Source organism: Spermophilus citellus (assembly GCF_964194105.1).
Source record: "Spermophilus citellus genome assembly, chromosome: 4".
In the NCBI taxonomy this organism is placed as follows: domain Eukaryota; kingdom Metazoa; phylum Chordata; class Mammalia; order Rodentia; family Sciuridae; genus Spermophilus; species Spermophilus citellus.
Genome location: NC_138185.1, coordinates 127,163,437 through 127,235,525, shown reverse-complemented (window position 1 = coordinate 127,235,525; position 72,089 = coordinate 127,163,437). Strand labels below are relative to the sequence as shown.

Below are 72,089 nucleotides of genomic sequence, written 5' to 3'. Positions count from 1 at the left end.
AGGCTAGAGCAGGAGAATCTTGAGTTCAAAGCCAGCCTCAGCAATTTAACAAGGCCCAAAGCAACTCAGTGAGACCATGTCCTAAATAAAATATAAAAAGGGGCTGGAGGTGTGGCTTGGTTATTAAGTACCCCTGGGTTCAATCCCCGGTATCAAAAAGAAAAAAATAAAAATAAAAAAGTTCTAAATCAGGTGTGCGGGTGGTGCATGCCAGTAATCCCAGCGACTTGGGAGGCTGAGATGGGAAAATCACAAATTCAAGGTCAGCCTCAGCAATTTAATGAGACCCTATGCAACTGAGTGAGACCCTGTCTCAAAATGAAAAATAAAAAGGGATGAGGATGTGGCTTAGTGGTAAACTGCCCCTTATTTCAATCCTCAATACAAAAAATTGTATGCAGATCTATTTCCATTCAACTCCCTCATTTTTTATTGTCTCTTCGTACTGAGGATTGTACCTGGGATGCTTAAGCACTGAGCCACATCCTAATCCTTCTTATTTTTTGAGATGGGGTCTTGCTAAGTTGCTTACAGCCTTGCTAAATTGCTGAGGCTAGCTTTGAACTTGTGATCCTCCTGCCTCAGCCTCCGAAGCTGAGGATTAGAGACATGTGTCACCATGTTCTGCTCAACTTTTATTTTCTTTATATGTTTCATATTTTATATTCTTTATCCAACAATTCTGATATTTAAAGTTTCAGGGGAGTCCTGTCATTTTGATAATGCTCACTCATGGTGATCTTTCCCCTAATTAATCTTTGGTTATGAATGTATACAGTAGCCACCCCACCTCCATTTTCACTTTCCATGGTTTCATTTACCTGGGGTCAACTGTGGTCTGAAAATATTAATGAAAAATTCCAGAAATAAATAATTCCTCAGTTTTTATATTGGGCACCATTCTGAGTAGCCTGGAAGAATCTCCATCCCACTTTAGACATAAATCTTCCTTTGTCCTGTGTATCAACACTGTATTTGGTACCTGTCCTTTGTCACTTACTAGTTACCCATTGTCATTTGGTTATCATATTAATCGGTTATGGTGTCACAGTGATTACCTTCAAGTAACCCTTATTTTACTTAATAATGACCCCAAAGTGCAAGAGTAGTGATGTTGGCAATTGGATATGCCAAAGAGAAGTTATAAGTATTTCCTTTAAGTGAAAAGTTAGAGGACTCAGTGCCATCTATAGTTAGGAGGCATCCACTAGGGGTCTTGGAATATATTCCCCAAGGAGAAGGAGAGACTAATCTATCTGATTTTAATCTGTAGGAACCCTCAGGACCTAAACTAACTAATTAACTAACTAGCTAATTCACTTCTTTCAGAAGAAATTCTCATTTGTGTCTGCACACAGGCTACACTCCCTACTTGACATTATTTGGCTCATTCCCAGGTCCTTGGCTTAAGCTGAAGTCTCAGCATCTTCACTTTATTGCTGGCCAAGTTTTAGGCTCTGTTGTGGAATAAATTGTGTCCTCCCCCATATTCATATGTTGCATTCCCAACCTACATTACCTCAGAATGTAACATATTAGAAGATAAGGACTTTAAAGAAATAATTAACTTAAAATGAAGCCCTTGGCCTGGGTTTGCGGCTCAGCGGTAGAGCACTTGCTTAGCATGTGTGAGATACTGGGTTTGATCCCTAGCACCACATAAAAAAAAAAAAAAAAACAAAAAAAAAACTAAATAAACAAAATAATAGTATTGTGTCCATCTGTATCTAAAAATAAGAATTAAAAAATGAAGCTCTTTAGGTGAGACCCTAGTGTCTTTCTTTCTTTCCTCCTTCCTTCCTTCCTTTCCTCTCTTTCTTTTTTTCTTCCCTGGATACTGGGGATTGAACCTAGGCACTCTCCACCACTGAGTTATATCACCAGCTGTTTTTATTTTTTGAGACGGGGTCTCACTAAATTGCCAAAGCAGATCTTGACTGGTGATCCTCCTGCTTCATCCTCCTGAGTCGCTGGAATTACCAGCCTGCACCACACGCCTGGCTGACCCTAATGTCTTAAAGAAGATGAGGCACTAGGGAGGTGTGTGCACACACTGATCATTGGAGAGATAGCTAGAGGGCAATCTTCAGGCTGAGGAGAGAGGCCTCCAAAGAACCTAACCTCCTCAAGACCTTGATCTTGGACTTCCAGCTTCCAGAACCCTGAGAAAGTAAATTCCTTTTGTTTCAGTCACCCAGTTGTGGTATTTTGTGATGGCAGCCCTAACAGTCTAATATGGGCTCTCTAGGACAGTTTGTTGGGATTCTCCCTCAGAATAATTACAGCTTTCCCATGCACCTTTTGTTCACTATTTGGATTCAGTTCACATTTTTATCTTGGAGCCTGGGAAAATTCTCTTAATTCCTACAAGCTCACTGATGCAAAGAAAACTATGTTTCATTGCAGGTCTGGTTGTTCCACTGGGGTATCTATTCAGAGCCTCTAATATGCCATATTGCCAGAGGTACCCTCACACTCTATTGCTTTCTGAAGGAGCAATTTTTTTTAAAAATTTATCTTTTAGTTTGTTCTTTTTATATATACATTATAATAGAGTGTATTTTGACATAATAGACATACATGGAATATAACTTATTTTAATTAGAATCCCATTCTTGTGGTTGTACATGATGTAGAGTTACACTGGTCATGTATTCACATATGAACACAGGAAAATTATGTCCGATTCATTCTACTGTCTTTCCTATTCCCATCCTCTCCCTTCCCTTCATTCTCCTTTCTCTAATCCAGTGAACTTCTCTTCTTCCCCCGGTTCCCTTATTGTGGGTTAGCATTCATATATCAGAGAGAACATTTAGCCTTTGTTTTTTTGGGATTGGCTTATTTCACTTGGCATGATAGTCTGCAGTTTCATCCATTCAAAAGCAAATGCCATAATTTCATTTTTCTTTGTGGCACACAATGGAATATTACTCAGCCATAAAGGAACAATTTCAATCTTCATTCTTCTATGATATCTTCCCAAGTAATCTTCTTCCACAGGAATCCTTCCCTTCTTAAACTCTTAGCTGTATCTTCTAAAAAAAGGTCAGGTCTTAGACCTAGTTCTCTTAGGCAGCTCATAAGGCAATCCTAGCCACAGTATGCATTGATTTCTTCAATTATCAGAAATCTGTTAGCAGTCAATATTATATTAAACAGACTGCATGAACCATAAGACTGATTAGGTTATCAAATGGTCTGAAAATGTTTTAACAATTAAATGATCACCTCTATGGCCTGATTCACAGAAAAAAATCTTTGGTTTATTGGTCAGAAAAAAACCCTGAAGGAAATGGAAATTGAAGTAAATCAGATGGGTAATCCTAATTTATTTAACAAATTCTGATCTTTCTGAAAAACAACCCAAATAGTAGAAACTAAATGTATCTTGTACTGCCCCAGGTCAGAAAGGAAAACACAGTCACATGTTGTGACTCACATGTTCTATTTGGCAATGATTTCCAGATTCTTCTTCCAGTTAAGAAGCCAGGCAGAAGGACCAAGATTGTGAAGTCTGTGTGGCAATATGTATTAGACCATAGCTACATAAAGTTACTTAGAGTGTGGAGACTTGGTAAATGAATTTCAATTTTAAAAATTACTGAGATCTCAGGGTTCTGCAAGTAATTGTATCATTTCATATGGCTGAACAAAACAGAAAGGAATGAAGGGAAAGATATAGCTACTTAGTCACAACAATTTAAAATTTTATTTTTAGCTGGACGTGGTGGTATACATCTGTAATCCTAGTGGCTCGGGAGGCTGAAACAGGAGGATGCCAAGTTCAAAGCCAGCCTCAGCAACTTAAGGAGGCCCTTATCAACTTAGTGAGACCCTGTATCAAAATTAAAACAACAACAATAACCAAAACAAACAAACAAACAAACAAAAATTGAAAAAGGACTGAGGATATGACTCAGTTGTTAAGGATCCCTGGATTCAATCCCAGTTACCAAAAACAAACAAACAAACTCTAGCAGTCAGAGAAATGCAAATCAAAACCACCCTAAGATACCATCTCACTCCAGTAAGATTGGCAGCCATTATGAAGTCAAACAACAACAAATGCTGGCGAGGATGTGGGGAAAAGGGTACTCTTGTACGTTGCTGGTGGGACTGCAAATTGGTCCGGCCACTTTGGAAAGCAGTATGGAGATTCCTGGGAAAGCTGGGAATGGAACCACCATTTGACCCAGCTATTGCCCTTCTCGGACTATTCCCTGAAGACCTTAGAAGAGCGTACTACAGGGATACTGCCACATCAATGTTCATAGCAGCACAATTCATAATAGCTAGACTGTGGAAACAACCCAGATGCCCTTCAATGGATGAATGGATTAAAAAATGTGGCATGTATACACCATGGAGTATTACGCAGCACTACAAAATGACAAAATCATGGAATTCGCAGGGAAATGGATGGCACTAGAGCAGATTATGCTTAGTGAAGCTAGCCAATCCCTAAAAAACAAATACCAAATGTCTTCTTTGATATAATGAGAGCAACTAAGAATAGAGCAGGGAGGAAGAGCAGGAAGAAAAGATTAACATTAAACAGAGACATGAAGGGGGAGGGAAAGGGAGAGAAAAGGGGAATTGCATGGAAATGGAGGGAGATCCTCATTGTTATACAAAACTACATATAAGAGGCTGTGAGGGGAATGGGAAAATAAACAAGGAGAGAAATAAATTACAGTAGATGGGGTAGATAGAGAAGATGGGAGGGGAGGGGAGGGGGGATAGTATAGGATAGGAAAGGTAGCAGAATACAACAGTTACTAGTATGGCATTATGTAAAAATGTGGTTGTGTAACTGATATGATTTTGCAATCTGTGTTTGGGGTAAAAATGGGAGTTCATAACTCACTCGAAGCTTATGTATGAAATATGATATGTCAACAGCTTTGTAATGTTTTGAACAACCAATAAAAAAAACAAATAAATAAAATTTCATTAAAAAAAAAACCCAACAGATAAAACTCAATCAGGAAGAAGGATGAGTAGTTAGGAAGCTGAAGGGTGGAAAGATGGGATGGGAATGTAAAATAGATTCCACAGTTGAAAGGAGCCGGCTACCAAGTTTACCTATTCAGGCGACTCAGAAATCTAGAAGCAACCTTCTTCCTTCCAGTCTTGTGGGGCTTCCTAAAGGGGTTCCAAACATGCTTTTGGAATCTGAAACAAGGTAGGCAGCTTTAAACTACACATAATCCAGTTCTTCCCTCGCAACTGGCAAAATTCAGGATATAGTTCCTAGTTTACCCTGATCCAAGAGACTGCAAGAACTTCAAGTTTATTCTTAGGCCAGAGTGAACCCCCAAAACCTAGACTGAATTTGATTTAGACTCTTGAATGAGCTCCATTTTCCAAAAGACCATGGAATTAAAGGGTCACTTACAGCCTTGTAATCAGGACTATGGTAGTCTCTACAGATTTATCTTCCTGTTGTGCTGCTTTCTTGAAACAAACTCATTACCTGCTCAAGTTTAGCCTTTTCTCTTCAGAGAAGAGACAATTATCCCCAAATGATTACAAACTAAAGTTACTTGTAACCCCAGCATTTACTCTACTGGAGGCCTGTGAGGACACACGTTTACTTATTATTCCTCTTTCACTAAAAAAAGACCTGTAAATCCTGTTGATCACTGCGGTGCACACCTGTCGTTCCAGCTACTTGGGAGGTGGAGGTAGGATGATTTCTTGAACCCAGGAGTTTAGGGCCAGACTGGGAAACATAGCAAGACCTTGCCTCAAAAATAAAATAAAATTTCTATAAATCAGTATTCCTTCACCCTTTCTTCTGTGAGGAAAAAAATCACCCTCCCGCAATTTTCAAAGACCTTTTCTGTGCAGCACATATGTTTCAATTTCCATCCTCATCTCATGGGCAACATGATCAATTTCCTGTTGATTTTATTTCTCTCACGCACGTGCCATTAGATACTATGACTAATGCATGCCACCTTCAGAGAGGATCTAAATAACCTACCTGTAATTCTAGTTCTTTTGTAATAGACCCACATCTGGTTTCTCTTCCTGGTCTAGTTAAGGCAGGTGATGCATGGTTGATTTTTCTATCCTCTTCCCCATGGACACAAGGGTGAGGCTAGCTACCCATCTCTGCACTGCACTTCTGAGTTAGAAATAAAGGAAAGACAATTTCCAAAGGGCTTCTGGGAATCCTAATAAATAGCTTTTGTTTTTTACAGCTTTTATGGTCCAAATTCTCCGAGGTGCGTATAACCAGCACACTGAGATAGAACAAACGAGTCTGTGTCATATCTCAGCTTTCTTATCTCATAGCACACCCCAGAGAATACCTGAAACCCCCAGGTAAGTCAACACCAAGGTTAAAAATACCTCTCTTGCTGACTGGGGAAAAAACAGGACTGCACCTTGTAGAGGGATGGTAAAGGCCACAGCCACACCTGCTGGAAGCTGTTGCTGGACAGCCATCCATATACAGGTGGAGCCCACCATATACTTCCTCCAGAGCACTGTGGGGACAAACTGGGAAAGGCTTTCTTCTGAGTAAAATACTTTCCCACCCTGATAACTGGCCACCTGAATCTCTTATCACAGTTGTCTAGCTGAAGTCATGTTAAAAATGCAAATTATTCCAAGAACGGCAACATTATCTATCAATATATTTTTTAAAAACTTGAGATTATTTAAAAAGTCATAAGTGTGCTGGGTGCAGAGGTGCATACCTGTAATCCCAGCAACTCATGAGGCTGAGGCAAGAGGGTCACAAGTTCATTGCCAGCCATAGCAATTTAGTGAGGCCCCTAAGCAACTTAGTGAGACCCTGTTTCAAAATAAAAAATAAAAAGGCCTAGGGATGTGGCTCAGTGCTACAGCACCCCTGGGTTCAATCCCCAATACTATCCCTGCCCCCCACCAAAAGTCATAATCACATGTGGTTAAAAAAAATCAAATAATATAAAAGTTTATATAGTAAAATTTGTCTTCCTCACAGTTCATACCCTCAGTCCCCCAATTCCTCCCTCTCCACTGCCTACCAGAAATCATACTTAGCAGTCATTTGTAACCTCCCAGAAATGTCCTGAACATACTCAGGTATATGTATGATTTATGACCTTTTGTAGCTGCCCTCCCTTTTCCTAACCTAAGCATGACCGCACACTTGAGTTTCCTTGCTCCCTCTTCTTCCTTTCAATTACCTCCTTGTTTTTCTTTGCAGACTGACTTGCTCAAAGGGTCACTCAGTACTAGAAGACTCCGGCACTGCCTGCAGTTCCCTGATTTCCACCATAGAGGGCAAAGGTTTAAGGATGACCTTAAACCTTAAACATTTCCTCAAGAGAAGCAGCAGTCATGGTCACTTTAGGATGGCTTGTTTTCATAAGATACAAGCTCATAGAACTAATTATTTATTCCACAAAACCTGGTAAACTGTTTAAAATTGTTTTGAAATTAGAAATTCTTAGGGCTGAGTGTGTAGCATGGTGAGAGAGCTTGCCCAGCATGTGTAGGGGCCTGAGTTTGATCCCCAGGCCCACCTCAATTCAAATGCTCTTGTGAACCTGGAGAACAAGGTAGAACTTCACATTCAACCTTCATCTAGGTGAATTTGTGTTTGTTCTTGGTGTGGCACTTATGGGTTTGGGGCCAGGACAGAGACCAGGCAGAGGCAATGTAAAGTAGGAAGGGTTGGACCATGATCAGCATCAGGAGTGGGGTTGGGGCAGGGCTGTGAGTCAGAAAGTAGAATCAGACAAATCCACTTTCAAGAGAAAATAAGGGAGTTTCCTGTAGAAGAGTCAACTATTCTGATAGCGTTTGTTCAGATTTCTTCCAAGTCATATAAGACCATATGTCTATGAGTTACTACAGTCTAAAAGTAGAGTTATAAGTAGCTTCCTATCTATATAGTAAACAAGTAGTCTTTGTGTTTCATGAAATTAAGTTAAATGTGGTATAATCTGATATATGTTCAATACTTTATATAATTTGTGTATTCATCATTTATGGAATTCAGCTTTCTACGTGACGCTTTTTCCCCTTATAAAATATTCTTAGAATTCTGGCACTTTAGAAACATTTAGCTTGAATCTCAAACTTCGAAGGCTAACTTCTAGGTTATAAGAAAATCAAGGGGTAGAGAAACAAGCAAATTAGCATTGCAAAGAAGTCATTCAGTATACCCAGGAGGCCTGGCACTCCTCGGGGCAGTGGATCTCAGGTCGGCAGCAAGTCAGCAGCATGACAAAGAGGATCTGCTATGGTTTAAGGACCATAGGGACATAAAAATCAGGTGCAATGTATGTCTTGTATTGGATACTAATTCAGACAGACTGACTCTAAAGGAGATTTTGAAGGGTTAATTTGGGAAATTTTGAATATTAACTGGGAATGATATACTCTTAAGGAATATGATTATATAACTTAATTTGGTTAAATGTGAAAAGTATTATTTGACTCTAGAAAAATATTCTTATTTTTAAAAGATGTGCCCTGAAGTTTAAAAAGCAAACTTTTTTCTTCCTGGAACTTTGAGTATTTAAAACAAGGGTAACCAGATTAGGGTAAACATGGCTGTGCTATGTTTTCCTTTTTGTTTGGTTGCTTAAAAACAGGTGCCATTGACAACCTGGGGCAGGATGTGTGGGGAAGAAATTACAGCAAATCAAAATGTTTGCAGTCATACCTGGCTGCCACCCTCGAGTTGCCTCTTTATGAGTATTGAGTTCTTGTATTAAGTTTTGCACCGTCAGCAGGGCAGCCATGTGTTATATAAAGTCAGGATTCTTGCATCACAGTGTTCGAGCCCTCTTACCCACATCCTATCACATTCAGCAGTCTGTGTGGCAAGAAACTCCAAAGCAGCAAAAATGGGCTGCTCCAATCCTAGTGTGTTGAGGTTCAAAGTGAACCACTAGGACCCCTGCTTAGGAGGGAGGGCAGATGCATTTGGGGGTTTTAGTTCTCCCAAGTGCACAGACCTCAGAATCATTTCTATACCTCTACCATCTAAGTCTTGTTTAGGAATAACCAAGGAGAAGAACCACCTAATATCTGGGCTCTCTGGCTTCCTAGGCTGAACGATTTGGACTAACTTGTGAGATTCCCACAGAGACAGCAAAAAATACAGTGGTCCTAATCCCCATCTGGACCAGAGACTCAGGAACAGCTCATATTGGAATGGATTCAAAAAGCTTATCCCTGTCTGTCCTAATATCTCTCAAGCCTAGGCCCCAAGGACCCTGGGCTCTGGCTGATTTTGAGACCATGTCCTTCCACCCATCCTTCTGACCTTGCTGAGTGAGCTGGGGGAGTTGCAGAAAGCTGGGCCAAATGTAAACTGAGTGTTTCAGTGCTGCAGGGGAGCTCTCTGAGCAGGCACCACAATGCCCATCTGTCAATTAGCAGCAGGCTATGGATTAGGAGTGGTAGAAAGGTTGTCTTTAAATAGATTTCTTTGTTTGTTTGGTTTGAGGCCTAGTGATTGAGGTCACTCTGGGAGAAGCTTCAGAAGTAGCAGGAAGCTCTGGTCGGAGGCTTTGGGTTTTACATTTCACAACCATTATCCTTCCACTTGAATGGGGAGAAGACAAGGTCAGCTGGGTGGAGGACAGAAGTGAGGAACAGAAGTTCTCAATCTAGAATAAATACATTTCAGGGCTAGGGGTGTAGCTCAGTGATAGAGTACTTACCTAGTATGGGCAAGGCCCTGGGTTCATTTCCCAGCACCACAAAAAGGAAAAGAAAAAAAAATCCACATATTTCTTATGTCTTAATCATTGCTGGGAAGGTTTGGCATGGCAGGCACCACTCACTTTGATCATGAATCCTTGGTGCCCCACTGCTGGAAAACAACCCCTGTCTTTGTCCCCTTTGAGCCCATTCTTTAGGGTAAAGGACACCATCTTGGAACAAGTTTTTGCTCCATAGACAGAGAAATGGAACCGGGTGCAGTGTCACACACCTGTAATCCTGGTGCTTAGAAGGCTGAGGCAGGAGGATTGAGGGTTCAAAGCCAGCCTCAGTAACTTATCTAGGCACTGAAAAATTCAGTGAGACCCGGTCTCTAGGTAAAATATTTTAAAATGGCTGGGGATGTGACTCAGTAGGTAAATGCCCCTGGATTCAGTCCCTGGTTAAAAAAAAAAAAAAAGATAAAAGAAAGAAATGGACTCAACCAGTCTTGGCTTTAAGTCCTAACACTGGCACTTGGTAGTGTTGGTATTTTAAACAAGTCTCTTGGCCTCTGGGGTTCAGTGGCTAATAAAGAAAGCTAAGATAACTGTAATCAGGTGTGGACTTGGGCAACTTCCCATTGACAGGAGCCTGTAGGCTTATGAGGGAAGACAGAAAAGAACTGAGTGGAGCACTAGGCCACAGTTCCAAGAAAAACCACCACCACCACCCCCTGCTTCAGCCTCCCAAGTAGCTGGGATTACAAGTGTGTACCACTTTGTTATTCTTTAAACAGTGTGTCATTAAGTACCAGAGAGGTGTGATGCCTAGGACTCCTTCATGATGTTCCAGGGTAGGGGTGGGAGGTGGGTGGGGGATAGGGTGAGGGTGGATAATTTTGCTTCTAAGGCTTATATCACTGTTTACTAGTTCATTCCTGTGTGCCCCATCACTTAACTTTCCATAAAAATGGCATCTTCCTATGGTGACTGAACATCAAATAATGATATTATTCCCCTTAGTTCCTGCATTGGGACTATCTCATTGTTTTAGTGACCTTCCAATCTCCTCTCCCTTTAGTCTGGGGTTTTGTTGATGGGAAAGTGGTTAGGTGCTGCCATCTACTGGCTAAAGTGTATGTAAGGAGCTGTGGACTGGAAAACTTAAGGTCCACCTTGCTATCACAAGTTCCTGTGTTGCCACTTTTCACAGTAATTTGTTAGCAACCTGTAAGCAAAGAAAGGTCTCACAACAGTGCTTTCAGAGAAAAATTAATCTGTAAATCGTTGCATAATAAAAATTAAGGTTTTTTTTTCAATATTGAACTAATTTTAGATGTACAGAAAATTTGCACAAAATGTACAAGGAATTCCATTTACCCTCTACTCAGCTTTCTCACTAAGAGGAACACCTCACATAGTCTCAGTACAATTATGGAAAGCAGGAAAATAATATTTATACAGTACTTTTTAAATATTTTTTTTTCAGTTGTATATGGACACAATATGTTTATTTATTTATTTATTTATTTTTATGTGGTGCTGAGGATTGAACCCAGGGCCTCACATCTGAGAGGCAAGCGCTCTACCATTGAGCTACAGCCCCAGCCCCTATACAGCACTTTTAATTACCGTATGGGCATAATTTGAATTTTTCCAGGTTTCTCACTCATATTCTTTCTCTTGTTTAGGATGCAATCATAGTTCCTATATTGTATTTGGTTGTCCTATCTCCTGGGGCTCCTCTAAACTATGACAGCTCTTCAGTCTCTTCTGACCTTCACACTTTTGAAGAGTATTGGTCAGTTATTTTGTAGGATGCCCTACAGTTTGTCTGGTTTCTCATAATTAGACTGAGGTAATGCGTCTTTGGGGAAAATACTACAGTGTTCTTAGTCTCACATCAAGGGATACATAATGTTGATATCTTATCAGTCAAAAGTGATGCTAATGCCCAACTACTGGTTAACTGTCTGTCAGACTTCTCCACTGTAAAGTTCCTATTTTTCCCTTTATAATTAATAAGTCATAAAAATTTGGGGAGCTGGGCTCAGTGGCACCCACCTGTAATCCCAGCGGCTCCGGAGTTGGAGGCAGGAGGATTGCAAGTTCAAAGCCAGCTTCAGCAACTTAGCAAGGTCCTGAGCAACTTAGGAAGACCCTGTCTCAAAAATTTTTTAAAAAGTGAAAAATGAGCTGGGGATGTGGCTGAGTGTTTAAGGGCCTCTGGGTTCAGTCTCTGTGCCAAAATAAATAAATAAATAAATAAATAAATAAATAAATAAATAAACAAACAAACAAATAAATAAAATAATTTATGGGGAGATACTTCTGAGATTGTGCAAATATCCTATTGCTCATTTTACTTTTACCTGTTGATTAGCTGATTAGCATTCATGGATGTTTCTGGCTTGCAACAATTCTTATTGTGGTATTTGTCTAATGATTATTGTCTATTTCCATCTCTCCTCTTTTTAAAATTGAAATTCTACTATAAGGAAGAACTTTCTTTTCCCCCCATTTATTCATTCAATTATGTACTTATCTCATTATGGGCTGATGGATATTTATTTTATTCTGTAGGTTGTAATCCAATTCTTTCTTTCTTGAGGTGCTGGGGAATCACTATTTATTTTGTTGCTCAGATTGTCCTAGCTTAGGCTCTGGGAGTTCTTTCAAGTCAGCTCCTGTGCTTTTCAACATGCTCCATCATTTTTTTAAAAAAGAGTTTTATTGAGGTATACTTGACAAATAAAAATTGTATATTTTTGCAAAGTACAACTCAATCAAGTTTATCAACATACCCATCATTTAATAAATGTTTTTGACATATAATTCACATTCCATCAAATTTACCCTTTTCAAATGTATAATTCAGTGTTTTTGTAAGTTCACAAGATTATGCAACCATCATCATTAATTCTAGATATTTTTATACCCCTCCAAGAAAGTCTATAAGCATGATCAGGCACTTCCCATTAATCCTGTCCCTCTGGCCCTGGCAGCCACTAATCCACCTTCTGCTTCTATGGACTTGCCAGCTCGGGACATTTCACATAGATGGAATTATAGGATATGTGGCCTTTGGTGTCTGGCGTATTTCACATAGCATGATGTTTTGAGGTTCATCAATGTTTTAGCATGTATCAATACCTCATTCCTTTACATAGTTGAATTATTCAGGCGTACAATGCTTTATTTATTCATCGGTTAGTGAACATTTGTGAATTTCTTTCTCACTATTATGACTAATGCTGTTATGAACATTCGTGTACATGTTTTTGTGTGATATGTGTTTTCAATCCTTTTAGTTATATGCCTACCAGTGTAATTGTTGAAGTAGATGGATTAACTTTTTGAAAGACTGCCAAATTGTTTTCTAAAGTGGCGACACCTTTTTATATTCCTAAAAATAACATAAGAGTGTTTGAATTTCTGTATAGTTTCTCCTACCCTTGGGGTATTTTTTTGGTAACTTTTAAATTTTTTTTTGGATGGAGTTGTTTCTTTTTGAATTGTTTTTTTATTATTGCATTATAATTATACATAATATTGAGGTTCATTTTGACATAATTATACAAGCATGTAATATAATTTGCTCCAATTCAGTTCCCAGTGCTTCTCCTTTCCCTCCCTGCCTCCCTCCACCTGTTCCCCTTCCTCTACTCTACTGTCTTCCTCCTATTTATTTATAGTTTTTTCTTAAATTAGTGCTTTATAGGTAGACATAAAGATGAATTTCACTGTGGTAATGTTCATATATGCACAGAGGATAGTTGGGACAATTTCATTCCATCTTACTCCCATTTCTCATCTTCTGTCCTTCCTCCCCGATCTTTTTGTTTGTGGGTGTGTGTGTGTGTGTGTGTGTGTGTGTGTGTAGTGGATATAAAGTAATATTTCAGTCTGATTTTGATTTTCATTTCCCTAATGACTTAATGATGGCAAGCATATTTTCATGTTCTTATTGGCCATTAACATATTATTTGGAGAAGTCAATGTCTACTCCAATTCTTTACCTTTTTAAAATTCTTTCCTTTTTTTTCCCCTCTGATACTGGAGATTGAGCCCAGGGATGCTTTACCATTGAACTATATTCCTAGTCCTTTTTATTTTTTATTTTGAGACAGGTTCTTGATAAATTGCTGAGGCTGGCCTTGTTGAACTTGTGATTGTTCTACCTCAGCTTCCCAACTTTCTGGGATTTGGGTGTGCACCCCCACACCCAGCTTCTTTGCCCATTTTAAAATTAGTGTATTTGTCTTTGAATTACTGAGTTGTAAGAGTTCTTTATATATCCCATACACAAATTCCTTGTCAGATATGTGACTTGAAAATGTTTTCTCCTATTCTGTGATTTGTCTTTCTCAATGGTATCCTTTAAAGCACAAAGGTTTTTAATTTTGTTACAATTAAATTTCTTGCTTTCTACAGTTGAGTATTAAATCTTTTATTTATTTATTTATTTTGTTTGTTGGTTTGTTTCTTTTTTTAAGTTTTTTTATTTGTTTTAATTAGTTACACATGACAGTACAGTGATCTTGACATATACATTTTGTGTTTTCAGTGTCATAGCTAAGAAACCAATATCTAATTCAATGTTGTCAAGATTTACCCCTTTGTTTTCTTCTAAAGGTTTTGTAGTTTTGAGACAGGAGCAAAGGACAGATTGTCAGGGAAGGTAGTAAAAGGGGGGCTGATTATCAAAGAAAAGGAAATAGGTTGCTATCACCTCCGAGCCCACCCCCCCCACCCCTCTTTCTGGGGGAGATCTGCACTTTGCAACAGAAGCCATTACCCCTTGGGCTGCTCCCTCCTGCCCTTAGGCACCAAATGCAGGGAAGAAAGAGAAGGTGCGGAGTGAGAGGAAATCTGGGGTCTACAAAAGGGCAAGACATCCCCCCCCCCCCCCCCCCCCCCCCCCCCCCCCGTCCCCGCAGGCACCCAGCTCTGGGCCTGACTTCTTTCCAGAGAAGTCTGCCACTCTTGATCTGTCTACTTGCTGTGGCGGCGTTTAATCTTTAACATCAGGCGAATGAGGATCAGTTCCTGATTTCCAAGACTGTTATCAGTTTTAGCTATTACGTTGAGGTCAAGATCTATTTTGAGTTAACTTATGTATATAGTTTGAGGTTAGATGTACAACTTCATTTTGCTTGTGGATATTGATTTGTTTTAGCAACATTTGTTAAAAGAATACCAACTTAAGTTCAATGATTTATAAAAAAACATTGTTCCTATATCCCATGAAGGTCATTTTTTGTTGATTTGTTTGGGTACTGGGGATTGAACCCAGAGGCCACATCCCAATCCTTTTCTTTTCTTTTTTTTTTTTTTTTTTTTGTATTTTATTTAGAGAAAGGGTCTTGCTAAGTTGCTTTAGGGGCTCACTAAGTTGCTTTAGGGGCTCGATAAATTGCTGAGGCTGAATTTGAACTTGTGATATTCCTGCCTCAGCCTCCAAAACCGCTGGGATTATAGGTGTGCACCACTCCCTCTGCTGAAGGTGAGTTTTATGTGTTGATTTGGCTGCTCTTTAGACCTCCCATTGCAATTAAATACTAAGCTAGGTGTGGCTGTGTTTCATAGCTTGATTATTGTTAATCATTTGTTGACTCTGAATAAATGATATTATGCCGTATAGGTGTGCACAGCTATTCAGATTCCCACAGATAAGTCAGAACTTTCCAAGGTCCTGTATGGTTATCTCATTCCCCAGCTTTTTCTTTTGAGTTTTTTTTTTTTTTTTTTGATTAGTTTTACTATCACACTGCATTGGGAAGCTGCACTATTAAACTCTTGTCTCTGTTTTTTTGGGGGAGATTCTGGGTTTGAACTCAGGGCCACATCCCCAGCCATTTTAATATTTCATTTTGAGACAGGGTTTCACTAAGTTACTTAGGGCCTCACTAAATTGCTAAGCTGGCCTCAAACTTGTGATTGGTCCTTCTGCCTCCACCTTCTGGGTCACTTAGATTACAGGGGTGTGCCACAACACCTGTGTTTTTATTTTGTTTTTTGATATAGGCTTTTAGTATGTTGTGCAGGCTGGTTCCTCAACTCCTGGGTTGTAGGGATCAGGCACTTGGCTCTGATTCTTGTTGGCTAATGCCCTAGGGACAAAGATGCTAAAAAAGGGTGTTAAAAGATCTCAAGTTTGAGACTAGTCTGGGCATCTTAGTGAGATCCTGTCTCAAAATAAAAATTAAAACTGATTGTGGATGAAGCCTAGTGGTAGAACACCCCTGAGTTTAATCCCTGGCATCTCCAAAAAAATAAGTAAATAAAAATTGAGAAAACTGAGTCAGGTGAAAAAAATTTTTTTTTTAAGTTTATGAATGGGGGCTTCCAGGAAGCTTCCAGAGAGTCCAAATAATGACAATGATCTGAGGAGGGATCTTTGGAGAGGTCCAAACCCCTTCTATCTCCTCTAGTAGCTGCCAGATTGTTGGTTTTCTTTCTGATCCTTGAGTTGTTTGGTTTTTAAGGCTAGTGCAAAACTGGGGATGGGAAAATGGGAAAAGCTGAAGTTAAAATGTCACACAACTAGTGTATTTACTGAAATTCTGAAGAATGTTAACCATTCTTGATTGTTGCAAGCCTTTGGCTAATACCAGAGCTTGAAAAAGTTTATTTTTGATTTATTATTATTATTATTATTATTTTGCCAGTACACTTATTGCTTTTATGGAGGAGGGGCTTTGTGTAGCTCCTCTGCCATTCCTCCTGCCCTCAGGATGAAAGTACAGAGCAGAGGTCCAGGTGCCCTCTCTGTAAGGGAACCAGGGCCATGATAATGGTCTTCAGAACTTTTTAAAAAAAATTTTTTTTGGTACCAGGGACTGAAACACAACACCAGTCCTTTTTAATTTTTTAATTTTTGAGACAGGGACTCACTAAATTGCTTTAGGGACTCTGCCTCCAGAGCTGCTAGGATTATGGGTGTGGGCCACAATGTCCAGCTCAAAGATTTTTTGAAACCTTTTGTAACTTTACCATAGTTACAAAAGTCTGTTTCTGTACTGAATCTGTTTCTGCAGTAAGATGCAAAGGCCCTTGGGCTCTGATTGTGTACAAGTGACTGTCTTGTATGCAATGGGTAGTTGCACTCAGAGAAGAGAATGCCACCTGTCCTTTCTGAGTTAACAGTGAACTCATCATGGTGTCTCTGTGAGGCTCCTAAGAAAGTCCACAGACATTTCAGCTCTGAAAGTATCTTAAAATCTATTCTTTCTAGATGAGGCTTAGGTGTAAGTGTAAAATCAAAGCCAGATGGAGCATGGTGGAGATGAGGGGCAGGAGCTGTGCTGAAGAATCACAGGGAGGGGACCAACTATCTCAAGTGGTCAGACATGAGGAAAAAACATTTAAGAAGGATGAGGCATGGTGGTGAGAGCAATTTTGCAGGGTAAAGGGACAGACAACAATGCAGGCAGAAGGAATGGCCTTCAAAGGATAAGGAAGACTGAGGTGCAGAGAACAGCCTGGAGCAGAGTGGTGTGAGGTCAGAGAGGATAGTAAGGGGCCAGTGCATGCTGGGCCTATGTGACTGTGTGTCCTGGTTTACCCAGCATATCGTTTGTTTGTTTGTTTGTTTATTTGTTTATAGTACTAAGGATTGAACCCAGAGGTACTCGACCACTGAGCCACATCCTCAGTCCTAATTTTCTGAGACACTGTTTCCCAGGCTAGCCTCAAACTTTCAATCCTCCTGCCTCAGTCTTCCAGGAGCCAGGATTACAGGTATGCACCCCTGTACACGGCCAGCATATGATTTTAACAATACAGTGCCCCTGATCACAAGTCATGGTGATCATTATAATATTAAGAATTTTGGGGACTGGAAGTGTAGCTCAGTGGAGAGCCCATGCTTAGCCTGCATAAGGCCCTTGGGTTCAATCTTCATTACAGGAAAAAAAAAAAAAAAGAAAGAAAGATAAGAATTTTATCCTAGGTGCAGTGGAGAGCCATGGGTTTGGGGACAGAGAAAGACCTTCACTGGGGAAGGTGAATTAGGCCACAATGTGAGATGAGGGAAGGTTACAATCAACCGACCAGATCTCACCCAGACTGTTCCAAAGAGCTCATGGTGTTGGCCTCTTTTTTTAGATTTTGTTACATCAGAATCACTTAATGCAGATTTGTATGCCCTATTTCAGGCCTGCTTATTCAAATCTGCTAATGAATCCTGTATTACTGGGTACTCCCCAGGTGGATCCAGCATTTTGGAGTCAACTGCCAGTTGCCACCCAGGCATGTTTCTCCAGATGCCATCAACAGCAAGGAGTGAGCTGTGCTGGCATGTGCTGGCAGAGGTTTAATGTTTACTAGTCACCTGGGGATTTTGTTAAAACCCAGATTCTGATTTAGTAGGTCTGGGCTGGGGCCTGAGATTCTACATTTCTCATAACTCCCAGTGATGCTGTTGCTGGTGGCCATTGGATTTTACTTTTAGTAACAAAATAGGAAAGTTGCTCAAATGACTAAATTTGTTTTGTCACCCCCTTAGTTATGTTTTGATTAGCTTAAAAAATAATAGCTATGTGTTATATGCTTGCTCTCCATAAGGCACAACACAAATACCACATTCTTCAGTCATTTTATGAAACAAGTACAATTGTTATGTCCTTTTTATAAAGGACACGGAGCCTGAGAGACACCAAGTGATTGCCCAGAGTCACAAATCTGGTGACTGTTACCATTAGCCTGTGCTACACACCCCACTCTCTCACTTTTTTCCCCTGAGAATCTCCTGGCTCTTTTAGAAACTCTTCTCAACTAACTATGATCTCTCTTCATTCTTGCTTTCCAGCAATCCAGTATTTTGTTGCCACATGTCATTTGTCTGAAAAGAAATACCTCAGTGGGAGCGTAAGGCTTTCTGGCTGTCTTCCTCCCTCCAACAATCAAATCATCTTCATGGGACAGGAACAAACTGAAGGCACGATAAGGAAATTGAGTTGAAACATGCATGAGAATCTGTATGTCTGTTTTCTATTATTTAAAAATATGGGGGTATCTGTTTTCTGCCAACCTATTGCCAGGATGTCATTTTTTAAGCAGCTGTGTTTCTCACACTGCTGGATAACCCAAAGGGGGAAAAAAAAGTATAGATGTCATATTGTATGACTGAAATTCTTGTTGTTTTGGCGAGGTGACTTTTAAGACCTAACCCTTTCCCCGAACAGAAACCCTTAAAGATGAAGCTAAAGGCAAAAATACTCTTGCTTCGTGTTTTATAAGGAACTGACTGATCCCATAAACATGGTGTGCTCCTGACCTTGACAACTTGACTAAACTCATTCCTAGAGATGGATGTGGAGATTTCAACACCTGAGTAGAGAGCAAGGTGCCCTCCCTTTCCTCAGCCCCCTCATGCTCAGGAGCGTATCTTCAGAATGCATCCTTCGACAAGACTAGTCACAGCTGGGTGCCATGGTACTACCTGTAATCACAGTGACTTGGAAGGCTGAGGCAGGAGGATCGCAAGTTCAAGGCCAGCCCTGGCAATTTATCGAGACCCTGTCTTAGGGTAAAAAAAAATTAAAAGAACTGGGGATGTAACTTCAGTGGTAGAGCAAACCTGGGTTCACACCCCAGTACCAAAAAAAAAAAAAAAAAAAGACTGTAGTCACTAGGAGAGATGACAGAAACAGAGATAACCCTAACCAGTGGAGTAGAAATTGGAAAAACTGCTTTGAAAAGAAGAAAAATCAATTAAATGTTATTGATAGTTATTTGCTCTCTGCAGCCAGGACTATTTTCAGAGCTTTAAAGAAATAGAAGAGAAATACCACCTTGGGAAGGTTTCCATTTTTCTTCTGGCTTGTCCTTATTCCTGGGCTTAATTTAAAACATCTTCCCCAGGTACTCTTAGCCCCCTTAGGTTTTCCCTGCAGGGCTTTCCAAATCTTCCCAAATTGGTTCCACTGTGGGGACAGTGTTCAGGACACCTCCAGGAGCCTCTTCTTTCAATGTGAGGTTCAACGTCTCATCCCCCAAAAACTTCTTACGGAAAGATAATTGCTTTTTCCTTTCTGCTGTCCTAGTACTTAGACTTTTAGCTGGAGACCTCTACAAGGCCATTTGAAGGGTCCACATTCATAGGCCTCTTGATTAGTCACAACTAAATAAAAGAGGATCCTAACTTCCCAGCCTCCCCTAGCTCCTGAGACATAAAGCGCACAAGCAGGCACGCATGTGCATCCCCGTGCATGTGCATTCCCACACATGTGCATTCCCACCATGTGCATCCCCACGAATGGTGTTTTGCTGGAGAGGACTTGTAAGGGCCATCATCTCCAATAATAATTGGGTTGCTAGAAATGGCTAGCCTCTGGAAACAGTGTCTCACTTCTGTTGAAAGACACCCTTTTGCTCCAGTAGGGAACACCTTTTTTTTTCCCCTTTAATGAAACTTTCTTTGATAATGCACTGGCTTTTGTTTCCCAGGGTGCTGTCCTCTCAGCTTCACCCTTCCAAAGGAAATCCATGAACTCCTCGCTTAGGATGGCAGGTGGAATAAAAACAAAAGAAGGCAAGAATTGTCTAAATTTAAAGTGCTGGAAAATCCAACATTTTTATTTACTACATTTTGGTGACTACATAAATGCTGAAACATTTTAACACTGGAAAGCATGATGGCATCATCGCTTGCTTTTTTTTTCTTTTTTTCTTTTTTGCTTAGCAAACACAGCAGATGATATTGCACGGCATAAAGTGAGAACAGTAGCGAAGCTTTTAAAAAAATGAAAGAAACCTTAATGCAGTACAGGAGATACTAATAAACAAACCAGAATAATGCCTAATGCATTACACTTCTTGTTGCTACACACAAAAATACAGAAGCATTGGACAAAGAGTAAGAGAGAGACAAAATATTAGCAAACAACCATAACTGGGTACAATAATCATTTCATCTGAAATGTAGATGCAACGTAGAAACTACCACTGTTTTCTAATTGACAAAGAAAATGACAGCAACATTTGTCTTTTATCAAAAAATTTCTAAGCCCCTCATGGTTAGGTTTTTAATTCCTTATGTCTTTTTTTTTTGTTGTTTGTTTTCTGTTTTTTCTTGCTAAGGAAGAACTCCCTCTGCTCTTGGAAGATTTTTCTACTCTACTGATCTTTTTAAATTTTTATCTTATTATTATTATTTTTACCTGATGATTGTCTTAGGCACCCTCCTTACATAATAAACCATCAAGCTAACTTGAACAGGGAAACTGAGTCACACTCGAACAATAGCTAAGGTCAAAGATGTACCAAAAACAGGAAAGGGGAAAAGGACAGGTCTAAGTGAGTGACAGATGGGCTGAGTCAGACGGGACAATAAACACAGGGAGATACGAAGACAACTACCCAAGCAAGTGGAAGACAATGTTTTAAAGTTTATTTTTCTTTAAAAAAATACTTATCACTTGGTTCAGACGGCGAATCTAAAATGAGCCCACAATGATTATGTAATAAATGCAGAACATACCACAAAAAATCAAGACTAACACACACACAAAAAAACAGAAAATGTGACCTTGCGAATACAACTCTGCTCCGTGCTTCATTGCTGATGTCAACTCCCTCAACAATTTTTGTCCAGTTTCTATGACTAACTGACCAGCATTTGTATTAAAAACACATAATCCATCCATGCTTACCAACAGAGCACTGAATGATCCTGCAATTCAGAGCAGATTTATTGCCCTATTAAAATACAGAATGAGTATAAAAGTGTTCCTAAGAAAATGTAACTTTTGACCCAAAATCTAAGCCCTCCCTTTCTTTCCCCACCCAAACACACCTGCAAAAGAAAATAAGGTAAAATTCTGTGTCGAAAGGGAAAATATTTACATCTATGAGTTTATGAGACATAGTCAAAGCAATTTATCTCACCAAAATGAAACAAAACAATGGCACTGGCTCTTCTGAGGATGCCCTTCATCATTTAGAATTCTGCGTGTGTTAATACAAAGTATGAGGGGTGGGATGTGGGCTGCCTGGGTTCAGGGGCCTGGGCAGGGATCAGCTCTAGTGTGTAAAAACTAGTGGGAAGATGAAGAGTAAGAAGAAACAAACTCAAATAGCTCTGGGGTGGATTCATTCCCGGGGAACCTGACATTCAAAGGTAAGTCTTCCAATTGTGGTAGGGATATGTGGGAAGGTTGGGGGTTGGGGGCAGGAATATGCAACTCTGAAACATTTTTTTTTTTAAGAAAACAAGGCTGAACAATTGTTTGGGTTCTTCCAGGAGCTGTCAGACCCACCAGGATGGATCAGCTTGACTTTCTTTTTAAGGACATGACTCTAGTTAAGCTCTAAGCTTTGCAAAAAGAAATGTCTCTAGGCCTGCCCTTGCCTGGAAGAAATTTAGAAACTTAGGGAAACAGAGGATTTCCAAATTCAAGTTAGCTTGTCTCTGTTTTTACTCTCTTTACTTCTCATACCTGTTTGAATGTTGAAAAAAAAAAGTAGAAAAGTATCTCACAAATGTCGGTGCTTGGAAACATTTAAAAAAAAAAGTCTTAAATTCTTTGGATTTTCAGATTTTACATGCAAAGTAATTTTTTTCCAAAAAATAAATTTAAAATAATAAAATTAATAAATTAAAGGAAGAACATGAATAATGCCTTTCTTCTTTCTAAATGACAGAAAGGACTACCTTGAAACACTTTTTTTGGCATGTACAAGTTTTTGAGGGCAGACCTGGCAGTGTTCACAGCACGTGTGGAAGTGCCTGCTAAGAAAAACTAAAGATAACACCCTGCAGTTAAGAGAAGCTCCTGCCTCCAGCTAATCTTAGCATCAAGAACAAAAAGATTGTAACAGAAAGCTTTGGCCATTTGATTCTACTATATACATTTTTAAAACTACACAGTCATAAATTAAAGCAGTGATTAAATAAGCTCATATAAAATGTAATTAAATTAAAAAATCACAGCACATTATAGAGAAAAATAGGAACCAGTTTCACAAAAAAGAGATTATATATATATTTATATATATATTTTTGTTTTGTTTTACCCTGTGGAAACAAATTTTCTATGAAACACAAAACCTTCATAAGTAACTGTCAAAATGAAAACCATTTCTTACTCCATTCTTGCATTTTTACACAACCCTTAACCCACCTGGGGAACATATCCAGAAATTAAGTCTTCCTTGAGCAACAGAGCAGTTCTGCCAAGAAAATAAACCCCAAACCAAAGGGGAAGGGAAGGGAACATCCCAAACATACAAACTACAAAATAAATAAGAATTATAAAGTTTTTTTTAAAGTAACCTTAACAATTATCAAACTAGTAAGTTCTGCCTTATCACATAGACTCTCTATACAACATAACCCTAAAACTTTATTACTATGAGGTATTTGGAGAAATTGGTAAAAGTGATGCACGGCCTGCCTGGTGAAGGGACCCAGGGAAATGGAGAGGACCTTGAGAGGGAACAAGGAGGAGCTTTGGTTTATCAGCAAGAAATTGGGGGTGGGGGGAAGTCATCCTTTGGTATCAAAGAAAGTTTCATTGCATGGTTGCACGGAAAAAGCACCACGGTGAATAATTATTCCTTTTTTTTTTTTTTTTCATTAGTGGCCTTTCTAAGAGGCTGAGGTATTCAAAGAGTATAAGGTGAGAGAGGTTAACAGCGGTTTAACACTTTGGTTCAAGCAAGGCACTCATCCTAGGAGTTTACAAAGTTTGCAACATGTTTGCCTAGAGATTTACAAGAAGAACTAGCAGTAATAAGAGTAGTATTTCCTAACGTTGTTGTTACCGTTACCTTATTATTATTAAGAATGAAGACAAGTTTACACACTGAGTGAAGAGTGAGGAGGGGAGAGGAGGTGGGGGAAGGGTGGGGGCGGAATTCCCTCTGCAGACCAAGGCCGGCATGAAAATATCTTTGGTATTCTTTGGTATCATCAATGTGATTAAAATCACCAATGGAAATTGAGTGAGGTAGCGTCTTTGGTTCACACTATAAATAGTAGATCTTTACACTTTTTTTTTCTTTTTTTTTTCTTTTTTTTTTAACACGTGGAAGTAGCTATTTCTTACCTTCTGCTTCTTTGTCCTTACTATTTAGGAAATAGTTACCAAATGTACTGTAAAGCTAACCACACCACAATAATAATCCAGAAGGCCAAATGTGTCTCAAAACAGCCTCTGGCATTTGAATGTACCCTAAACAACTAGATAGAAAAGGGAGAAGTGCTTTCTCTTTGTTTGCTAGATGCATAGTTTTCATCCTTTATGTACAAAGAAGGGAGGAAGTTCTTGGGGAAAAAATGTCTTTATAGCTCATGTGAAAATGTCCTAGGACTCTTTGGTATAGCAAAATTTGCATTTAACCTGCAAAAAGATGGGTTATTCACCTGGGGTAGCAATGGGAGTGGAATGAGTCCAAATGTAGCATAGTGCTTCTATAGTTTCCTGGAAAACTAATTACACTTTTGGGGGGCACAATGAATGACATGTTCAGTTAGAACTTCTGGACTTCCCCATACATTTTCTTTGGTCTCTGGGGTCTATTCCAGCTGTATCAGGGATTGAACTACTGAGTTCCTGACATCCAGAACTCTCTAACCTGAACATTTACTGTAGTCTGGGTTTTTGTGTTGTCCAGACTTCATACCTCTTGGCCCTCTTTTAGGAAAGCTTCCAATTATGAGAGAACCTGAATGATGTATGTCCAAAAACAAAAAACAGACTAACTTCCATTCTACCAAAAAAAAAAAAAAAGGATCATTTGAAGTGCAGTTTTGTTATTTATAAACATACAAATGAAAGAGCAAGATATCTTTTTTCAGTTGAATTTTTGCTAAAGGATTGAGAAATGAAAAGTGAACAAATGGCACGTGACCTGCTCTGTTAAATGTGGTAGGTTCAAAAACAGGAGCCATAAATTAATGCTACACTAAGGAGGAATGGAAGCATTTTTTACTACCTGCCAGTTCAGAAACACATAAAGAATCAGTCATACATGATGGGGTAAGTGTATTGCTTGTGAGGAGCTGCTTGTTCATTATGATTTCTAAAAAGAAAAGGTTGTGTGTATGCTTTAGTAGTTAAGTAAAAAAAATTGCTTTTCAGGCTCTGATTTGTGCATCTGTTTATGAGAAAATATATCTCTAGGCCCTGAAATTGCATAATGGGTGCAAATTCAATGCTGGTATGAAAATCATCTTTGGTGTCAGCAAGTAAGATAACTGGTTATTTTTTTTTTAAAAAAAAAACATTGTGGTTGGATATTTAATGTGTAGTGATATTCTTTGAGACTGTGTCTACACAGCACCAAAATAATTGGTTGAAATGCAAAATGCAGTTGGATTAATTTTGAGGGTAGTACAATAAAAAAGAAAAAGACCAACATGGTTGTCTGAATTCAGTTTTTTTTTTCTTTTTCCTGGAGTACTAAAATTTGGTAAGATTGTGTGTAGACACAGTTTGAATTTCCCTGCATTTTAAATTCTCATGCTTTAAACAAATAAGGCTTTCCTCCCTCCTAAATTATAAATACATTATATAGCTGTACCCCCACCTCCCTCCATTCCTGAAGAGAGAAAATGCTATTCATGTTTTTTCCTTTTTGTTTATGTCCTTGATAAGATTATACTTTTAGTAAATCTTGAAGGGTGGCCATTTAAATAGTCTCTCAACAGCTGAACTATAATTGTGCCATATTTAGAAGGGAAAATTTTAAGCTGAAACTTTGGATGAAATTTAAAAAAAATACTAAGACAAAATATGTCAAGGCAAATGTAGTATTCCATTATAGGAGAAGTACATGTAGTTTCCTTTTCTCAGTCTACAGCAGACTTCAGGAGAGATAGACAGATGGCCTGTTGGTTTAGCTTCAGCCCTCCAGGTGCCTGACTGTTTTAAACACAGATAAGATGCTGAGATTTGATCCTAAGGAATTAGGTTTTGTGTCAAGATAATTTAATTTTTTTTCTTCAGCATTTGAAGTGAATCTCAATAAGCAACTCATTGTTAGGATGATAATTTTTAGTTTTATATTTCTAGATAGATGTGGTAATTAACTAAGAGTATCCAATTCTTTACCTAATGGTAGTACAGACATCTATTTATATAAGTTATGATTCAAGAGAAGTTTCTGGGAATCAAGTGATTCACAAGGGTACCACTAGTACAACATTATTATCTTCTTATTTTTGCCTTGACTTACATGGTCTCAATTGAGTGATTTGAAGAAACAGAAATTTAAAATTGTGTATTTGGAAGCTCAGGCCTAATTTTTAATCTGCCTCTGGAATCTATGTTATAAAATTTCCAGTTTCATGCAGTAGCAAGAAAGAATGTAGTATGTTTTGAAGGCTATGCTTAGTGAAATAAGTTGCATAATACTAATAGAACCAAAAATCTTGTGTTCCATTAGAATTCTGGCTTTCTCTATGCAGTTCCACCAATTCCAACACTTCTCAGTAGCACATCCTGTCTTATACATGTCCAAGTCATAAAGTGTCTGAGATTGGCAATAAAATCACTATGATTATTTTTTAGGATGATTACAAATTCTTAGACATTAATTTTAATAATAATGTTAGTCTGCTCACCTTATTTATGTTTGTAAAAAAATTTAAAGATATTTGGTACCAAATGCATTAAGCAAATTGAAGTCAAATTAATCTAAGTTCTTTTACTAAAACTCGTCACTTTGGCATGTTCACTTTAGCCACTTTGAATAAAGTTTCTAATTTAGTTGCCCTTGTTAAACTTAGTTTTCTAGTGGTGCAAATGGGGTCCTATTTTAGAAGGATCCTTGAGTTTTCTCAGCTATGTACAGATTATGGTATTGTGTCCATTTTTCTATGTAAGTGACATTTATGAATCCTGGAGAGGAGTGTCCCACCTGGATGTACATGTGTACTGCATTGACCTCTCTGCCGTGATATTAATTGCTTCCCTGAAGCTACATTCTTTCTTGCCATTTCTGAAAACTCATATTTCAAATGCTTCAAGAGTCATAAATAATAGCTGTGGATCTATGTGGCGTGTGTATTCCAGCGAGATCAGTTCATACGTATAACTTTCCATAGTATCTTGTGTAAAAATAGCTTTGGTTATTAAAATCATTGCAATAAAATACCTGCACTATAATATCAAGTGTGTTCTTTGGTACCTAGGTGATTTTTTTTAATGGATGGACTCTTGTTTCATTTCTTAAAAAATATCTGAACATTCCTTAACAAACAAAGAGAATGCACTGGTTTAGGTGTCATTCAAATTTTCCTTGCTGGGTTTGAATCTGCATTTAGGTTGTGAGCCTGGCAGGTTCAAACACTGGGCTAGACGAGCAAAATCACACTCTTAATACAATGAACTCAGACAACCCCACACCATATTGGTTGCACTCCTACAGCACAACTCTTCCTGAAGACCAGCCCTGCCTAAGTTTTCAACCACTGGTGGTGTACGTGGTGTGTGTGTGTGTGTGTGTGTATGTGTGTGTATGTGTGTGTGTGTACATGCGAGTGTAACCACACACAGTACTGAGACACCATACACCTTCATGGTACAGTGGAACAGATAACGATCTTAAAACTGTCCACACAATGGCTCAAAATCACTATGCTCCAAACCACTAAACAGCCAAGCACAGCGAGAATGATCAGGGATTGAAGGTGTGAGATCCAGTGTTTTCCCACTCATAACTTCTTGCCGAGTCGTCGCCCTGCTGAAGTGTGTGTCTCCGAACAAAGTCAGAATGCAGGTGAGCTAAGTCTTTGGTTTCTTTGGACTATAAATATCACTTTTTTTTTTCTTCAAATATTTCTAAGTATAAACCTGCTATCTTGAGGTCCTGGTCTTTAAAAATTTTTTTGTTTTGTTTTTTATTTAAAGCTTTTCCACCGAGGTTTTAGTTTGTGGTTCTTTCTTCATGCTTTGGTACAAGTGCTTGATGAAGAAGATGAGTTGCCTGAATTGGAGCTGCCCTCGTCCTGCCACTTGTCCAGACTCCTCCTCCTTGCGTTCATGAAGAAGTTGCTGACCGTGCTCAGCTCCAACCCCAGCTGCTGGGAAATGGTGATTTGCAATTCTTTGGATGGACGCTTATTTTCCTTGAATATTGCATGTAGAGTTCGTCGCTGGACATCTGTGAAGACCAACCTGGGCTTTTTGGGTGTGTTGCCTCTATCTTTCCCATGTTCTTGCTCTTTCCTTTTGCATGCTGCAAAGAAACAGAAGATGTTAGAACAAATTACCTGGGGGATCAGGAATAGAAGGACTGGGCCAATAATTTTTTTTAGCCATTCCTGATGGCCTGCTTTCTCTCTGCTGAAATCTGATTGAAATGCCACAGAGGGGTCAAAGGAAAGTATTGGAAAAGAACAGAGAACTGGGACACAGGTAAGGTGTACTGGAATAGCTCTAGCATCTAAGATCTTAGGCATGGGTTCCATCTTTGATGGGTATCTACTTTTTGACTTATGTATATCAGGTAATTCCATCTGGGCCTCAGATTCCTCATTGTAGAGTACAAACCTCTTAATTAATGAACTGATCACTTTAAACTATGATTTTTCCCTCTGCAGAGTGGATATAAGAATAATTACCTTGCGGGTTATACTATGAAATAACATATAAAAGTTCATGGTAACTGAAATGCTTCACTAATGCAAGGTATTATCAGCAAGAACTGATTTTAGGTAGACCTTAGAGGTTTATGGTCTGCTTTTGGTAGAAGAGCAACAGTCCAACTGAGAGTCTAAAGGAATAAAAACGAATTGCATTTGTTTCCCTGCTGATCTTTTTTCTGTTCCAGGAAACTCTGCACATAAGATTTTGGGGCAAAGGTTGTGGCTCAGTTGGTAGTTTGCCTAGCACAGATGAGATTCTGAGTTTGATGAGATTCTAGATTTGATTACCCAGAACTGAGAAAGGAAAGAAAAGAAAAGGGAAGGGAAGGGAAGGGAAAGAAAAGAAAAGAAAACTCTAGCCATTTTCATTTTGGGGTTTCTCTGTATCCATTTGGCTTCTTGTATAAGTCTTGCTCTTGGAGTCCCCTCCTCCCTTACCTGGTTTCCCATTGAGAGACCCAGTCCTTGTGCCTGCCTTTCTGGTCCTGTATCATGAAGCTGCTTCTTTGATGCCAGAGCTATTCCAGTACACCATTCCGATGTGGCCCTTGGGCCCCCACAGGTTGGTGCTAGACCAGCGTCTTTCTCATCTTTCCAGCCTAATGTGACTCACTGATTTCCTCATGCCAAAGGGCACTAAGGGCTACATTACTCACAACATCCATCCCCCTCCCCATCTCCATTATCAATCAATCCCTAACCATACACCCCAGTAGAAACTGTGCTCTATTCGTGTTGATACAGCTTGAAAACAAGCCTCCTGTGCCCTGACTCCTATCAGACTGTTGCCTTTTGGGCCCCTACATAGGCACTCTGGAACAGCTACTGCCATCTTCACACTGGCTGGCTACACCTCTCTCTCCAACCACAAGAAGCAGTAGAGCATGTAGACCTCCCTGGGGGGTCAGGACTGCCACTCTCACACTTTATACCTCTAGTTGGCATCCTTGTCTGCGGGCGCTTCCTTTTTCACCTCACTCTCTGTGTGCTGTGGGTTCTCAGTCCCTGGCTAGTTGTTTCACCAGCTTTGGCTAGATTCGGGCTCTGTGCTTTCTCTAAATGGCTTGCTCCTCTGTCTAAGCTTCTACCTTTCATTCCTAGTTATTCCAGATCCCAGATTTCCAAGTTCCTCTACAACCTAGGTACCTGCCATACAAATTAGCTCTGCAAGAGATCAGCCGATGTGCTAGTAGGTGAAAGCTGAAGAAGCCTCCAATCTTTGAAGTCCAATCAAAAGATCTCCAATTTTTTAAAAAAATAAAAACAATGTGTTATTTAGTTTTAAAAAAATGTTCACAAGGCCAAGGGTGTAGCTCAGTGAAGACATGCTTAAAGTGTGTGATGCCTTGAGTTCCATAACAAGCACCTAAAATTTTTTTTTGAGTATAGACTCCCTTATGTTATTTATAAATTAGACATGTGTTACTATACTACTATATTATGCACATAATAAAATACAGGAATACATAAAATGTAGGAATTTTAAAAGGGGTAACACAGACACGAATAGACATAGGAATTCTCTTCTCCAGATACATCAGCTTGCCTAGGCTCTGGAATGCATTCACCCCACTTAAAAGACCATTGGTCCAATCATTAGTAAATACTAGAGAAAGAGCTTCAGAAGTAAGATTCCCTAAATAGAGTTCTTCCTTCTGGGGCCTGCAGCTTTCAAGGAGCAACCAAATTAAGTCCTTGAAAAAAAAATGAGTAGATTAAAGTCAACTCGAGTTAGTTTGAGTTAACCCCAGTAGGAGGAGACTGGTACATGATGACCATGGCTGACTAATTCATTCATTCACACTCTATGAATATAATCCAGGCTCAGCTCATAAGAAGATCTGTCTAGTGGTCATATAAGCAAATAATTGCAAGCATATTATTACCTCTCTTTGAGGTTAATAAGAAAGGCATTTCAGACAAGTTACTAAGATGAGCCCTAAAGGCTAAATGGATGTCTGCTGGTAAGAGAAGTGGGTATCCTTCCCAGCTGAGGAGCAGCATTGGTAAGGGACTGAGAAAGAGCACCATCATGGTATTTGTGGTTTAAGTGTGCATGTGAGGGGAAGAGCCAAGGGAGATAAACTTCCATCAGACAGATCATATTTGAATCATCTTGTGGGTAAGGAGGAGTTACTGAAAGGAGGTAATATGATTAAGTTTGGGATCAGAAAACCCTTCTGATGGTGTTTTGGGGGACAACCTGGAAAGCAGCAAGACATTGTGGTGAATGATGTCCTGCTCTACTCTGCTTCCTTTGAAGGCTGAGGCCCTCATACCTAGTTGCTGGTGACTCTCAGCTGAGATCCCTGGGTTGGGATGGGTGCTTCTCACATCCAGTGGCAGGTGGGAGCAGTAGGAGATGGCAGGGTGAGTGGTGGTGGTCAAGGAGAGTGGAATTTGTTACTTTAAGGTCCCCTCACCTCAATCCCTTACATCAAGTTTGGATAAGTCGTAAGGGTCATACAGTTCCAGAGCACCCTGGAGGATTGGTTGAAGTTATTCTTGCAACTACAGTGCAGTTCAACTTACTTTCTCCACTCCTCACAAAGGTGTTAATCTCTCTCGCATGCACCCTCCAACAACCTTCCCACGGAAATCTCAGAAACTTAAAGTTTGCTTCCCAGAAAGCCCGACCTAAGATAGAAGACAGAAAACTGCAGTAATGAGTACCCCAAATTAGACAATGGCAGTTGAGGACAGAGAAGCCCTTCTTAGGAGATAGAATTGAGAGGAATAATAACTTGGCTGTGATGGTAGAGTTTAGAACATCTCCCCGTATCTGGTTGGAGGGAAGTACTGGGACCCTTGGGAATGCAGAGATGCGTTTTATGAGGGCAGCAATTACTTCTATATCGGATGAAATGTACTGGAAGTGCTTGCAGGACATTCTGTTAAAGATCTTCAATAGGTGGTCATCCAGCAGACAGTAGGATGAATGGGGTTTGGAGCTCAGGGGAGAAGTCTGGGCTAGAAATATAGACTTGGACGTCATTAGGGCTCTAGATGATAAATTACACAACATGCACCTATGGAAAAGTAAATAACAGTGTTGGTTGAAGCCTGGACTTATCTATCATTCAAAAGGAAGAGCTAAGGGAAATCACATAGATCCGTTTTCTACCTAACCAGATGTACTTTTAAAGGACTCCAGTCTGGTCTCAGTGCTTAGCAGGATTGAGGGGGCTAAGGCTACCCTGGAGCCAGCATTTCCCAAATAGCATCAGAGGAATGATTGGGTCTCTAGCAAAGGTTCTGCGAAAAGATGGTTTGCAGATCAAGAAATTCAGAGAAAACTATTAAAACTGTTAAATACAGCCTCTTCCTCAAAATTCATAATGTGTGTTAAAGCGCGCGCGCACACACACACACACACACACACACACACACACACACATATATTTTTTCAGAGAACATTGACTAATGTATTATATGGTACTAAGGCTGGGGGGACTCAGTTTGGAAGTTCCTGTCCCAAGATCTCAAGCACTGTAGCTACTACAATGCCAAAACCTGGAAAGCAAGATTTTGTTGGAGCAGGGACCTGGCTGACTAGTTTTCAGTTTCCAGGCCATCCTAAATAGTGCAGGTAGAAGAGAAACCTACAGCCCATGTGGGGATTGGGGGTTGTGTCAATGAATAAATGGATGCAGTTATATCTGGAGAGAACTCTGCAGAAGTTGGAGAGAAGGCAGAGATAGCAGTAGAGTGGAGAATAGACTAAACCTTGTTGAGGATTCCCTGTGACCAGAGGAGGTGAGGAAGAGCAACCTATAGAAATAAAGTCATACTTCTAGAAGCTTTCACAGGACTGTAACTGTTAGAACCTTTGAGAGCATATGAGTGGCAGTCATGCTTTGGAATGTTTGAGGAATGCATTTTGGGGTAGAGATTATCCATCATAAGGGAGAAAGCCATCAAATGGAGGTTGGAGGGTCTACACACATGTGCAGGGTGGAGATATAAAGAGTAAAGTGAAAGTGGGAAAGAACAAGCGCTGATGCTGAGGGAATAGCAATGCAAGTATTTTAGGTGGCAGTAGTGTTTTCTTATGGATATATAGTTTCCATTAAAAAGAGAGAAATATTTATCATAGAACTGGATTTACTGTGAAAGGTAGTCCTGAAGATGAAGAAGATCCATCATGAATCACCTCCATGAAGGTGGGCAAACAGGTATATTTGACAGATTCAGTGGCCAATTGTAGTGGAAGCTGTCTCAGACAGTCAGGTGATTTTTGATCTCTATGAGTAAGGCTGCCAATTGCAAGTGCCATGAAGCAGGATGAAGCAGACCTGGAAGATGGTAAAAGTCAAAGAATGTGCACAACAGAAGTAAAAGGTGATAAAGAAAAAAAATTTTTTAAAAGAGCATGAGGAGAATTGGCGTGCAGAGCCTGGTGGAGGGAGTGTGTTCCCAGGAAGTGTGTGTAGAGTGCCGGTGAGAGTTGGGGAATAAAGAGTTGTTGTTTGATAAGTGCTGGTGAGGATGTGGGGAAAAGGGTACACTTGTACATTGCTGGTGGGACTGCAAATTGGTGCAGCCAATATGGAAAGCAGTATGGAGATTCCTAGGAAAACTGGGAATGGAACCACCATTTGACCCAGCTATCGCCCTTCTCGGTCTATTCCCTGAGGACCTTAAAAGAGCATACTATAGGGATACTGCCACATCAATGATCATAGCAGCACAATTCACAATAGCTAGACTTTGGAATCAACCTAGATGCCCTTCAATAGATGAATGGATTAAAAAACTGTGGCATTTATATACAATGGAGTATTACGCAGCACTAAAAATGACAAAACCATGGATTTTGCAGGGAAATGGATGGCATTAGAGCAGATAATGCTAAGTGAAGCTAGCCAATCCTTAAAAAACAAATGCCAAATGTCTTCTTTGATATAAAGAGAGCAACTAAGATCAGAACAGGGAAGAAGAGCATGAGGAAAAGATTAACATTAAACAGGGACGAGTGGGGTGGGAGAAAGGGAGAGAGAAGGGAAAATGTATGGAAATGGAAGGAGACCCTCATTGTTACACAAAATTACATATAAGAATTTGTGAGGGGAAAGGGGAAAAAAACAAGGGAGAGAATTAAACAACAGCAGATGGGATAGAGAGGGAAAATGAGAGGGAAGGGGAGGGGGGATAGTAGGGGATAGGAAAGGTAGCAGAATACAACAGTCATTAATATGGTATTATGTAAAAATGTGGATGTGTAACCGATGTGATTCTGCAACTTGTATTTGGGGTAAAAAAGGGGAGTTCATAACCCACTTGAATCAAATGTATGGAAGATGATATGTCATGAGCTTTGTAATGTTTTGAACAACCAATAAAAAAAAAGAGTTGTTGTTTGAACCTAAAAAAAAGAAAAGAAAAAAAAAGAAAAGGCTGGGGATGTGGCTCAAGCGGTAGCGCACTCGCCTGGCATGCGTGCGGCCTGGGTTCGATCCTCAGCACCACATACAAACAAAGATGTTGTGTCCGCCGAGAACTAAAAAATAAATATTAAAAAAAATTCTCTCTCTCTCTCTCTCTCTCTCTCTCTCTCTCTCTCCTCTCTCACTCTCTCTTTAAAAAGAAAAAAAAGAGCATGAGGACATGGGCAAGGACAGAGGCTTCTATTTCAGGCATGCCTGGGGACTTGTTCTGCCCATAATAGGCAAGGCAGAACCAAGTGTATTTCAAGAAATGGATGCAGTTATGTTTGGGGGATGAATCTTCAGGATGTTAAAAGGTACTCTGTGAACAATGAGTTATGAGGTCAAATCAGTTAATGATTACACAAGCTTCTTTAATGCAGAACTTCTCAGAGCCCTTGATATGGAAGTGTTGTATACAAACATTTTCTATCATATGGGATTCCCCCTAATAATCCAGGAACTCTTTTTTCAGGGCATTTCTCTCAGAAATAGCATTCCTTTGAAGAGTGTTTCTCAAAGTATGATGGGCAGATCCATGCTGTTCTGCAAACTGACCTACAACAAGATTGGTGCAGAAAATGGAGAATAGTTAGAAATGTTTACGGAAGCTTGACACTGTGCAACATTCAAGTGGTTATTTTTCTACTAATACATTTTTATTGTATTGTCAGAACTGCTGGTCTGGGACAGATGAAAATTAGAAAACAAACCAACAAACAATTAGTTCCTTACAACCTGGAGTTTAAGAGGCCCTATCTGACATACTTCATAATATGGTATGTAATAACATTCCAGAATCAGACACCAGTCAAGCATTTTTTATCTGAATGCTTTCATATTTATAAAGTACAAAAGGCAAAGGGAAGCTCTGTAATTCCACAATAGTTTTAGCTAAGCATATGTACTTCAACTTATATCCATTTTCCTTATGTAATTCCATAAAGTCCCTTACAACATCTAAAGTGTTGACAGTTCAAGAATTTGTTAGGGATATCTGAGCACAGATGTGTTGGCCAGGAATGGCAAGGCGAGATGGATTTATAATACAACTTCTTAGATGAACCTGGATTCAGAAGGCATAGTAGCCAGCTCTGAGGCCACTAATAGAAGCATGATCTTGGGGGCGAAGATATGGTTTAGTGGTAGGGCACTTGCCTAACATGCTCAAAGTCCTGGGTTCACCTGGACTCAATCCCCAGCATCACCAAAAAAAAAAAAAATAAGTTTTTGTTGGGTATGGTGGTGCCTTCCTATAATCCCTGAGACTCAGGAGGCCCTGAATTCAATCCCTAGTATATATATATATATATATATATATATATATATATATATATATATATATATATATATGGGTGTGATCTTGGGCAATTCCCTCATCTTCTTTGAGTTTAATGTCCCCAGTTGCAAAATGAAGGGCAATAGCTTTCTTATACTTCTCAGGATGGTAATAAGCACTAAGTAAGATAATACATGTTGGAGGGATTAAAACCACTAACTCTTAAGGAGTACTATAGATTCTTCTTCCTTCTTTTGTCAAAATACAATATGAATACTGGACTTACACATCAGGCGTGAGTCTTTGATCTGACTCTAACCTTTGGTATGAACTTGTAGAAATCCTTCAATCTCTTTTTCTGCAGATATCTTTAAATAAGCAGGCAGTATTCTAGGACCCCTGTGGGTTCTAAAGCTCTTGTCTCTTGTTTTCCAAAATCTATTACCTCAGTTAAACAATGTCCAAGGTAACCTTTCTCTCTTTTGCAACATACAGCTTCTATGTTGACTTTTCATTGTATCATGCCCATCCTTCATGATTTTTCAAAGAGTAACTATTTTGCAATCACCTGGTACTGTAAATAATCCAAACCCATGTTCATCTGAACAAAGGTGGCAAAACATAAACTCACAGACCTATAGTTGCTTCAATCTGATGAACTTTAGACAATAAAGTAATAACAACTGCCATAGAGTCCAGTTAAGCCTTTGTCCTCCTAGGACTTGAGTCATTACACAACCTATGGTTGGACTAGTTATTTTTACTGAGTTTCTACTTTTGCATTAAAATCGTAGAACAATTTAACATGCTTCCTGATAGTCTTGGTATATTTGTCCTATTGGCTGCTTCATACAGATGAGGGGGGGCAGGTATAATCAGGTGTATGTCACTCTGTGCTCCCAGTCCATAGGGAGGGGGCATCATGGGAAAGTCTTGATCTAGTTGTCTGAGGATTTGGGTTCTGCTCCTGGCTCTGTGGCTAATTAGTCAAATGATTGGGTTAAATCCTTGAGTTAAGCTGGCTTCAGGTTTCTTAATAATAATAATAATAATAATAATAATAATAAAGGACTGGACTAAATAACCATCTACATGACTTGATGCATGTCTACAACCTTCAGCACCAATTCAGGGGAAGTGGCAGACAGTGTGGACCCTGATTACTGTTGGTTTCTGAGTAATCATTGGACACCCTGAGAAGTGTGAGGTTTGCACTATTCTCTCGAGGGACAACTGGACAACCCCTCTGGTCCATGCCTTATCTTTTGGCAGACTGTTCATGTACCACTTCCTCAATCTTACTCCTGGAAGGCTGAGGTGGAACAGATGAAGATGAGAAAGGCTTTTGGAAAAGCACCTTCAGGAGAGATAGGAAAGAAATGAGGTCGTGTGCCTAGTGAACAATCATCAGGTCTTGTAAGATTAGAAAACTGATATTCATAAATGGAGTTATTTTTTTAAATTATTTTCTTTATAGTCTTTTTCTATATTTTTCATTGGTGCATTATTATCATACATAATAGTGGAAATCATTTGTGGGATTCATTGTTACATGTTCAGACAATGGAGATATTCTTTTTTTTTTTTAAGTACTTGGGATTAAACCCAGTGACTGAGCTACATTCCTCAGAGGGAGGAGGATGACAAGTTCAAGGTCGGCCTTAAGGGGAGTCCCTATCTCAAAAAGTGTGTGTGGGGGGGTGGGTGGAGTCTGGGGTTACAGCTCAGTGGTAGAGCACCCCTGGGTTCAATCCCCAGCACTGAGAAGCAAAACAAAGTAGTAGCTGGGCAGGCACAGGAGGTGAGCCCTCAGCCCTCAGCCGACTGCCACTGGGAAAGAGTCCCTTCTGGCCTGTTTCAAGGACAATAGCTGGTTGGTGTTGATGTTCAGTGAGCCCCCAAAGACCCTCTCTTATGGGCCACAGATGTTTCTCAAAGTAAACTCCAGGAGACAACACAGGTGGACGAGCAAGTATGCAACAGATTTCATTAAACAAGACCAGGGTGGGGAGAGACTCCTAAGGAGAAATGATGGAAGTGACTGTAGCTTCGCGTGAGCACGTCTTCCAGGCTGGTACCCACCCACACTGTGGAGATTAAAGAGTTGGGCTATTGACTGGAACAGCCTCAGGATTATAGTTCAGCCTCCAGGCATTCTGGGTCAGAATGTTATCTGCCTTGCCTGGAGTTCTTTTGCTGTGCTGTGTACATATTTACAAGGAGAACCTCCAACTGTTTTAAGAACAAGGCAGGTTTTAAGTGGCAAACTGCAGGGTGCGGCATAACATGTGGTTTGAAAGGCCACACTAGCGAGTTCTCACTGATATGGCCAAGGACAGCCTTGGCGTGGGAAGAAAACTTCTGCACAGATTGTCTGGAAACTGATGTCCAGCATAGGGAGGTGGAGCCAACACACTCTGCTGGACACAAGCTACGTTGGCTATGTGTCTGTGTATGTGGGGGTAGCTAGAACAACTATGGAAACTTCTGGACATGCACTGGAAAAGCCTAATACAAACACTCAGCAGATTTTCCCAGCAAAGAATTATCATCATAACTCACACTGTATTTTGTTTTTCAGTGCTAAAACACCTCCAAAAAAACTTCATGTGTGACTCTACAAAACTCAGGTGAGGTATAAAATGGGTATTCCCTTTTTTGTAGATAAAAGACTATTGGAGGGGTCAGGTGACTTGCCTGTGGGAACAAAGCTGATGAGTGGGGAACAAGGGCCTTCAACTTCACTGTGCCCTAGACGTTGAGGTGAGTGTGGTGGACACATCTTGAGAAGCTTCCCAGGATGGTGAGATGGCAGGAACATATGAAGTAGAGCCCAGGGAACCCCAAGAGAACTGTTGGCCAGTCAGGCAGCAGGCCAGTTGTCAGCCAGACCTGTGACTGAAATGTCTGCACTTTACCCATTCAATGAAGTAGTCTGGATGGAAGTTGAGATGGAGGCAGTTTGGGCAACATAGTGGGCAGCACCTCCATGCTGGCCAGGGAGAGGGACCTGAGTCAGGAGGGGGCTGGAGAGCTTAGATCAGCTGACTCAGTGTGGAAGAAGAACAATGGGGCATAGAGGGCTTTGGCTAAAGTCAACAGAGGTAAGTCTGCTCCATCCATTCAGGTGGGAATGGTCATCCAAACTTCCCACCACTACCCTGCCCCTTTCCTTATTTTTAAAAAGGCCCTTTTGCTTTTTGAAAAGTTCTATCCAGGACAGGCACCTGCCATCCCATGTTTGCTGCCTGAAGTCCTTCCAGAGTCAATGTATAAAACACTTTGATTCATCTTTCTTCTCTAGGTAAAGCTCAGTGGTAGCCCAGGAGAGGGGGGGCCCCTGGACTGTGTAAAAAAGGCGGACAGCCCGGAGGGATGGAATAGGACCCCCCCACCCCTGTGCTAAGCCCCATATGTGAAAGGCCATGCATGGCCTCATAATAACAATTATTATCTCTAATTGACAAATGAGCAGCCTGAGGCTCAGTGAGGGTGAGGGCCTGGGCCAAGGTCACCCCAATGATCTTGGTGGCGCTGGGGTTTGAATCAATATAGGAACCAGTGATATTACTAGAGGGGACCAGGAGGTGTGGCTCCAGTGAGCCCTCAGGCACAGACTGGGGAAAGCAGAGAACACAGGGCCCTTTTTATGTGATTCTAGGGTATCTTAGCTCGTTTCTCCCACCAAACTGTCTTTCCTCATTTGTTCTGTTTTCCTGCTTGCACAGGCTGGGAATCCCTGTTGAGTGAATGCATTTCACATCCCAAATACACTGGCCTTGTTCTCTTGCTGGCTATTTTAGCCCCAAAACACACCTTTCCTGAACATAGGCTCCAGGTTTTCTACACTTGGCAGGAAGAGACACCTACTGACCTGAACCTTCCTGCCAAAGTGCTCTCTCTCTATTGCAGCTTCATAGCTGCTGGTGGGAAGAGAGGGCAGGGCCTTGTACCTGATTGTTTAGTTGGCAGCAAAGGGGAGTATGGTTCTTTTCCGAAAGTTTGGCTCAAGAATTTTGATTTTTAGATTAAAAAATGAATTTTGATATCTAAATTCCAAAACTTCTTCTCCCTCCTTTATTTAAGAAATTTTTAAAAATTTTAAGATTTTATTTATTTATTTGTTTAGTTTTGGTGCTGGGACTGAACCTAGGGGTGCTCTACCACTGAGCTACATCACCCAGGCCTTTGTTTCTATTTTATTTTGAGACATGGTCTCACTGCATTACAGAGGGCCTCGCTGAGTTGCTGAGGCTTGCCTCAAACTGATCAATCCTCCTGCCTCAGTCTCCTGAGTCGCTGGAATTACAGGCATGTGCCACTGTGTCCATTTAAATTTCTAAACTTCTGTTAATGCCTGACCCACTAGAATTTTTTTAACCTCTATTTAATTTATTTCTTTTTATGTGGTGCTAAGGATTGAACCCAGTGCCTCATGGGTACTATACAAGCATTCTACCGCTGAGCCACAACCTTAGCCCCCCACTATAGTTTTGATACATCAGTGTTCCTTATTTTTAAAAAGGCCCTCAGTAGTTTGGAACCCAATAATTGGAAATATATGATATGGATCTCCTAGTTATGATGCTTATATGACAAAACAACCAAAATGGACAAATTACATGCTTGACAAATTACATGCTTATCATGCATTTTTATCTCATATAGGCCTATTGTGAATTAAAGTATATTGGTTCCACTTCTATAATGAATAGATGCACATATTACTTTATAATATTTGTAGCAACTGAAAGTGATAAAATAGTATTCCTTTAAAAATAATCTACTGGGGCTGGGGATGTGGCTCAAGCGGTAGCGCGCTCGCCTCGCATGCGTGCGGCCCGGGTTCGATCCTCAGCACCACATACCAACAATGATGTTGTGTCCGCCGAGAACTAAAAAATAAATATTAAAAATTCTCTCTCTCTCTCTCTCTCTCTCTCTCTCTCTCTCTCTCTCTCTCTCTCTCTCCCCTCTCTCACTCTCTCTTTAAAAAAAAAATAATAATCTACTAACCAGGTGTGGTGGCGCATACCTGTAATCCTAGTGGCTCGGGAGGCTGAGACAGGAGGATCGTGAATTCAAAGTTAGCTTCAGCAAAAAGTGAGGTGCTAAGCAACTCAGGGAGACTCTGTTTCTAAATAATATATGAAATAGGGCTGGGGATGTGGCTCAGAGGTCAAGTGCCCCTGAATTCAATCCCCAGTACCAAATACATACATATATACATACATACATACATAGTAAATAAATAAAAATAATCTACAACTTTACTTTTCACTAAGGTATCAGATATTTTCCACAATTAATTTCAAATTAGTGAAGTTTGCCTTGTTTGCAGTTCTGGAATTTGTTTCTAGAATCAAATTGTAAATGCTAAGCTGCCAATATCATGTATTATACAATAAGCTTCTCATGGGCCTCCCAAAAGCCCCAGAAGAAAGCTCTATTACTGCTCTATTAAGGACCTTGACACTCTTACCTCAACAACCTTACCCATCTCACTCCCCATTACTTGTCTATCTGCTACCCATCACTCCTGTTCAACGCTCAGAAGTCATTCCTAAACATTCAATGCACTTCATACTTTTAGTCCTTTATTCAAGCTGTTCCCTGCACTCAGAATGTCATTTCTTTTTTCTATACAAAAAGTTACCTATGTAATCAAGGCCAAGATCAAGCATGGAGCACCAGAAGGCTTAGGTTCCCTGCCTGTTGTCTTCCTTACTAAAATGGGTAGTGATTGGTTCATATGCCTTAGTTTAATATAGAGGAGAAAAGGATTAGATTTATGGATAACAGCATGTATCCACAGAGTCTGTGCAGTAGAAATCATAATAACATATTAATGAGATGATCTTAGGGGGTTAGTCTTGAAGAAATTCAAATCCAAGGGATGAAAGACTCAAATGAAGAATGCTTTATAGTCAGGTGTAGTGACACACATCTATAATTCCATCAACTATCGAGGCTCAGGCAGAAAGATCAAAAGTTTGAGGCTACAATGGCATTTCTTGTAGAAATAGAGAAAGCAATCATGAAATTCATATGGAAAAATAAAAGACCCAGAATAGCAAAAACAATGCTAAGCAGGAAGTGTGAATCAGGTGGTATAGCAATACCAGACTTCAAACTATACTACAGAGCAATAGTAACAAAAACAGCATGGTATTGGTACCAAAACAGGCGGGTGGACCAATGGTACAGAATAGAGGACACAGAAACCAACCCACAAAACTACAACTTTCTTATATTTGATAAAGGGGCTAAAAGCATGCAATGGAGGAAGGATAGCATCTTCAACAAATGGTGTTGGGAAAACTGGAAATCCATATGCAACAAAATGAAACTGAATCCCTTTCTCTCGCCATGCACAAAAGTTAACTCAAAATGGATCAAGGAGCTTGATATCAAACCAGAGACAAGGCATCTGATAGAAGAAAAAGTTGGCTACGACCTACATACTGTGGGGTCGGGCTCCAAATTCCTCAATAGGACACCCATAGCACAAGAATTAATATCTAGAATCAACAAATGGGACTTGCTCAAACTAAAAAGTTTTTTCTCAGCAAAAGAAACAATAAGAGAGGTAAATAGGGAGCCTACATCATGGGAACAAATCTTTACTCCTCACACTTCAGATAGAGCCCTAATATCCACAGTATATAAAGAACTCAAAAAATTAGACAATAAGATAACAAATAACCCAATCAACAAATGGGCCAAGGACCTAAACAGACACTTCTCAGAGGAGGACATACAATCAATCAACAAGTACATGAAAAAATGCTCACTATCGCTAGCAGTCAGAGAAATGCAAATCAAAACCACCCTAAGATATCATCTCACTCCAGTAAGATTGGCAGCCATTATGAAGTCAAACAACAACAAGTGCTGGCGAGGATGTGGGGAAAAGGGTACACTTGTACATTGTTGGTGGGACTGCAAATTGGTGCAACCAATTTGGAAAGCAGTATGGAGATTTCTTGGAAAGCTGGGAATGGAACCACCATTTGATCCAGCTATTCCCCTTCTGGGTCTATTCCCTAAAGACCTAAAAACAGCATGCTACAGGGACACTGCTACATCGATGTTCATAGCAGTACAATTCACAATAGCAAGACTGTGGAAGCAACCTAGATGCCCTTCAATAGACGAATGGATAAAAAAAATGTGGCATTTATACACAATGGAGTATTACTCTGCATTAAAAAATGACAAAATTATAGAATTTGGAGGGAAATGGATGGCATTAGAGCAGATTATGCTAAGTGAAGCTAGCCAATCCCTAAAAAATAAATGCCAAATGTCTTCTTTGATATAAGGAGAGTAACTAAGAACAGAGTAGGGAAGAAGAGCATGAGAAGATGACTAACATTAAACAGGGATGAGAGGTGGGAGGGACAGGGAGAGAGAAGGGAAATTGCTTGGAAATGGAAGGAGACCCTTAGGGTTATACAAAATTACATACAAGAGGAAGTGAGGGGAAAGGGAAAAATAATACAAGGGGGAGAAATGAATTACAGTAGAGGGGGTAGAGAGAGAAGAGGGGAGGGGAGGGGAGGGGAGGGGGGATAGTAGAGGATAGGAAAGGCAGCAGAATACAACAGACATGAGTATGTCAATATGTAAATCAATGGAAGTGTAACTGATGTGACTCTGCAATCTGTATAGGGGTAAAAATGGGAGTTCATAACCCACTTGAATCAAAGTGTGAAATATGATATATCAAGAACTATGTAATGTTTTGAACAACCAATAAAAAAAAAGTTTGAGGCTAGCCTGGGCAACATAGACCCTCTCTCAAAACATTAAAAGGGCTGGGAATGTAGCTTTAGTGGTAGAGAGCCCCTAGATTCAATCCCCAGTACCACCAAAGAAAGAGAATGTTTTATAAATAAGGTGAAATGATATACTGCAAAGTCATTGGACATTTTGCTCTTTGAACCTCTGACTACTAGTGCTCTGGATCCCTGGTTGAGGATATCATTCTTTTCTCCTGGGCTTCAGGGCTAGTCTAGATTCTGCAGTGGGAGTCTGGAGGTATCCTGAGAAGTTCTTAGTCTTGGCTATGAACTAGAACCATCTAAGAAACACTATGAAGACTGGTGCTTGGGACTCATCTCCAGAGAGATTGATCTGTTTAGTCTACCAGAGGTCTAAACCTGGGGTTTTTGAAAGTTCTCTATGTAATTCTAGCTGAGAACCATTACTCTAAATCAGTGCTTCTCAAACTTGAATCACATGAACATCTTGCTAAGGTGAAATTCTGACTTAGTAGCTCAGGGTGGGGCCAGAGATTCTGAATGTCTAACCTGGACTAGGTGACACCCAGCTGCTGGTCCAGGGCTATGCGCTGGGGAACAAGGGCCTAGAATCCAGACTGTAAACTCTAATCAAGGTATGGTCCAGATACATCCACATTACCTAGGAGCAGGAGCAAGAAGGGGTGGCTTGTTCAAAATGCATATTTGGGAACCTTATCCTATACCTAATGAACTGGATTCTTTGAGAGTGTGATTTACAAATGAACATTTAAAATAAGCTTCCCAAGTAATGGAACCACTTGCTTTGAGGCCAATATTTTTTTTCCAATTTTCAAATATTTATTATCAACTGTTTCAGTTGTTTGCTTACTCTTATTAAACTGATTTAAAACAAAACAAAACAAAACAAAAAAAAACCCAGACCAAGCAGAGCAATTCACAAGCACCACCATCAAGCAGACTGCAAATCTATCATTGTCACAGAGAAAGATGACACTGAAAATCACCTTAAGAAAACAGCTTTTCTACAGGAGTACCCACATCCACTTGTCATTCCTGGACCTCACAGCCCCCTTTTAATTGTCTAAACCTTAACCCAGTTTCTTTAGATAGTCTGAAATATGAAATCACCAAGTGAGGTACCCCTTCAGAACCCGTTGAAAATAGATCAAACATGGAGATAGCCCAGATCCCTGTTCTTAAATGTTAAAAATATTTTACATTAGTACATAGAATATTCTTAGACACATTCTGTTATACTCTAAAGAGCTTTAATTCCCCCTTGATAATGTCTTCCATTTCTTCCGAGACCTTTCCTTTATAATCTTCAGTTCTATTGCTTTTAACTTCTCCTGATATCCCAGTATACTCCAGTGGGGATGAGGGAGCATGGTCATAATTTGTCATCAGGTAGCTTTGATAGGTTCTTTCTTTTCCTTTTGAAGTTGAAGCTTTTAACTTCTATTACAACATGTATTCCACTTTTAATTCCTTCTTGCTCATTCAAAAAAATTAAATTTCTTTTGTTAATTTTCCATTCTCTTCCCCAAACTTCATTGCCAGGACTTTGAAAAATGGTAGCTATACCTCCCTGCCACCTTTGACTTATTTTGCCTTGAAAATTGCCAAAGTCCATTAGAGCAGATTATGCTAAGTGAAGCTAGCCAATCCCTAAAAACCAAATGCCAAATGTCTTCTTTGATATAAGGAGAGTAACTAAGAACAGAGTAGGGACAAAGAGCAAGAGAAGAAGATTAACATTAAAGAGGGGTGAGAGGTGGGAGGGAAAAGGAAAGAGAAGGGAAATTGCATGGAAATGGAAGGAGACCCTCATTGTCATACAAAATCACATACAAGAGGAAGTGAGGGGAAAGGGGAAAAAAAAAACAAGGGGGAGAAATGAATTACAGTAGATGGGGTAGAGAGAGAAGAGGGGAGAGGAGGGGAGGAGAGGGGGAATAGTAGAGGATAGGAAAGGCAGCAGAATACAACAGACACTAGTATGGCAATATGTAAAACAGTGGATGTGTAACCGGTGTGATTCTGCAATCTGTATACGGGGTAAAAATGGGAGTTCATAACCCACTTGAATCAAAGTGTGAAATATGATATGTCAAGAACTGTGTAATGTTTTGAACAACCAACAATAAAAATTTTAAAAAAAGAAAAGTAAGAGAAATGTGAAGGGCCCAAATATCCTACAAAAGTAGGAAAAGTTTAATGGAGCTGTCTATAATATATACTGAAATAATATTGATTGTTTTGCCATTAAAAAAAACTGGTGGAGTCATAATTCTGTTATATCAATCATGTATATCTTTTTTTTTGGTACTAGGGATAGAACCCAGGGCACTTAAACAATATACTTTTGTGTATTTGATTTAATTTCCATAACTCGGTATATCAAAATGCAATAGTTTTCCAACTGTAAAAATCTTTGAGGACATTGTATACATTACTTGAGACTGCCATGTTTTTTCTTGATGCTTTAGCTAGGATCATTTGATTAATAAAAACAGATTTACTCATGAAAAAATAAAGGAAACAAAACAATACAAAGCAAAACACACAAAAATATTTAAATTCATTTAACACCCCCCTGATCTGGCTCTGGGATTGACACAAGGAACACATCTACATTCATGAACTGATCTACTCCTGTCATCATTTGCATAGACTAGAACTTAGTTTCTAACTTTATCATAAGGCTATTGCATTATTCCTGGCCCTTCCTTTAAACAATTAAATGTTCTATATTTACATTGGAAAAAAAAAAAAAAGAAAGAAAGAAAAGAAAAGAAAAGAAAATTGCCAAAGTCAAGCTTAAAATCCTGCAAATGGGCCATACAACAGAACAGGGCCAAGTGGTTTCAGAAGTGGATCCTCTCTCTCAGTTGGTTGCTGCCATAGGCAAAGAACAGAAAACTCATCCTTCTGGCCCACACTTTCCTCCCTTGCATCATGAGTTAGCCATGTCTCACCAGAGTCCTGTACCACCCTGTGGGGAGGGAAGCAGAGGTGCCAGGAGCCAGCAGAAACCTAGCCTGGCTGCTGGGGCAGACATCCCCGAGGCCAGTATTTTTAAACTTTCAAAAGAATCATCCCATACACTTATCAAAAACAGAGACTGATGGAATCAGAATTTTATGAGAATTGTCTGGGAGTATGTGGTTCTAATGATAGCAGAAGTTGGGCAAGAACCAGAGAAGGGTCAGATATTATTGACTGTGAAGTTTTTTTTTTTTTTTTTTTTTTGTTTTTTTTGTTTCTTTGGTTTTTGCTTTTGGTGCTGGAGATTGAACTCAGGGCCTCACAGGGCTGTGAGCTTTTTAGCACTAACTGACATATCCTCCTTTATCTTGCCAAGTGCCTACAGCAGAGGGGAAGGAGCTATGGGACTTGAAAGCATTCTCTTGGGTAAATTGAGTATTTCTGGCCCAGAGAAAGGAAAAACAGTGTTCCTGTGTCACCTCCTGATTATCCACCGGGCTGGCACCCATAAAAATATTTTAAAAATGCTTAATATTTTGATCTGTGCTTCTCAAACTTTTGCATGCTTTAGACTCACTTTGAGATCTTGTTGAAATATAGATTACTGGGCTCTATCCTACAGTTTCTAATTTAGTAGGATTTCTAACAAGCCACCAAGTGATAAGTGGGGCATTGTAGAGGGGAGGGGGTAAGAATTGCTAATATATTTTATCTAAAAATGTTTGACCAGTTTGATTACTTTATGAGTACGTGTGAAGCAATTTTGAAACTACTTAGATGTATTATAAGACTGAGCATGTGAGTTTGTGTGTGAGAGAGATGGAAGTAGATTGTTGGGTATTAGGGTTCTCACTGTGGGGATATATTGCAATTGGAGGTGGAGGTACTTGTATAGGCTCACTATTTTAAAAAATCTGTACATAAGCATGTTTACATAAACATGCACAAGTGTGTTATGTATAAGAGTGAATAAGTGCATATGCATATTTGTATCTGTGTATATATTAATTGTATGTATATATTTGTCATGGTTTTGTCTGAGAGGGTGGAAAGACAGTCACCCTAACAGCCAGAAGCATACTCAGCATCCAGGTTTTCTCCATCTTTAATACCATACCTGATCAAAACAAGCCAGTGGCAGAGTAGATAAGATTAGGACTTTTTTTTTTTTTTAATGCCAGAAAGCCGAAAAAAAAAAAATAGTGGGAACATGTCACAAGGGCATAGGAGCCAGGTTAAAGGGATTCCCACCAGTCAATTCTGACACAATCTGAGCACCAAAATACTTAAGTACAACAATGAATTATAAACAATTGGGAGGAAAAATGCATGAGCCCACAACAGTAAATGGATAAGTGAGAGAGAAAGCAGGCTGTTACAACTCATTGCGGAAAGCCGAGGGCTGCCTGTCAAACAAAGCAGGAATGCTGGAAATGGAAAATAATTTTGGAACCATCAGAAAACAAATTGGATCATGCAAGAATCAACCAATGCTAGTCTATGAGGAATTTTTATAAGGAGTGGGATATTTGCATGGTCTAAAAGTTTTTCCCCACAAATTGCTTATTAGTTGTAAGGAATGGAAAAAATGTATTATGATCATACAGTGGAGAAATCAGACAACACTTCAGGTGATTAAAATTAACTCACCAGTTAAGTGAGGGACAGACAGTTGGGGGCCTCCAGATGTGATCCTCTGAGAAGGATATACATGCAGCTTTCTGGATAAGAAAGCATAAGCTCAATGGAATCACCAGGAAACATCAGAAAAACACATTAACTAATTTATTAAAAACAAGGGGTTGTGAAGACAAACAACAATAAGTGTTGGTGAGGATGTGGGGAAAAAGGTACACTCATACTTTGCTGGTGGGACTGCAAATTGTTGCAGCCAATATGGAAAGCAGTATGGAGATTGCTTGGAAGATTGGGAATGAAACCATCATTTGACCCAACTATTCCTCTCCTCGGTTTCTACCCAAAGGGCTTAAAAACATCATACTACAGGGACACAGCCACATCAATGTTTATAGCAGCACAATTAACAATAGCTAAACTGTGGAACCAACCTAGATGCCCTTCAGAGGATGAATGGATAAAAAAAATGTGGCATATATACACAACAAGATATTCCTCAGCAATAAAAGAGAATAAAATCATGGCATTTGCAGGTAAATAGATGGAGTTAGAGAAGATAATGCTAAATGAAGTTAGCTAATCCACCCCCGAAAAACAAATGCTGAGTGTTTTCTTTGATATAAGGAGGCTGATTCATAATGGGATAAGGAGAGAGAGCATGGGAGGAAAAGATGAACTCTAGATAGGGCAGAGGGGTTGGAGAGGAAGGGAGGGAGCATTGGGTTATAAATGATGGTGGAATGTGATGATTATTATAATCCAAGGTACATGTATGAAGACACAAATTGGTGTGAGTATACTTTTTATACAACCAGAGATATAAAAAATTGTGCTCTATATGTGTAATAAGAATTGTAATGCATTCTGCTGTCATATATAAATTTAAAAAACACAAGAGGTTATATTCTTCAAACATGTCAATATTGTGACAAAGGACGATGGTAGGAATGTTTCATAATAAAAAGAAGCACAACAAATATGATCACTAAAGCTGAGACTGGATCCTGCACTTTAGGAGAACAATGCTCAAAGGATATTATTGGGTCAACAGTGACTATGTAAGTGAATGTCCCTATTCTTAGGAAAAACACTCTTGAATATTTAGGGGCAAGGGGCCATGATATATGTAACTTACCCTCATATGGTTGAGGAAAAAAAATCTGTGTATGAGAAAGAAAGAAAATCATAAAGCAAATAGAGTAAAATGTTAACAATTGGTCAAATTTTTTGTTGTTTTTGTTACCCAGGATTGGTACCAGGGGTGCTTTACCAAGGTGGTACATTCCTGGCCCTTTTGATTTTTTTTTATTTAAGAGACAGGGTCTCACTAAGTTGCTTAGGGCCTCACTACATTGGTCTTGACCTCCCAAGTAGCTGGGATTACAGGCATGCACCACCCTGTTGGCTTCCATTTTCGACCCACTTAGACAGTATTACCCTATGCCAGTTATTCAGACTGCAGTACCTTGCTGAGTTTGTAAACACATTTCTAGGGAGGAAATGTTCAGTCAAAAGAATTAAAGCGGGGCTGGGGTTGTGGCTCAGTGATACGGTGCTTGCCTAGCATGCATGGGGCACTGGGTTCGATCCCCGGAACCACATAAAAATAAAAAATAAAGGTATTATGTCCATCTACAACTAAAAAATAAAAAAAAAAATTTAAAAAAGAATTAATGGAAGCAAGAACCGTTCACTATTTTCCTTAGAAAGTTATAATGTGGGAGATGGAAGAGGTCCTTAATTGTTTTAAAAGAGGGTTACACATATATACACATGCTTACACACTTTAAAAGCCATAGACTGTCTTCCAAGAAATCAAAAGAAACTGATCATGGATTTCCTTTAGGGGAGGAGGACTAGGTAACTACGGAATAGATTAGGAGAAAATATAGTTTTTTCTGAATATCTATTTATGATGTTTAACTTTTTTTGTTTGCTTGCTTTGGTTTTAGTTTTGATATTAGGAATTGAACCCAGGGATGCTTTACCACTGAGCAACATACCTAGCCTTTTTTGTATTTTATTTTGAGGGTTTCTCTCTCTCCCCCAGGCTGGCCTCAAACTGTGATCCTCTTGAGTCACTGAGATTACAGGAGTGTGCTACTGCACCCAGCTGTGCTGTTTAACTTTCTAAAAAAAAAAAAAAAAAAAAAAAGATGTGCATATAGAATATATTTAAATATAAATATCCTTTTAAAATTTTGGGCTTATGGGACAACCATAAAAAATAATTAGACTAGAGAAAGGCCTTTTTATGAAAATATCTTGTCTTTAGAATGCTTATCAAAGATGGGTTTGTGAAAACCAAGATTTGCCAACACTTGTCTGCCCACCAACAGGTCTGTGTTCATATCTCCTCTCCTATTGTCCTCAGTTACAGACAGAAGGCTCCTGATCTACTATTTACTGGGGATTACTTTGTTTCTCTAGCAGCAGGAATGGATTCAGATTAACTTTTTACCTTGGTTCTTCAAGACTCCTGTATGGAGGACAGCAGTTGGCTGAGAGGAGAAGAGCTATCTCAAAACTGGATCTGAGGGAGTGAACCCAGAATCTTCACCTCATTAGCATCATGCTCATATCACCTCTCATCCAGTGACAAGTTTGGGTGAAACACAGACAATCTGATTTGATATCTCAAGTCTATACAGAGCCCGAAGAGCCCATCTATCTTAATAAGCAAGTTTGAGAAGGCAGTCTCTTCCTAAAGTGTCTATCTTTGTAGTTACATCAACATAGCCATTCTGTGGTTAAAGGTATATCCAAGCACACAACTTCCCAAGTCAGGGCCACAGGAATCAGTTGCTCCTCCTTTTTCACTCTTCACAAGATCTGCTTGATTTTAATTTAGAAATAGCTTTCAAAACTTGCCCACCCATTTTCTCTACCTTGGTTGACAGTGACTTATGATCAGACCCCTCCTTGCCATCCTTCCTAGCTACTACTAGTTCCCTGATACTTCTCCTCCTAGTACCTCCCACTCTGGCACACTTTCAAAAGCACAGATCTGACCATTTCCTGCATGACGGGTCACAGTTCCCTTTAGGTCCTGCTGTCATAGGCCAAAGGCCCTTGACTGCACAGACATACAAGGTCCTTTGTCATCCTTTTTAAGTTTTCTTTCCATTTCATTTTCTTTTGGTACAGCACTGTATTCCTACCTAGATCATGGCCCTCACCAGAGATATGGTCAGTATTTCCCCACATGCTTTTTCTCCAAGGATGTGACACATCATTTCTCTTTTGTGCCCCAGGGCCTAGCACATGAGAAATATTTGGGCAAATGAAGAAATAGGGACCCTCTGAATGATGTAACATGGCCTTTGATGGTGCTTCTTAGACTTTACATACAAAGAAATCTTCTGGGGCTCTTGTTAAAATACAAATTCAGACTCAGGAGGTCTGGCATGGAACCTAGTCTGCACTTCCGATAAGTTCCCAGGTGATGATGATGCTGCTGGCCAGGGGAGCCACACTTGAGCAGTAAGAATACAGAACAGTAATAACTTTAGATGGAGGAGCATGGGGATCAATTATTTCTACAGGGATCTTGAAATTTTTAGTGAATTTTTTATTTCAAAAAGATCAAAAGGCTGGGCACAGTGGTAATCCTTGAGACTCCGGAGGAAGAGGGAGGAGGATCTCAAGTTTGAGACCAGATAGTGAGACTCTGTCTCAAAGTGAAATTTAATAAAAGACAGGAAATGTCGCTCAGTGGCAGAGTGCCCCTGGGTTAAATCCCTAGTAACACATATGCGCACACACATACACAGAGATCAAAAAAAGTCAAAGATTTTATATACACACCACTTAAACAGTGAGCTATGGAGATATAGGGTATTCTAGAAATGAGGGTAAAATAATTAAAAAGCATTTGCTTTTAAATTATTGTATTGATATTCTAATACTTAATTGGAGTTACGCTAGATTTACCTGGGAAGCTTTTTAAACAACACATATTCTCCTTCATCTTTCCCACCAATCTGAATTTCTCCCTAGAGTAATATGAAACCCTTGGTCCATGGCTCCCACCACTGAAATCTACAGCCTTGGAGAAGGCTTTTGTTATTGATGGGACTATACTGTGTCACTCAGCTATGCTGGGGAAGCAACAAACTTTCAGTTATATAGTAATTCATATACAAGAAATCTGCCTGGAAACCTCTTCCTCCATTTCTGATCCAAGTCTGACTCATCCTCTAGGTCTTCAAAATTGTCCCTTCATCATACCCAGCCCTCTCCTCCCTGGAACCATCCCCCAACACACACACATGATGTGAACTGACATCTGTCTCTTCCCACTAGACAAGTGTGTTGTACATTCCATCCCCAGTCCAGACCACAGAACCTGCTAGAACAAGTGCTCAAATGAATGAAGAAATTAACTCTTGTTTCTTTTATCTAATGAACTTCTTCTTTCACTTCTTAAACTCTGTCCACAATTGGCTATATAAAATTCCTTAGGAGAGGGCTGAGGTTGTGGCTCAGTGGTAAAGTGCCTGCCTGGCATGTGTGAGGCACTGAGTTTGATCCTTAGCACCACATAAAAATAAATAAATAAAATAAAGGTACTGTGTCCATCAATAACAAATAAATAAATAAACAAATAAATAAAGAAAGAAATAAAATCCCTAGGAGAGCTGATATTTGGTATAGAGCTAAGACTTGCTTAAATGACAACACAAGATGTCTTGGTGTCTGTTTGCTGTAAACTGTTTGGGTTGGGGGGGGGCAGACAAAAACAATCTCTTCCTCCTCAATGTTCAAATTGAGTAATATTTATTACTTACAAAACAATATGTATCATGTTTGTAAGTTATGAAGCAGTAACAAAATGAACACTATGAATACACCACCCAACAGAACTGCCTTGTGAAGCCACAAGCATGTCCTCTCCTCTTACCTCCTTGCATCCCCTCACCCGAGGCAAGCATTCTCCTGAATTTGTGTTTTATTATTATTATTATTGTTATTATTTGGTGCTAGGGATGGAACCCAGGGCCTTGTGTAAGTCTGCACAAGTGCTCTCCCATTGAGCAACATTCCCAGCCCCATTTTTTATAGCTTTATATTGTTTCTTATTTTTAAGTGGTGCTGAGGATGGACTCAGCATTAATGCCTCACATGTGCTAGGCAAGTGCTCCCATTTTTTTTTTTTTTTTTTTTTTTTTTGTGCTGGGGATTGAATCCAGGGCCTTGTGTATGCGAGGCAAGCACTCTACCTATTTTTTTTTATTAAAATAGTTTTTTTAAATCACATATTTGTGCATCTCTAAACAGTAAGTGGTTTTGCCTTGCTTTTGATCTTTGTAAAACTGGTATTGTTTTGGTGTGGTTTTCTATAGCTTACTTTTTTTTTTTAATATTTATTTTTTAGTTCTCGGCGGACACAGCATCTTTGTTGGTATGTGGTGCTGAGGATATACTCTGGTTTCTCTTCAGATCGTATAAATCTTTCGCCTTTTTTTTTTTTTAAATCAACATTGTTCCAAAGACTCAAATACATTGTTATGTACAGCTCTGGCTCATTTATTTTTATAACAGCATATTATTGCACTACATGAGTCCATCATTATGTATTTATGCTTTCCTTGTTAGTGGACATTTAAGCTGTTTCCAGGTTTTTGGTCTTAAGAACAATGCTTCTATGAACAGTCTTTTTAGGTCTCTAGGCATACTCGTGAGTTTATCCAAAACGTATACAAAAGAATAGAACTGCTACATATGTGCAGGTCCAGGGTTACAAGTGGATGCCAAATTATTATTATTTGAGTTTCTGATGATCCATGTCCTCACTAACAGCTTGTTTTACCAGGACATGGGCAATGGAATCCCAAACTGGCAATCTTTTGAAGGCAGCACTCCTGACTGAATGGGCTATTTCCTCGGACCACCTGGCTGGAAAGCCTGGCCTGGGACTGCATCCATAAGGTTGGGCCCTAAGTCTCACACCTTGCTGGATTTTAATATTGGGAACAGAGCACTAAATTGAGATAAGAGACTAGGATGTCTACTGGACTTTGCTGTGGACACAGCAAAGAAGGCAATCCATCATAGAATGTGGGACCTGGCAGGAACCCTAAGGCCAAATACTCATTTTATATTTAAGGAGACTAAAGCCCAGAAAGATTAAGTTACTTGACAAGGTCTAAGAGTTAATTACTGCAAGAACCTTTCTCCAGGGCACTTGATTCCTAATTCAGAGTTGTTGTTTTTCACCCAGTAATTTAAGATGGTATAACATGATCCAAAAAATTAACAATGACTCTAAATATTCAGATAACTGATTTGTTTTCAAAGGTAGTTGTTTGGTTAAGTAACTGATGAATTTGATAACTAGCTTTTTTGGCTTATGATGTAATATTCAATGAGATAAATAGTGCACAATTACGGTTTCAATATACAAATTAAACTACTACAAGACTCAGGTCTCTTAAGGAAAAGTATTCCTAATCATTCTTGCCCTTGGATTATCCCCCTGCCCCAAGGAAAACATTAGGCACCTCTTTAAGAAGCCATTTTTGTGAGAAAGGCAAACTTCAAATTCATTCATTACTTTATGATCACCCATAATTAAACTATCCTAAGAGGCTGGGAACCATGGAGCTTATGGCAAAACAAAATTTACCTTCCTCTTTCCACAGGAAGGTAGAAAAACATTGAACAGAGAGCAATTTGCTGCAGAGGTACTTAGCACTCTTCAGAGCATGTATAATAATCAAATGTAGCATAATTGTGTGCAATAGGAGTCTGTCCCCATCCATCAAAGGCAGCAAAAAATGGAATTGAGAGGCAAAGAAGGACAGTTTAATAATAGGAAAGGTGCTTGGGTAAAGGAAAGTGGCTTCCAAAGCCTGTAGTGGAAATGTCCATTCTTTTTACTTTAGGAATTCTCTTTTCCACTCCTACCCATTTGCCATGCTCCTTGCCACCCCAAAAATCCATTTACCATTTAAAAAAAATATATATATTTTTCATTTAACAACATCGGCAGGTTGATAACAAGTGCTTTCTGTGAGGCATCCTCCTTTTAATGTCAGGAGGGTTTTATTACTTCAGGGTGGAGAGCTTGGAGGGAAAGAACCTCAAGTAATTTTGCCTCAGGAATGCTGACCAAATGGTTTTGAGATACTTCTGGTTCAAGTCTTCCTCCTAGCAGTCATTTTAATCAGTACTTCCCGTATTTAATGAGCTTGTAGTGCCATTACATAATCACCCAGCTCACTGGATTAATGATGAAAAGAGGAACTGATTTTTTCAGTTGCATCATTTGAAGTAAATGTTAACTTTCTTTCTGAGTCCTTAGTTACCCTAACCGCATTAGTGTGACAAATATGTCTTTGTCTAGCATAAGTAATTAGAATTTAATCACTTTAACTGCATCTTAATTACCCCAAATGAATTGGAAGGACATTTAATAGCAAAGATTAAATTGCCTTAATGAACGATTTTTGTGACTCCATCAATACTTGAATCACGTTAGCCACTCCTCTCACGCACTCCAGTCGAGGAACCGGCAGTGAGCACAGAGGTCACTAGGTGGCGCACTTCTCTCGTTTGTTTATTTAATTTCCCCATTGATCTGTTTTAGAAGACAACAGGAAGGAAAGCGAAAAGCACATAGTTTATTGTGTTCTGATAACCTCTCTTTGGGACTATGAGATCATCACCAGATGTGAAAACGAAAGGAGTGATTTCAGAAACTGTCGATTCTGAGTACCCTATGGCATATGCAAAGAAAGATAAGAAACACATGGGTGACTGGAAGCATGCAGGGTTTGAAGGAAACTGTAAGTTGCCCTCTGGACAATTGCCAACATATAATCAGAGTTTTAGTCAATTGATTATTTTGTATGTATGCAGAGTCCTAAAATATGAGTAACAGTCAAGCTTTGGAACTGAAAGGCAGGCACTGATGTGGAGCCAAGAAATGTAATTGCTGCCCAAGTGCAGATTAGAATGCCGAAGCTTGAAAATATGGAAGCATCTGGGCCCTTGGGGCCTCCTCCAGGCATGGGTCTCAAGGGGCCAGCCCTACCCACAGAGCACATCTAATGAGATGGGTCTTGCCCATCAATAATTGTTTAAGTGAACAAATGGATAGAGACTTGGGTTCCATGTGTAGCTCCGTTACTGCCTTGCATTCCCCCTGGCTGCTTCTTCAAAGGAGAGCAATAAAAAATCTCTTTTAAAAGTCTTGAGTAAAAATGAAAGAAGTTTCCATAAGTAACACTCTTTGAGAGTCCCAGAGGGAAAATACACTCTCTCTAATTTCAAGGATTTTATTATGCACAGACTTCCCATTGGGTGTTTATGACCATGAATCAGACATTTCCACACTCTAGGTCCACTGACCTGGTGGAACTGAACCCGCAACAGAAGCATGAGATAGAGGATAAAAGAGTAATGGGTTTTGAATTGGGAATGCTGAGTTTAGGGCATCAGTGTTTTCCAGTTGTGTTAGTACAGGTAAATTATTTAACATCCATAAAGAAAGCAACAGGGGAAATCATGGTAACCACCTAGACTACTGGTTCCAAAACTTCCCTGCACATTAAAATCACCTGAAAGCTCTTAAAAATGCCAATATCCCAATGCCTCATTATGCAGGGAGTACCGGCATATATATAATGCCAGCTACTTGGGAGACTGAGGCGAGAGGATCTCAAATTCAAGTCCAGCCTGGGCAACTTAGCAAGATCCTGTCTTAAATAAACAAACAAATAAACAAAAACAAAAACCCAATGCCCAGGTCATGGTCCATACAAAATATATCAGAATATCTGTTGTTACAACCAGATATTAGGGTTTGTTCGTTTTATCTCTAAGTGATTCCAATGTGTTGCAAGACTTAGTAGCCACTGGCATAGATGATGAGTATTAAATGAGAATATATATGTGCCTACTGCAGTGTACAATCAATATGTGCACAACAAACAAGTTTCCTTTATTATTTATTACTGTGACAAATCTGATATATTATACTTTAGTGTCTGGTTATGTTCAGCTTTAATCTTATTAAATCACCTTGCCTAAAGGAGAGGAATATTTCTAGAGCTAAACTGTTCTAATTTTATGATAATATAACATATTTCGGGAGGGATATATGTAGATGATTCTATTGCAAGACCCCAGGAAAAATAATTTATATGTTTGTGTCAAAATAGATTGTTTTGTGATTGGCCTATCAACTAATCCAATTCTATCATCTCAAAAAAATTAAGCTTCATTAGTATTAACACAATTGTATTAAAATAAAAACCTATAAAAACTTACTGATAAGAGGGCTGGGTCGTGGCTCAGCAGTAGAGCGCTTGCCTAGCATGTGTGAGGCACAGGGTATGATTCTTAGCAATGTATATAAGTAAGTAAAGATCTATTTACAACTAAAAAGAATTAAAAAGCTTACTGATAAGAGATAGGAATTTATGATTATATGCTAAATTCATTCAATTAGAAATAAGTTTTTCCTTTTTAATGCACTATAACACTGATCTTTTTCAAGTGGAAATGTGACTTTCTTCTCATAAAGGTGCTTATCTTATTTAAATAGACATAATGAAAAATTATATTTAGTGAATATTTGTTAAATGTCTTTCTCTAGCATGATGAGAAATGGATTCTGACACCATGACTTCTGTAAAAGCCTCCTTCTGTTGCTATTCTAAGTTGGGGGCCATTCAATTTTACCTGCTTTAGTGGGGACCCAAATGAAACTAGTGATTTCTCATTCCACCCATGAATATTCTGTGGTTGAGGTGCAGTATTTAGTGTGTGTTTGAATATTCCAATCTGTGGAGTTCACAAAGAACACTCAGTACTGCCACTTCAAGGACAAGGCCTCTAACTACAGAGGGCGAGGAGCAGGACACCCCAAAGCCTCCTTTTTAATTTCCCCACTGCATTCTTCAGACTTGAGGATTTTTTTTTTCTTTACAAGAAGATCGGGAATAAATTTTACTGATGTGCTCTGTAAGAACTATTTCTTCTGAGAACTTTGGGGAGCAGCATCTGTTTGATTAGCTGAATTTGCCATGAAGGTGGAAATGATGACATCAAACAGCCCGTGTAACAACCTCCTTAAAGACCTCGTAGATTAGAGATGACTATAGATTTTCCCCAGCGCGGATCAAAGGGACTGAATTGAACGTTTTAGCTTAATGATCCAACCCCTGTCACACCCACAGGGACACGAATTCCGATTTCATAAGCAGGTGTGCACGTGCACTCAGACGCATACACAAAGCTGCGGTGGGGGACGAAAAGATCAACCTCCGGATCGACGCCGAGAGGTTTGATCTTTTCGATTACTTGACGGCCACTGTATATACTCCTGGCAGATCCTCGTGCTCTCATAAACTTCGGAATATTAACTGTTAATTTTCGTTTTCTCACTACAACTTTTTAAAGGCAGGCATCCTAGCCGCCTTTCAGGGGCGCAGACTAGGTGACGTGATGGTGGAGCCCTGTCCAGGGTCCTGACGCCGAGAAGCCGCTCCAGGGCTCCAGACCTGTGGGTCTCCGAATGCCCTTTCACCCACCCCACAGGAGAGAAAACAAAGACTTCCAAAGCTCAAGGTCTCAGAGCTAGCTGCCTCCTGACTCGGGTCGGTTTGCTGGAAGAGGAAACAACAAAACAAAGGAACCACTAATCCGCTCAAACTATATCCCTTGGCCCCAACCTCCAACTTCAGACCGCCAACATTACCATTTTTACACTGACTCTGATCTTCTCAAATAAAAACATGTCAGCAAAAGCATCATTTGGATAACAAATCCAAACATGCGTCTGTTTGGGGAAGAGTTGGGGTGTACTTTGGGAAGATGAAAATTTTGTCTCCATCGATGGGGCAGCCCTAGGCATTGTTGAGGTTAATTTTATATCCCCTTCCTCCTCCTCCACACCCTGTTCATATCGAAATAGTTATCGGTTTGAAAATCCCTAGGACAGAGATGTTCTAAAAACAAAGACTCAGCAAGCATCCCTTTCCTCTCAGCAGGCTCAACAACGGACGCTTGCTGGGCGTCTAGCCCCGGCGGCCCGCAGGGGGCGCGCGCAGCTTCCGCAGCTCAGTCAGTCTGGCAACCCGGAGAAGGTGAGTCCAAACGAAGGGAATCCGGGAGCACAGCAGTTCAGCACCCGCTCGACTCACAGAGCACTTAAAGCTTGAAAATAAAGACACATCTCGGGCTCTGGGTCACTTTGCTGCTACAACATAACCGTTTGATTGTTGGTACTGTTGGTCCCAAGTATCAGTTGCAAGTGAAGATGTCCGGGCTGAGTCTCGAGCGATCGCGGTGCCCTGGACCTTCGATCTAAGATCTGGATGGCTCTCTGGAGGCTTCCAAGTAGCTCGCGGCTGTACCTACTGCCAGAGCCAGACATCCTCTGATCAGGCTGTGGGGTTTGTCTCTGTGGGTATTCTCCCTGCACTGACACCAAGGTCCCCAAACAATAGCCACCAGGTTTCCTCAAGCCTCAGAAGCAGGGTTAGACCACTACAGTCAGACTAACAGGCTTCACTCTTCACCACCTGAATACTCTTCTTAACCCTATGTGCACCTCCCCTCCCCCCCTTCACTGGGGCATGTATTTCCTCTGGGGAACTATAGGGGACCCCTTACAGTTCACACACCCTCAAGGGGGCAGACACAGGCTGAGACAGGCTGCAGAGCCTTTTAGTGACTGTCTCCAAGACCTTTGGATTTTGTAATTCAGTGGTGTGTGTGTGTGTGTGTGTGTGTGTGAGAGAGAGAGAGAGAGAGAGAGAGAGAGAGAGAGAGAGAGATTGATTCCCCATGGAATCCATAATTCATTGCCAACATTTGTCCTGGGCAGGCTCTGGGACTCTCAGTCTTCTTCTGACAACAGGCCATCCCCTGACCATGCTGGAAGGAGGTCATTCCAGACCTCTTCCCCCAGGCTTCAAGCTGGACACGGTCGGTTGCGCCCCTTGGGCTCTTTGTTCACACGCAGCAGGCTAGGAGCAGCTGCTCCGAGAGGCTGAGCACAAGGAAACCCGTCCCTTGGCGCCTTCTCCCATTCTTGTGCCCATGCCCTTACACCTCCCTTGAACTCACATCCGGTTCTGTCTTTTCTCCTGGCCCAGGGATTGAGGAAGTGCGGTTCCTAGGGCCCAACATTGCATTCCTGCCTGGCTCCCATGGCCCAGGGAGGCAATGGGACAGTTGAAATGTCACTGGCTGAGGTAAATATTAACAAAAAGCAAATGGACTTGTGCGGGGCCAGTTATCAATCAACCAGGCCGCAAGGCCACTAACAGCAAACACAGTCCAGGTTGGATCCGGCGAGACTTTCTCATCGCCGCCTCTACGTGGAACCCAGTCCCCCTGGCTCAGGTCCTCCAGGACTTTCTAGGTCAAATACTTGACCAGTAAGGGGGCGAAGTCCTGGGTGCTGAAGGCCTGACCATTTCCCCCGTATTATTTGGAGGCTTCCTCGCCTGCCAGTCCTGCAGTGTTAGAGTGGCCCAGCAGCTACCCACTCCAAAACCATGGGCCTGTGAGCGACAGCCTCCTAGGTTTACTGTGCCTTGCCTATTGGTGGGTATCTGCTGCCGGTCTCTTCCAGCGCTGGTAGCTCCTGCGGTGCAGCCAAAGCCTTTTGAAATCTTTAATTGGAAACTAATCTCCTGCGACTTGATAGGCGCCCACGTCAGAGGCAGAGCACACCCCTAGCCCAGTTCCCCCATCCCACTCAGGATCAGAAGCAGCCGTGAGCCCAGTGGCGCTGTGTTGTAATGGGGCAGTAGCAAGTATAACATTGAGAGAACATATAAATTGATTTTTTTAAAAGGTAGTTAATTTGGTGAGAATTTCCTTCTGTCGCCCATTTTCCACCAGAGTTGAAAATTCCAGACCAAAGGTACCTCTCTAAACATGCTGCCTCATGCAGAAGGTTTTGACCATTGGCAACAAGCTGTGTGGAATGTAGGAGACAGAGAGGTACACGGAGAAGCCATCCTCCTGCTGAGGAGGGAAGGAACACATCTCAGTGTGATTCTGATTCCCATGAGGATAGGGAGGAGATTGCTGGCCCGTGTCTTTGAGGGCAATAGCAAGCAAAGCTACAAGGGGGCACTTCTGCATTGGGGAGCTGGTGGAGGAGGACAAGCACCAAGATCCTGAAGCCAAGGCCAAGTTGGTTTTCAGGATCCTGCACTCCTAGCCTAGACATCATTTGGAGGGTTCAAAAAACAACTTCACGTTTTTTTTTTCTTTTCTTTCTTTCTTTTCTTTTTCTTTTGGTAAGAAATTGTTAAGGACTCCAACCGCTGTTACTCAGTGGTTTAAAAATAGGTCATGCTTTTGTGGCTTGAGAGGTTCTTTGCATGGGGCCCTCCTGGCCAGCACTGCATGCTCAGTTCCAGCCCTCCACCCCACCTCTTTAAGTTGGGGGGGGGGGAGGAATCAAAAGTAGAAGACTCGACGTTTCATCCAAGTATCAGGACACCAAGTACCCCTTGGGTTTGTTGAAAAAAGTGTGTCCAGCCAGAGTCTCCTATTTTGCACTTTTTCTAGGAAAAGGCCACCTGCCTGGGGCAAAGAGCATCCAGCTGGACACAGGCTGCTAGGTGCCCAGGCAGGCGCCTCTTCAATGAGTACCTGCCTAGCACCTTCAGGCCTTAACTCTGTTGTGCGGGTCGCGGCTCTTTTCTCTACCCACCACCTCAGCTCTCCACGCCTGGAGGTCAGAGGGCACACACCTAGAACAGAGCGCTAGATCGGTTTCTAAGGCACGGGCTGTTGCTAGACGCAACCTATCTGTCCTTCTAGGGGAAGACCAAAGGGAGTGGGGAAAGGAGGGTCGATGAAGTCTGGAGTAAGAGCTTTGACTGGGGGTGGGGTGGGGCACTGGACTTCCCCTGAGGGAGTACCCTTGGTTTCACTTCTTTTCCATTGTTCTCTGTCCCACTCGCTGAGTTTGGGTCGCTTCTAGGCGAGCATTGTTCGGGTAAAAGGTCCCGAACTCCAGCCCTTGCGGTGGGCCTGTGAGGATACACTACCTTGGATGCCCAGTCAGGTTGAGCAGTCAGGGCAGGGAGTGACCCCTTCGTCCACCCTCTTACGAACTTCAGCTGTTCGTAGGGTTTTGGTCAACCCACGCGGGACAAGATGATGGTGGTCCCAGTGCTAGAGAGTGGAAACACCGGAGCCCAGGATTCGCTGAGATATTCCGTCAGCCTCTCCCTTCGGTCTCCTTACCCGCTGCCTCACCTGGTTTCCAGATGCAGGCAGCAGGAATATGCCAGAGAACGTCGCTTGGCGAAGGCCAAACTAGGCTTGAAAACCCCACAGGACAGAGGCTCAGTCAGCTTGGTGCTCCGGACCGAAGACCTCAAGCACCCAGACCCAAGGAACGCTTTGGGTCGCTTCAAGGCTCGAATCTCAAGCTCACTCGCACCTGCCTCCCTCTAGCTTCTTATTGGCAGGCACGAGATGGGGGGAGGGGGTTTCGGCTTTACGCTTTGATTTTAGACTGTGAAACGGCTCAGTGCCCCCGGCTCAGAGCGGATTGACTGTCTCGTTCTCCAGGGACGAATTAATGGAGAACGATCAGTTAATTAACAAACCCTCATTCCGGCTTTTACCTTTCTCTTCGCCAAGGCTCAGGCCCCGGCGCCAAGCTGAGTTGCGCGCGCGGGGCGGGGGTGGGGGGGCATGGACTCAGGAGTCAATCAAGTTGGCAACCTCCGCCCAGGTCTCATTAAACCCAGTCTGCCCTCGGGTGCCCTTGGCTCTATCTCCCCTTGTGTCCTCGGTCTTCAGAGGTCGCCGAATCCGCCCGAAATCCTCGGTGCGGTTCCGGCTGGGTTCAGCTGTCTCCTCCGCCTACCTGCAGTCTAGGGGAGCCAGGCGCGCTGTCCACGTAGCGCCACCGACCTTACCGCTTAACTACGAAACAGCCGGCTTGGGATTTGGGCCCAGAAGACCTTTGCTTGCAGACTTGGGGGTCATTTTCATACTCCCACCCTCCTGCGCTGGGATTCAGACTGAAAGTCACGAAGAGGAATAAAACAAAATGCCAAGTCTTTTTGTAAAAAATGCAAGCGAAGGTGGCCCCTGGCCTTCGCTGCGAGCTCCCTTATTGCTCTGCCGTTCTCACCTGGATCTCGGTACTGTTTGCCTTCCTCCCTCTCCTTTCCACGGTCGGTTCCACACTCAGTGTGTACCAACTTTTCCGACGCGTCCCCTCTGCACACACTCCGCTCCATAACTTTGGAACGGTTTGCCCGCACTCTTAAAAGTGCGGTTCTCCGGAGCCCTACTGGTGCCAAATGAGCCCAGGAGGAGGTCGCCGCAGCGAGTTCAGCCAAACCTTTACTGGCAGCTCTGGCAAGCTCCAGCCCAGCGCCCAAGTATGTACTTGAGGGTACTGAAAGGGAGCACCTAAGCGCAGTTCCAGACACGCGTGCCCCCAACCCCACTTATCAAACCCGGAGTGCTCAGCTGAGAAGCTATGCACAGACTGTGTCCTAACAGGTTCGAAGATTCCTCTGGCTGTGCGACCCTCCAGCGCGGTCCACAGCACAAATGCGCCCCCAGAGTCACCGAGGCCGCTGCAGCTTAGCTCCCAGGGCCTTCCACAGCCCATTGCACTAAACCCTGAAGGAGGCAATCTGCTTCTGAAGCCGTGTGCTGGCTCTTCCAGGCCCAGGGACCCCTTCTAAGGAGAGGGAAGGATGAAAGCTCTGCCTACTCTTTCCCTCCCACCTTCAGGCCCTTGAGTTTCCGAGTCCCTTATCTCGCTTACGCGCCAAGCTCTTTGGCCCGCTCACCTGCTAAGCGGAGCGCGGACATTCGCTGGAACTCCGGTTCCTGAAGCCACTTCCACATCCTCCGGAAGGTCTCTCGGCCGGACTTGAGTTTGCTCCAGGGTTTGGGGTTGCGCAGCAGGTCCGAGAGGGTCCCTTGGGAGCGGCAGAGCACCCTCTGCGCGAAGATGGCCTGTGGGATGCTGTAGCGTTTGAGCTCGGTGGTGATACGCTGCGCCACCTCTTTGGTATTGATCTCTTCCATCTGCCCTGAATTACTTCCATTGCTGACCTGCGCGCCGGTCACCGAAGGGTTGGGCTCTCGGGCCGTTCCCAGGAGCTGTCCGTGGCCCTGGGCGTTCAGGTGGGCATGGGGGTGGTGCGGAGGAAGGCCATTAATGGGCACCATGCCCGCCGAGGTGGGCGTGAGATGCTGCTCCCCGTGGCGGCCGAGCATGGCCGGGTGGTGGGCTTCGAAGCCGTTGGGGGTGAGCATCTTGTCGGTGGGCATGGCAGCGCCGGGGTGGGCATAGTGGGGAAGCCCTTGCTGGGAGTTGTGGATGCTGCCCAGACCCGAGCCGGAGAGGGGCGAGAGGCTCTGGCCCATTCCAGCCACGTCCTTGTGGTAGGGGGTATAGAGGTTATTCATGGAGGCCAGCCCGCGCTCGTCCCGCATGAGTGTGAAGCTACCGCTCACGTTGCCCGCCAGACGCTGGTGGTGGTGCGGGTGGTGGTGATGATGGTGGTGGTGGTGATGGTGGGGGAATTTGTCCGATACGGTGGAGATGGGCGGCAGCGGCTGAAGAGGGGTTAAGGTGGTGTAGGTGGTGGGCATGCTCATACCTGGGGGAGTCTCGCAGGCCATGGTCATAGTGGGGTGCAGGGGACCAGCCAGGCTGTGCTCAGGGGCTCGGTGGTGATGGTGGTAATCGCTGCCTCCGCCGCCGCCGTCCAGGAGGGACGCCATGCCCATGGAGCGCGGGTGCGCGGGAGGCAGGTGGCTGCTACGGTGTGCCACAGAGCTGCGCGCGTGGGGACTGCCGCCCAGTAGGTCGGCAGGGGCGGGCACCGGCTCATGGCTCACCCCGTGCAGCTCGCCGATCGCCTCCATGGTCAGCTGCGCGTTCATCGTGATCCCGGCGAGCGGGCGGCGGACACAACATCGATGTGGTCGGGCAGAGGCTGCGAGGAGCGCACGGAGTCCGGTCTTCACATTGGCTGCCAGCGACTGTAGCCTTTCTTCCTTCCTCTCACTGTGGGTCTGTATGAGTGTGTGTGTGTGTGTGTATGTGTGTGTGTGTGTGTGTGTGTGTGTGTGTGTGTATGTACGCGTGTGTATGTGTGTGTATGTCTCCTTTCCTCTTAACCCCACCTTCCCCTCTGCGTCCTCCGCTTTTTAAAAATATTAATTTCCAAAAAGGATCCGCGTTGTTGGGAGAGCGCGATGCCACCAGCCCGCCTAGCCCTGGTCCCCTCTCGCCCCTTTTCTTAGAATTGTGAGGTCCCCGGCTCCCCTGACGCGACCGGCGCGCCTGCCACGGCTGCTGCCTGCCCGCGCCGCTCGCCAGCTCGAGCCATGGCTCGGTTACTGTTGCAGACTCTGTGGCCGCGGTTCAGTCGCCGCCGCGGCTGCAGCGGCCCGCCCTCACGCCTACCGGTCGCACTGCGCATGCGTACGGCTCGGCCCCGCCCTCTGAGTCCCCGCGATCCCAGCCCCTGAAGTCCCCGTACAAATGAAGGTGGGGAGGGGGTGGTCTTGCGCCTTCCCAGCGGCGCCGGATGGCCTGGAAGCGGTGGGCACGTGCAATGAACTGGGGCGGAGCGCGTCCTGGGGCCGCCGCCGCAATCTCGGGAGACTTGCTTCCCGCTCGCCTCCCTTGCACTGGTGAGCTCTTTCCTTCTAGCCCCAGGACGCTGCTGCCAGGCTCCTACCACGGCTGGCTCGCTATGCTGGGAGCTTTGCTCTTCTCTCTATAGTTGCTGCTTCCCGGGGCAGGTTGCCCGGGAAGCTGGGGATTGTGTCATCACTCCTTTCACCCAGGCCCACTAAGCTCTATTTCCCGGAGAGATGCTGTAAGTTGGCGCTTTCTGCACCGTTATAAATGTTCGCCTATTGGAGAAGGGAACCCTAAATATCTTAAAGGTCTCGGTCAGGTTGGCAGCTGTTGACCAGGCATCCTTCATCCTCCCAGACACTCTTCTGCCCACCCTTCCTTACCCGTGCCCTGGGGAAGGAGCACTAAGTGCCAAGAGTCCATACCTCGCTGTCCCTAGCCGCCTGTGTCCTTCTTCCGCGCAGCTCATAATTAAGGCTGCACGCCCGCTTCACCAGTGACTCGGAGGGGAGGGGGAAGGAGGAGGGTAGGAGTGCCCTGGTGGGTTCCCCTGTTAACTTCCGGTGCTGAGGGGGCCGCCGAGGCTCGGGCCGTTGGTAGGGTTGCCTCCGAGGCACTCCTGGTAAAGCACCCAGAGGCCGCTGCTTGTGAAAAGTACTGACATAGGCAGGGTGAACGCTGCCACGCGGGTCTCCGCTGGGCCCGTAGGGACGCCCCTTTCCCAGCGTCCCTGAAGAAGCCTCCGGTTGAAAATTAATTCAGCTTCGGACGTAATTTTGCCCTTTCCACTGCCATGTTCCAATACGGGAATCAAACCTGGTCCTTAGGTCTGGACGCGTGGAGAAGCCCCCAGTGTGGGATGTACACCCGGCCGCCACATGCCGCGGCTTTCTTTCATTTACAAAAGAAAAGAAAAAAAAATCCGTAACAAAAGGCAGAGCCGTGTCCGCTTAGGTGCTTTCATCCCTCGGAGAAAGGACAGATGTGCCCATTGTCCGGCCCTTGGCAGTTATGGCCGGGTCAGCGCCGAGCCTCAGCCGCGGGCGAGCTGTGTTCACAATGGGGACAGATTCTCAGAGCCAGGGTATCTGGGCCTAGATACAAAATAAAGTTTGTGTGTGGCTTGTACTGGGCCAAACTCAAATCATAGGTTTGTTTGCTGAGACACGGGGCTGAAATCCACCACCGGGTGTTTCCACTGTAAATGTTCCCAGACCCTTGAAGAGGCCAGGGCTGAGTTGGTATCATGGTGGTGGTTGAGCTTCCAATAAGAAAGTTTCAGCTGGACAACCTTTAGGGAAGTACCCATCAGCTAGGGTAGGAACTAGTCAGGTCCATCTCCTTGCCTGGGTTCCACCCACCACAGGCCAACATCATGCATGATTCAGGTAGGTCACAGTCAGTGGGCACAGTCAGTTTGACTTCCTTGAAAATGCCTTGTTCTGGGGCTGGTTAATATGGCTGTCCCAGAAACAATCTCATCCTATCCCAGCAATTTGTGTGGAGGCCCTGAAAATGGGGGCTCATCTCAGTGGACATCATTTCTGCTTGCTCAGTGAACATTGAGGAATATCCCTCCTCCCCTGGCCAGGAAAAGCCCTTTGGGAAAAATACACTGGCCAAAATAAACTCAGAAAAACAATCACTCTATTTTAACATATCTATATCTACCTGTTCATACACATATATACACAAGCATAATACATTTGTTGTCTAGTAGATCACAGTTTGTTGGTGGGAAGCTTTTTTAAAAATATTGTTTCTGCTCTCTTATAGCATAGAACATTGGCCTTGCATATGAGCCCAAACAATGGGTTAAAATAGCAGGCAGCCTTTGAGCTAAACTGTCACCCCCCCCCCATCTTTTAATCCTACAGAAATGATCGATTTGCCCTTATGACAACTCTCTTCCCAAAAGGCAGTGTGTTAAAAGAAAGAAGTAAATACCACCAAGTACACAAATTGTTCATGGTTTTCTCTTTTTGTAGCTAATTAGGGGCTTGATCTTGGAAACCCTCCTTGTGAGGCTCCTAGCTGATCCCCTGGTGGCCACCTTAAGGGGGCTTAGATCAGGTGAGCTTGACTTCACCCATCCACAAAGGGACTTTTGAAAAGGGGGCCTGTTTTGATGTTGATCACTAAAGGGGAAGTGAGGGGAAAAATCTGGGCAAGTATGTGTTGGCCTTGCTTAGTTCAATATTTCACACTTTTCCTAAAAGATTTTCAAAAATGCATGTGACACCAGGTGCATGCCTGTAATCCTAATGGCTCAGGAGGCCGAGGCAGGAGGATCTCAAGTTCACAGCCAGCCTCAGCAACTGGCGAGGCACCAAGTAACTCAGTGAGACCCTGTCTTTAAATAAAATACAAATGGCTCAGTGGTTGAGTCCTCAGAGTTAAATCCCTGGTACTCCTCCCCTACTCCCAAAATGCCTGTGAAGGACTTGCTTGGGTTTGTGAAGCTCCCTCATTTTTCTTGGCTATTCACACATTTTATTTAACCACTGTCTTCCTGTAGTTGATGAGTTGCAGTGATCTCAGTCAGAATATTTTTCTTCCTTGACCTCTTACAAAATTTCAATTTACTAAGAATGTATGATGGGTAGGAAGGGTGCTCTTCTCAGGCCTAGTTAAGGTGAGTGCATGTGTGGGGATGGAGGGGCACTAGATAGATTGCCAACTGTGGGAGGGCTGAGATCATTTTTTTGTCATCCCCCCCCCCTTTCTTTTCCATCTGCCCCACACAATGCCCAGTCCACATTAGATGCATTGTGGAGAAGGAGGGAATTACAGTACAAGGAAGAGTTCTTTGATACTTGGAGGTCAGTGAATGTGATTGAGAGGAAGGCTTATAATTAGATACTTAGATTTTGAGTAGCTGCAGGAAATTTAAAGAAAAAAAGTGCTAATCAACATCAGAAAATTACTACAAGTATATATGTTTTCTAAAAAAGGAAAATAAAACTATTGACTGGATGCTTGTTGCTGGCAATATTTTCAGTTTGGAAACCAGGATTTCAAAATATTTATTTTGTAAATGTCAGAAGAAGAGCCTGGGGGGATGGGATGAGCAGGTACACTCTCATGCTGGATGCTCTACAGCTTGCCAGGCAACCCTCCAGGCAACCCCATCAGGCTTAAAAAATTAAAAGCAGCAGCCCATTTTTCGAAATGCTGACCACACAAAGTTCTCTGAGAAGCTCCTATTGGTTTCAAAGTTAATACTTTATTTTTCTTTGTGAGTAGTAGAGGTGTAATACAGGGTTATTTCCCAGTCTTCAGGATCATTCCAAATAAATGTTTCTAGACCCCCTGAGCCATCAAACATGTACTTTTCATTTTTTTGGTATCACAAACAGCAATCCTGGGTGTCAGAGCAAATATCTCCAAGGTCCCAGGGGAAGACCCACTCCTTGGCTAGAGCCTCAGAATGGAATACATCATCATTTCAGATGACTACATTCAGTCTAGAATTAAACTGCTGGTGTGGAACCATTTCCTTGATATCTAACTACAGTAAAGCACTTGATAGCTGGGGGTAAAGGATTTGATCCTGGGTGCTTCCCATTGGGCTCTCCTGTCTTCCTCCGGAGTCCTCCCATCTCTGGAGAAATTTCATTCAGAAAATTACTATTGGCTTAGAATAGAATTATCAAGAAACATAGAAGGGACTGGATTGGTGATTTGCTATTGAAAATAATTTTTTAAAACACAAAAACCAAGTTACTGGGCTGAGGGTGTAGCTCAGTTATAGAAAGATACTAGGTTCCAGGCCCTGGTTTCAATTTCCAACACTGAGAAGAAAAAAATATAGTGACCTTCACTCTGGGACAAGGAAGTTACCAATTATCCTGGCCTTCTTTTTCAATCTTTGATCATCTTTTTGTCTATAGTTTTTATTCACCTTTTCGTTAACTTCTCCCCCACTTTTTCCTTCTTAAATTCGGTTTTCACGCGTGTGAATTCTTAAAAATTCGGCATTTTCGCAGTTTTCTTTGTTTCATCTTACTCTACCCGTAACTCCAAATCCCAGAGAGGATACTCTGCTGAAAGGCTGTCAGCTCATGCCAACCCTAGAAATTCCAGACCTACCAAGAGCCACCTGAGTGGCCATCCTGGAACTTCAGACCACTCTTGGTGTGTCTGTTACCTCCTGGGTGGAGGAAGCAAACCGCTCCCCTTTCTAGGTTCCCTAGCTGAACTGGAGGCAGCTTCACCTGTGTTGAAATCCGTTCCGGCCGTCATCCACTCTGGCGAGAGCTTTTCAAGGCTTCGAACCAAGAGCGCTGAAGGAAGAGTGGGTGTCCTGACGTCCTGAGCATGAAGGAGGGGGTCCAGGTTCCTAGATGACTCTCTGGCTACAGGACCGTGCTAGTCGCAACCGGAGCGATTCTGGGGAAGTTGGCCAACCATCAACCCTTCACGGGTTTTCTTTCTTGGTCACTTTACCTCGTTGAAGAATATTACAAAGGGAACCTACCCACGCCTCCGGGGCGGTGAATTTTCCAGACTTTAGACCGCCGGAAATGCTGTTCTTTCGTTGCTTCCACATTTGGGGGACAGTACGCCGAATTAACCAGGGGCTGGTGTTGACTTCCAAGGCTGGGGACTGGAAAGGAGAGCGGGAAGAGAGGGGTTCCTCCTCGGTGCAATTTAGAGGAGGCGGGTGTAGCAAAATCCCTTCGGGGTGGTCCCTAAGAGCAGAAGTCACGGGATGCCGCCCAGCCTGTACCCTCAGGCCTATGGAGCGTGGACCAGCCACCCGACCCTACACGGATTGCGGGCTAGGCGGCCGGGCGCCGGGCCCACTTGGCGAACTCCTCCGCAGTCTCGCGGGGTAACGCCGACCTGGACCTGAGAGCAGCTGCACTTGGGAAGGAAAACTCTTTAAACAAATCATTTTGGTGTCTAATCAATTAGTGTTTGCGCAGTCAAGTACCATAGATTTAACAGAATAATCGTTACGGCCCTTGTCTTTATTTGACCCGCAGACACCTAGAAGATTTAAAAATAAAACGCTGGTGTTCTGGTTTCCTCACCCCTTGCCTGTGTCTCTCTCCTGGGGCCTGCTGGGCCTGGATCCCGACCTTTTCTTGCTTTCTCCCAAGTCTTTTCCCTTCCCGCTTCATCTCTCACACTTGCCTTCTGATACTTTACCTTCTTTTCTTGCCCTTCCCACCCTGTCGGCCTTCCGCTTCTTGGCCACCTCCTCTGCTTCCCTCCGCCTCTGGCTGGCACAAGAACCAGCCCCCGCGTTTCGGACCCGGGGCTCAGGGCAAGTGCACCTGCCCTCTGGCCTGAGAGCCGTTCAGGCGTAGGATTATGGAGTCTCCAAGCGTCCAGTTGTATTTTCCCCAGACCCCTGCTCGGCTTGCTCCTTCCTGAACTAGCCCGATACTCGAGGGATCATGTTAGAGCCCTTTAGTTTTTGTGCATGAGAGCTTTTCGGGGTCTTTTGGCATAAATGCGGTGACCCAGGGCTCGGGAGTGGGGTTAGGAGGAAAAGCTGAGAGTACACAGACTGATCTCTAACGCGCCAATGCTGGGCAGGGACGTAGGACCTGTGGACTGGCAGGAGCAGAGCGCCCCAAAAGCACAGCTGTTGTGAGGGGGCGGGGAGGGTGAGGGTGGGGAGTAGAGGGGGAGGGGAACTGTCTTCTCTGAGGTTCTCTGGGCCGGCCCGCTCCCAAGGTCCAAGGGTCCAGGCGGGAGGGTCTCCAGGCGCTCCTGAATAGCGGTTCCTGAGTTTTCCTCCCGGTCCGGTGTCTTTTTCAGGCCTAACACGTGTGGGCCGGTATCTGTATGTAGGCAGGACAGCAGTGCGCCATGCCCGGCTTGAAGGCCTCCAATGCTTTGCTGAGGAAGTGCCCGGCCCTGAAAGGAAGTCCCAGAGGTTGGCTGGATGGTCACTAGGGCCAAGAGACCTGGTGGTGGGGCTGTGGGGCTGTGGGGAATCTGGGTTTTAGGTTGAAGAGCTTTTGGAGACCCTGATGGACAGGAACACCTGCATCCTTTAGTTCTTAAATTAATTTAGAGGACCAGGGAGGTCCAGAGTGGAGGCTGATACTTTCAGATAGTGGGTTGGTTATAGGTGAGGTTGTAATTTTAAAGGGGGAGAAGGCTACTGAACTGCAGGTTTAGCTCCCCCTCACGCCCCACTGCCAGTCCTCTTGGGGGTTCTGCTGCACCGAACCTAGAACATTTGGAGATACCTGGAATTGCCTCTCAGTCCAAATGCACCATCACCCACACAGTGAAACTTCCACTCTAAACAATAGATGATTATAATACACTTGACTACTGCCTGTATTTTCCTGTTTAACATACATTAATCCGAGTAACAAAAAAATCAATATTGCTAACAACACTGCAAACAAATCCTAGTCTCACACAAAAACCTCCAAGGGTTTTCAGTCATTCCTACCTCCTTGAATTTTGTTATTTGCCTCTAGCCCACAGGTAGGTCCTGGCTATCCTGGAATACAATGCTGTCTTAAGAGCCCTTCTCTAAAGATTCCGATTTCGCTTTTGCCATGGGGGAAATCAGGGACCCTCTAAATCCCAGCGTTTTCTCTCCTGGCATCTTTTGAAGACCCTGGGTTTTACTTCAAACTCTGTTCCCTCCAGCACCGGTGAAAGCCTAAAGTCAGTGGCCAGTGACTGTTTTTTTTTTTTGTTGTTGTTGTTGTTTTCTCCCTAACAAAACCCCACCTTATATGTGGCAACCCCAGCACCTCTCCAGGGCAGGAGACCCTAAACTGGGCTTTTCAGCCATCTTGCTCCCATTCTAGCCATCTGAAATGAATCTGGTGGTTATGGTTGGATATTTATGAATCTTATTATGACTATTTTAAAAAATGGTGTTTTCCACCTGGAAGAAACAAACCAGAAGAGCTGGCCAATGAAGAAACTTAGGTTTGCAAAACACTAAATTATTTAGTATTGTATTTCAAGGGAAAAATAGCTTTCTTAAATCATCCCCGCAATATAAATTGCAGACTTACAGTATAGTCCTGGTAAGTCTAAATTTTTAAAGGAGCAATATTCAAAGAGACATAGATGTCTGTATTAATTATTTATTCGCCGGTGCCTTCCTTCGTTTCTAACTTATTATTAAT

The 72,089-nt window shown here is 42.1% G+C and overlaps 1 protein-coding gene across 1 annotated transcript; it reads right to left on the bottom strand.

The window, feature by feature from the left end:
- Nucleotides 1–27,558: 27,558 nt before the first annotated feature.
- On the bottom strand, nt 27,559–64,265 carry ONECUT1 (one cut homeobox 1; the record flags this gene model as incomplete). The annotated part of the gene is made up of 2 exons (XM_081290016.1): nt 27,559–27,851; nt 63,161–64,265. 2 exons carry the CDS (start codon nt 64,263–64,265, stop codon nt 27,559–27,561), a joined length of 1,398 nt encoding a protein of 465 aa, XP_081146142.1.
- Nucleotides 64,266–72,089: the final 7,824 nt, after the last annotated feature.